At 49.3% G+C, this 71,293-nt stretch overlaps 1 protein-coding gene and 1 long non-coding RNA gene across 3 annotated transcripts; one reads left to right on the top strand and one right to left on the bottom strand.

Moving 5' to 3' along the window:
- Positions 1–33,129: 33,129 nt before the first annotated feature.
- On the bottom strand, positions 33,130–35,763 carry C1QL2 (complement C1q like 2). Its single transcript, XM_081052649.1, has 2 exons — positions 34,536–35,763; positions 33,130–33,899 (listed from the first exon to the last, which is right to left on the bottom strand). Exons 1-2 carry the CDS (start codon positions 35,202–35,204, stop codon positions 33,720–33,722), a joined length of 849 nt encoding a protein of 282 aa, XP_080908775.1. The 5' UTR covers positions 35,205–35,763; the 3' UTR covers positions 33,130–33,719.
- A 3,805-nt stretch (positions 35,764–39,568) lies between these two features.
- On the top strand, positions 39,569–44,854 carry LOC308499352. 2 transcript variants are annotated; one of them, XR_013993578.1, is made up of 3 exons: positions 39,569–40,603; positions 40,712–41,372; positions 43,612–44,854. It is a non-coding gene; the product is annotated as an uncharacterized lncRNA (long non-coding RNA). The 2 variants fall into 2 exon arrangements; XR_013993579.1 differs by having other exon boundaries at positions 39,569–40,867; positions 41,217–41,372.
- Positions 44,855–71,293: the final 26,439 nt, after the last annotated feature.

Below are 71,293 nucleotides of genomic sequence, written 5' to 3'. Positions count from 1 at the left end.
GGGGGGATGTAAGAGGTCAACCTTGACTGACCCCCAAACAAGAATCCTTGTTTTCAAAAGTTAGATTTTGGAGTCCATGGGCCCCCCACCTCTCTTAACCTTCATAAACGATGCAAAAGGAAAAAATGCAAGCGGACCCTGGGACAGAGAGCCTGCTCCACCAAGCACAGTGGACACACCTGTTGAGCTCCTTAGAAACTGGACGCCCTGAAAGGAGAAAAGGGGGAAATACCCTCCACACGCGTGCGCGCTACCTCTGCCTGTGTGCTGGGCAATGGTCTGGCGCTGCCTGTAACTGAGCTCTGGGGAACATAGGGACCCCCTTGCCCAGTGCCCCAGGAGCACAGAGGGAGAGACAAGTACTCAAATGACAGTCAGACAGGGTGGGAGAATCAGAAACAAACTTGGAGAAGAGAATCTCTCAGCCTTGAGATGGGAGCAAGGACTCTCGGGTGAGCTGGGGTGGGCACAGGAAGGGCTGCCAGGAGGAGGGGGTCCGTGAGCAAAGGCACAGAGGAGCAGTGACACCTCCTAGGTTGGCGGTGAGGAGGGCTGCTTTTGCAGTCAGGTGACTCCAGTTTCTGTCAGGAGAAGGAAGCTAGCTGGAAATGAGCCCCATGGGTGTGAAATAACCCTTCTTGAGGCCACCACCTCTCTTCCCTCCAAGTAGGGGTCCTGGGCTCCAAGGCCAGGTCCGTGCTCATGTGGTCAGCCTCAGGAGAGGATTTCTGAGGATGAGGAGAAGTGAGCGCTCCTGCGGGCTCCCATTTCACCGATGAGCAAATCAAGGTTAGGAGACACAGAGTGACTTCTCTTTCGGAGGGACCAAAACTTAGCTGGAGACGAAGTCCTGGTGAGGGGTTGTGGGAAATAAAGACTAAGAAGTGGCTGGTGGCCTGGTCCTGGGACTCCTCTCGATGTTGGTGGGGAAGGACCATGGGAAACGCAGTCATAGGCCAGAGAGAAGTATAAAGGTGAGCAGAGACACTGGCTGCCCATTCCTGGCTGACCGTCTCTGCCCAGCCCCTGTGCACCAGCAGGAAGCGGGGAGTGAGCCTAGCACCTCATCTCCCCTGCTCCCAGCCCCAGCAGAACCAAGTTGTCAGAGAGAGTGGGGAAGGAGGTGTCCTCTCGGTGAGGCGGTGACTCAGGGGCCTTGGTGAGTGACGGCCTGCCCCAAGTGCTGGGCTGGAGGAGGTGAGGCTGCTTTAAAACCAATGTTTGCTCAGGCAGCTGAGAAGGGCGTTGCTGCCCGCTGGGCTATGAGCTGAAGCCTCTCAGTTGGAGGGAGGACAGACACAGGGAGGGGTGTCCAACCTGCTGCCAGCTCTGCGAGACCCCAAGTGGGACCTCAGCTGGGCTCTTGCCCTCACTTTACCTATTTGCACAAGGATGAGGGTGGCCTCTACCCTACTACCTCTGGCAGACTCCCTTTCTGGAAAGGAATATTTCGGATAGTCTGCCTATACCAGTGGCTTTTTACCAAGGTTTGGTCATCCCTTTCAGACCTCACCTGGAGCCTGTGAAGTGGGCACTGCTTTCCCTACATTTCAGGAAATCTTGGCTCACTCAGAAAGGCGGAGAGACTTGCCCAAGGTCACACAGCTAGACAATCAGAGCCAAGACTCTGTCTGGATCTAGAGCTGATGCCCTTCCTTCCAGGAAACCCCTCTAGCTGTGCTGGGAACTGAGGTAGGAGGAGGCTAGAGCTGTGATTCTTAAAATGCGTCCCAAAATTCTGGGGGTGGACCTAAGAATCTGTGTTTTATCAAGTTCCTAGCACTTCTGATATTCACTGAAGTTGGAGAAGTGTTTGGCTGGGCCACATTGTTTTTGAGGAAGAGACTAGAATTAAAAGACATATTAAAGATCAGATTAGACCACATTACATTCTGTGGGCAGAAGCAAGGAAAGAAGAGGAGTTCCGTTCTCCCTTCTCCCAGTCCAAAATTCTGCATCTCAAACTGAAACAATTCAGAGGACAATTTTCCCAGTCACCTTGCTATGCTCTGCAGGTTATCTAATGCCCCTGCTCCCACCCCTCCACCGCCCCCCCATGGGCTCTGACCCTGTCTGCACCCCAACCCCCCCTCTAAGCCCCAATCGGTCCTTCAGATCCTGACCTTGTGCCCCAGGACTCAGGGCCTGGCCCGCCCCCTGCTGGCCAGAGCCTGCATTTGCATCCGCAGAAGACCTCCCCAAGGATCCCTGGGCAATTTGCCTTGACCTTTCCCTAAAAACCAATCTACCTTCAGACACTACGTGTGTGGCCTGGCCCACCAACAAGGGCAGCACATGACTGGGCAAAGTAGGACTAGAGGTGTGACCCAGGCCATCGCCCTTCAGAGACACCATGCTGCTGATCGGCGGAAGGCCCAGACACAACGTGGTAGCAGGGAATTGAATCAGTTAGATTGTTTCCAGGGAGAGAGTGAGAAGGCTCATTTCAGACTAGGTACTTGTCTCCTAACAGAAAGTAATTTTCTCCCCAGACTGGGGGTTTGGCAGCGTCCCTGTGATCTTGGACTGCATTTTTTGCTTTTCAGATGTAGGCTGTCATGGACTGGGATTGAGGGCCATGTGTTCTGCTTCTGGCTCCCTCTACCTCCTGACTGAATGGCCTTGATGAAGTCATGCCATCCCTGAGCCTCAGTTATTTCATCTGTAAAATGGACCTACTAGTGGCCATCTCTGTCAACCCTTCAGAGCCACAGAACCCATTGCCATCAGGGTCTGTAGGAGCCTCACCCACTCTGTTTTCAGATGAGGAAACAGGGGTCTAGAGCAGCAAAGGGGACATGGTCGGGATACATGGCAGGGGTGGTGGGATGGAGGCTTGTAAAGTGAGATATGAGTCTGCATAAACTAACAAGAACATCTAACCTTTTACAATGCCAGGAAGGTGGGAGAAGTGGCCTGGGCCCTCCGGGAGCTAACTCTCCAGCTGCTGGGGAGGAGACAATAGACAGCTCAACCTTCCCTGGACATGTGTGCTGGGATTCAGTCAGCACGGTGGGGATTTGGGTCCCATGGTCTGGGAAAGTCTTGCACAGCTCGGGGGAGGAGAGGTCACTTAGGGAAGGGGGGGCAGGGCCAGGCAGGGGCAAACCGCTGACTGGTGGGACCATCTCAAAGCCCTCTGCATGTGCCCTGTGCCATGAGGAGAAGGCCCATGCTAAGAACATGGAAGATGTGAGGGAAATGGTTCTTCCCACAGACTCTCTGTGAAGGAAGATTTTCCTTTGCAAAGAGCACTGAAGGCTTCCCCCACTGCAGACCCTGCACCCTTTCGACAATGCCCTCCACCTTCCCCAGGGAGGCTGCCACTGAGCCCCGAGGCTGTAGCATCTGCTGAAGGCCAAGGTTTTTCACGAGCTCACCATTCCTTAGCAGCTGGATATTTGAAGTTATTTCTATAGCAGCCAATCTTTCCCTTTTGCTCCACAGTTGGGGACCTTCACACATGGCCAGAGCAAGCCAGACCAGATCTGCCTTTCCCACACTACCCGCTGCCCTCCCGAGTAAGAGTTCTTGTCGCTGGCGGCATGTTAGAGGCACTGGGGGAAATCCTAACGCAGCTCTGGACTGACTGAATCCGAACCTCTGGGCGTTGTGCTCCAGCATCTGTATTTTTTAAAGATCCCCAGGGGATTCTAATGAGCGGCCAGGGAGAAGAACAACTGATTTAAAAGCATAGAATGCCAGGGCCAGAGGGCCCTTAAAAATCACCAAACACACACACACACACACACACACACACCACAGGCATGTGCTTTTCAGACAGGGAAACTGAGATTCAGTTTCCAGGGCACACAGCCTGTCAGTAACGTGTGAGCTTGGACCCCTGTTGAGAGCCATGTCATTCATTTGAAAAATACTATCGCTTTTCACTTTCCCGCTGACGCCTCACCACGTCCGCCTCCCAGATACTCCACAGCCCACACCTCAACTCTCTCTCTCCAGCAGCTTCTGAAATGCCTTCCTGTCTACCAGGACCAAAGCCTTTTCACACACCTCCCAAATTCGACAGCACGCCCTCACTCGGAGGTGAAGGTGGAGGGTCTCAAGTTTTTCCCCAGGACGAGGGGAAGGAAAAACAGATCACCTCTGGGGGACAGTAGGGCAGGAAAAGGAAGGAAAACTGGTCCTGAGACAAGCTGTTCTTGGTACCAGAGCCTGCCTTCACGTCGCGATGCCACTTGGGCCTGGGGCTTTGGGAGGGGCATGGCATTTGTTGTTTCCCTGGGCAGGCCTCTTGCCTCCCTCCATGCCTCCAACAGGGTGGAAGGTCCACACAGCCCCTTAGGTCATCCAAGGGCACTGCTCCCACCACTCCTTCTCAGTCCTATGCCACCTGCCCACTGCCATCCCCACGCTGCCTGCTGTGCCAGTGCTTCTGTGCTGCAGCCCAGCGCCGGTGTGGCAAGAATCCCCAATGGCCCCCGGGAAGGCACACAGAGCAGGCTCCAGGTTACAGACGCAACTTGCCTCCCAGAAATGTTCTCTGCTCTAATCACTTTTTTAAACTCCACAAACACAATCTCTGCACCGTGATCAATTATTTAGCAGAAAATGATGCATCGTGTTAGCGACTAGATGGCATTTAATATGTCCCCAGAATTCTAATGACGCACCATCACCATAGACCTAATACAAAGTTTCCCTGGCCGTGTTTTGAAGACTTCCCAGAGTGCAGAGCAGCCAAGATGCTCTCTGTTGATGTCGCACTTGGTGGCCCCCAGAATGTACTCAGCCTGGCTGCTGCCTCACTGTGTCCTTGTACCTTATTTGTTTTCTTTCCACCGCACAAATTACTCCTTTTGCAAAGTTGTTTGCTTAGTGTCAGGAGGTTATTAAACAAACTTAAGGGTTGATGTCCTTAGTGAAATCAGCAGGATTCGGGCTGGGGAGGGGTGATTTAATATTTAAGAGGCCACTCCTTCCCCCAAAGCCAAGGGACCTGCAGTTCGGAGGCCCCAGCCTAGGGGGGACAAGTTAGCTGCTCTGCTGGCTCAGAGGACACAATCGATTGTGATCAGAAAGCCCTGGCTGCCGCACTCTCTGAGCCCTGGGACGCTGCCTGACAAAGGCCGAGAGCTGAGCAAGGAGAGACCCCAGAGTCTCTGCATGCAGGCCCCTTGGCTGTAGCTGTTCTAAGGCTTGGTCTCCAGGCCACACTTGAGCTCGTGGGTAAGGAGGGCCAAGTACAAGGCTTTCTGGGAAACACTGGTCGGGGCTCTGTCCCAAAGATCCACAGCATCCCTGGGACTCAGATACCAGAACACTCGCCAGGTACCTCCACTCAATCCAGTTCTGTTATCATTTCCTGAACATTTGCTATGCACCAAACACTCCACTCATAATTCACGATGATGACTACCATATGTTGAGCTCCTGCTGTATGCCAGGTGCTACATGAAGCACTTTGCACGTCTGCTCTTCCCACAGCCCTTCAAGGTTTATGTTACCATATCCATTTTGCAAATAAAAACCCAGAAGCTCAGAGAGGTTCAGGCACCTGCTTGAGTTGCTCAGCTTGTACGTGCCCAAGACAAAATTTAATCCAGGGTCTGCCTGGCTCCCACACCAGGATGGCTCAGGTTTCGAGACTCAGAGCAGTCCTTAAAAATGAGAAGAGTGTTATGGATAGTGCTGATTTCCCAGATGAGGGGGATTGTGAGATCTATAGACCTTGTGAGTTGCCCAGGGCCAGGGCAGAATGGGAGCCCAGGCCTCCTGACGCCCCAGGCCAGGGCTCTGTCCCCACCTCCAGCTTTTCTTTCTAAGGCTCTCCTTTAAAATGGCAGCAAGAGTCCAGGGAAGGTTCTGCCTTCTGTAGAGGATACACCCAGGACCTGCCCCCCATCACATCCCCCCCAGCTGGGCTGCTGACCAACATGTCCCCAAGCCCCTGCCCTCCCCAAGGACTACTCCTCAGAACCTGACCAAGACTTTCCAATGGACACAGGCAGCTCTCCTTGGCCAGAACCCCTACCCCTACCCCCAGGCCAGTGTCTGTCTGGTAGCCCTGGGTGGGATACCCATAGATAGGTGACCAACTCCTGCCTGCTAGCAGCTGGTTATAGCCTTTCAACAGATGCAAAAAGGGAGGTACAGAGAGGTTATAAACTTGCCCAAGACCACAAAGCTAGTAAGAGGCAAGCTGGATTCCAACTCAGGCTCTTACTCCACGATGTCCACTATCTTCTACTGCCTTCCGAGGGCAGGGAGGGAGCTACCCATGAGCATCAATGGCTATCATTCCCTAACTCATACATGGAAAGTGAGCAAATAAGAGTGACAGAGTTGAAGGGCTTCTTCCTTCCAGAAGGTCAGGGACCCATGACTGGAGGAGAGGACCAGGGACTGGAAGCTCAAAAGTGTGAGACACGAGGAAGGATGAGAAAGCTAAGGTAGCAAGAGGAGATACAAGGAGTCTTTTAAACTATGTCAGGAGCTATTGTCAAAAGGAAGAGGGAGGAAAATTAGAAACTCTGTGGGCTCGTGGGGACAAGCTAGAGACCAATGGAAGAAAGTCAGGAGAGGTCGGAAAGGAAGTCAGCCAGCTCGGGAAAAGGAAAAACTTTCTTACAATTAAGTCGCACACAGATGGACTGGACTGCCTGGTACCATCACCTAAACCAGATACCACGTTTCCCCAAAATAAGACCTAGTCAGACAATCAGCTCTAATGTGTCTTTTGGAACAAAAATTAATATAAGACCGGGTCTTATTTTACTATAATATAAGATCAGGTCTTATAATGTAATATAATATAATGCAATATAATACTGGGTCTTATATTAATTTTTGCTCCATTAGAGCTGATTTTCCAGCTAGGTCTTATTTTCAGGGAAGCAGGGTAGATGACTCTCATGGAGGAAGCTAAAGAATAAATGTCTGAACTGAGAAAATGACTCAGGAAAATGACTCCTGAGGCCTCATCCAAGTTTAGAAATCTATCATTCTGTGATGCTAATTATGCTTGGTACTGAAATAAAGAGGATCTGAATAGTTTAGGCTGTGTCTAAATGACACTAAATTGGACACATGGAAACATAAGCCATGTAGTCAATTGTTTGGATGTTTGCCAACACATTTCCAAACACCAGACTATTGAAAATGTTTTTGTTTTTATCCTGATGTTGATTTCTTATTAATGAGAAAATAAAAAGGTCCAACTAAATCACAATTGGCAGCAGAAAATGCTCAGCAAATTCAAGAATACCTGTTCACCCCCAGGTGTGAATGAGAACTATTTATCATGAAACTCTCTCTTTTAATTAGTGGTGTTAGCTGATCTCATGTTGGCCAAACCTCAGTTCCTGATCTGGAGGCAAAATCTGTGTGGGAAAGACCAGCCCAGGGCCAGAGCATAACAAGAGCACCTCAGTTCCTTATTCCCGCAGAGTGCCAGGCTCAGCCTCAATAAATAACATCAAACTGAAAGTACACATTGATTAAACTATGTAGCACAATGACAAAAACTTTCCAATGTTTTATTTAAAAATGCACATCTTATCAACATCATTAGCCGTAAAGGAAATGCAAATTAAAACCATGATAAGATATCACTGCACAAATATTAGAATGGAAAAAATAAAAAAATACTGATGGGGTGGCTGGATAGCTCAGTTGGTTAGAGCGCGAGCTCTGAACAACAAGGTTGCTGGTTCGATCCCCACATGGGCCACTGTGAGCTACACCCTCCGCAACTAGATTGAAACAACTACTTGACTTGGAGCTGATGGTTCCTGGAAAAACACACTTACATAAATAAAAGTCTAAAAAAATTACTGATAATACCGAATGCTGACAAGCTTGTGGAGCAACAGGAGCCCCCATACACTGCTGGGAATGCAAAACGCTATAGCCACTCGGGAAATAGTTTGGTAGTTTTCTAGGAAGTTGAACATACATTTAATGTAAGACTGCATAAGTGCACTCCTGGGGATCCCAGAGAAATAAATATACATGTCCACACAAAGATCTGTACACGGATGTTCGTAGTAGCTTTATTCATAATTGCCAACAACTGGAAACAACCTAAATGTCCATCAGCTGAGGAATGGATAAATAAAATGTGATCCATGCATACAGTGAAATACTACTCAATAATAAAGACTGTTACAACAACTTGGATGGATCTCAAAAGCATTATGCTAAGAGAAAAAAAAAAGCAGTCTTAAAAGATTGCAAACTGCATGATTCCATTTAGGTAACATTTTTGAAAAGACCAAAGTGGTGGTGAAGAAACAGGTCTGTGGTTGCAAGAGGTTAGAGATGGGAGTCTAATGGGACTATGAAAGGACAGCATCAGGGAATTTTAGGGGGTGACGGGGCTGTTCTGTATCTTGATTTTGATGGTGGTACTTCCATAAATCTATACATGTGTGAAAATTCACAGAAATGTACACCCCAAAGTCGATTTTACTGTATAATTTAAGGACTGTGGTTAATTTTTAGGAGAACAATATGTCTGACATGAGAAACATTTTGTTAAGTAAAAAACAAAGCGAGTTTCAGAAACAACCCCACCTATGTATTTAGAAAATGTATGTAAGCTAACATGTTATGCAGAGAGTTGTACTATACAGCAAAAAGGTTAGGAAAAATTAAAGCCGTATTTATTAACTGTGGTTACCTCTGCAGCGAGGAATGGACGGGGAGGAGGGTAAAAAGGACTTTTATTCTTTTATTCTATATACATCAGTATTGGAATTCTTTTTTACTGGCCAGGCATGACTCTTATTAAACACATTTTAAAAATAATAAAAATGGAGGAAAAGTACAAGTAAGCATTCCTTAATTGTTTTAAAAATGGGTGTCTTAGAAGTCAGGATGGATAGTATTTGTGATACAAAGGTGGTCGCTGGGAAGGGGCCCCTGGATTGGAAATGGTGGGAATGACAGCCAAGAGAGTCCCATTGTACCATTTCAAACACAAAGAGCCAACAAACATTATCTGCAAAGCTGTGCGCTGGGCCCTGCAGGAGGCTACCAGAGACCCAAGCACCATCCCTGCTGCGAGGACCTGAGACTCTACTGGGGAGGACAAGATGAAGGGAAAAGAAGGATTACTAATGGAAGCTGAGAATGACAAGAGTGGCAAGTGCACTTCAGTAATCTGGTTACTGTTTATCTGGAGTCCCCTCTCAGACAGGCGCTTCTCTTGTGCCATTTTATGTGCTCCTTTCAGTTCCACGAAGTAGCTAACATTCTCTTTTCCACACGAGGAAACTGGGGCTCAGTAGGGCTTAGAATCCTGCCCACAGTTACACAGCCATTAAGTAGGGAGACCTGGGACCTGGATTCCAACCAGCTCTGCCTGAGGCCAAAGCCCATTCTCTTTACAAAGATTATTCTGTCACCCTTCACTAATAGCTGGTCAGTGCGTACAGGCTGGAAGACTAGGGCTGCTCCTCCGCTTGGTGGATGGAACCCAGCTGTCAGTGGGATAATTAAATGAACAGAGCAAAGTCCTAAATCTTCCCCAAAGACCAATGAATAATTGGTCATGAACGTGTGTGGAAATTAGAGATACATACTTCAAAAAACATTATTTAAGAAAAAGCACATTGCAAAGCTCTGTAGAACATAATCATATTAAATGTGAGTCATTCAGAGACACACAGATCTTTTTTTTAAGTTGTTTTTTTTTAAAGATTTTGTTGGTGATAGGGAACAGGACTTTACTGGGGAACAGTGTGTACTTCCAGGCCTTTTTCCAAGTCAAGTTGTTGTCCTTTCAATCTTAGTTGTGGAGGGCGCAGCTCAGCTCCAGGTCCAGTTGCCTTTGTTACTTGCAGGGGGTGCAGCCCACCATCTTTTGAGGGAGTCGAACCAGCAACCTTGAGGTTGAGAGGATGCCCTCCAACCGAGCCATCCGGGAGCTCAGCTACAGTTCAGCTCAAGGTGCCATGTTCAATCTCAGTTGCAGGGGGCGCAGCCCACCATTTCTTGTGGGAGTCGAGGAATCAAACCAGCAACCTTGTGGTTGAGAGCCCATCGGCAGCCTTCGGTGTTAGGAGCATGGAGCTCCAACTGCCTGAGCCACTGGGCCGGCCCAGAAACACAGATCTTGAAGATACCTAAGAGACATCCACCTCTGTTTTAAATGAGGTTCAGAGAGGGCAATTGTTTTGTCCAAGCCACACAGCAAGGGAGTTGTGGAGCTAGTCCAGGAGCCAACCCTCCAGACTGCTCAGGGATCCTTGCACACCACCAAACCACCTAGGACTCAGGGGTTTCCCTTCTCCAAGGCCCAAATCTCTCCTCATTAGCCCAAGTCTGGAGTCCCTGCTTGCCTAACAACATCATTTCAGTTCTTGACATTTTGCTAAATCGCCCTCCTGGTGTTGAGTGAGTGCCCAGCTGAGGCTTCTGATCTCAAAGATGGCTCCCGGAAAAGATGACATGTTGCATTAATGTAAAGTTTTTCAGATAATCTCTTTGAAGAAGAAAAAGAATTATCCTGGTGTTGTGCTATTTTTATGCTGGCATGAACCCCAGAACCCTGTGGACATATTTCTGTTCCCTTTGGCCTCTTTGTAGCTCCTCGCATAGCCAGGGTGAGAATCGCATCTCTGGGACAGGGACTGGACCTGTGGTTCCAACTGGGGTCTGTAGGATAATGGAAAAGCGTCCGTGTGGCAACTTTGTCCACCAGAAGGCAGCCAGCCTGAGAGGCCAGAGTCCACTTGGTGTGGGTGTTTCATGGGCTGGTTGGAAGGAGGTTCCCCAGGCCGCCTCAGATGCTCAGCTGAAGCCAAGTCCAGAAGGTGTAGAGCCCTGGGTTTCCCACTGTGGGTCTGGGTCCTCTCCCCCCAGGATCTAAACACAACATTGATTCTAAACCCTGGAATCAGGCCCCTGAGAGAGTGTAGGGAAACAGGGTGGGTCGCCGGGTGAGTCCTGGCTGGAAGGGATAACACCTCTGAACATGGCCATCCAGAGATACTTCTGCTCCCTTTTGGAGCCTGTTTTGTCTTTGACCCTGGGTACCTATTTATTCAGTAGCCAGCTCCATTTCTTTTGTCCTGTTCTGTTCCATGTGAATTCTGCCACCGTCATCTTCGTCAGTGGTACAGTCATTAAAGGTCCTGGCCTCAGAAATTGCAAGACCTGGCCTGGATCTGGCCCTGGATGTCACTTCCTAACCGTGTACCCTTGATCATTTCCCATTATTGCTCGGCCTCCTCCCAGGACTCTGTGAAGCTCATAGAACTATAAAGAAAAAAAAAATGTCACTGATTATATTAGTCATCTCAGATGGCCTCGACAAAATAACCCAGATGGTGTGGCTTAAACAATAGAAAATTTTTTATCATAATTTTGGAGGCTAGAAGTCCAAGATGAAGGTGTTGGCCAATTCAGTTTCTGGTAAGAGTCCTCCTCTTGGCTTGCAGAGGGTCACCCTCTCACTGTGTGCTCACATGGCAGAGAGAGACAAAGAGAGAACTCTCTGGGGGCAGCCCGTTAGCTCAGTGGGTTAGAGCGCGGTGCTCTCAACAATAAGGTTGCAGGTTCAATCCCCACATGGGCCACTGTGAGCTGCGCCCTCCACAACTAGTTTGAAATAACTACTTCACTTGGAGCTGATGGGTCCTAGAAAAATACACTTAAATAAATAAAAGTTTGGGAAAAAAAAGAGAGAACTCTCTGATGTCTCTTCTTATAAGGGCACTAATCCTATCTGATCAGAGCCCCACCCTGATGACCTCATTTAATCTTAATTACCTTCTTTTGTCTCTACTCCAAATACAGTCACCTTGGGGATTAGGGCTTCCACTAATGAAATTTGAAGTGTCAAAATTCCCTCCATAGCACAGATAAAAGAACCCTGGGAACAACAACAGAAAAAGAACCCTGGGGACTCCACTGACACCTTAGTCTGCAAAAGGACCAGCATCTTCCTCCAAAGGCCGCCAGTAGCCTCCTGAACGCTCCTTTATGGGGTGGGTCAGAGAGTTGTTAGTTCTCAGACTAGGATTTTCCCAGAAATGGTTGCTTTTTGGCCAAAGAGCACCACGGTGGGCCAGATTGGTACCACTAGTTTCTTTCTCCCCTACCACCTCCCTCCCGGATTCGTCCCTGGGAAGGGCAGCATGGGACAAGCCAGAGTCCCCACCACTCCCTGCCCCACAGCACACTTGCCTGCGTCACAGCCCTCACCCCAGGTCCGGAGACTGGCTGCCCCTCTCCACCTGCACTCCAATTTTCAACAAATACCTGTTGAGCAGCTGTGTACAAAAGCTTGTCATGGGCCCCATGATTCCCGGTCCCTGGCCATGGTTTGAGCTGATGTCTCTCTACACCTGAGCCTGGAGTGACTCTTGCTGGGTAAAGGAGCAAGAGGAGGCAGATGCTTTAGGCGCACCCACCCCATTCCCAGAAGCCCCCACTCCTGTTCCACCTGCGAGGGCTTGGAGCATCAACTCAGACGACAGGTGGAGGTAAGGGCTGGGTGAGCTTCACCCCCACCAGCCACCCTCCCTCCCTGGCTAGCTCCAATTCAGTGTCTTGGGGAGATTCTGCTGTTGCTGCTAATTCCTAACAAGGGCACTAATTTCCACATGTTGACTTGATGACTTTAATTGAAAAATAAAACCACTCAAAGCTAAGTAATTAACATCTCCCTGCCTGGATTTATAGGATTAAGACTTAGAGGTGAAATAGTTCCTCCTTCCTCTCCATTTCCCCAAACACTGGCAGTGGCCTTGGTCTTCTGGGCAGGGCCACAAAGGTCCCTCATGTGACCCATGGCTTTTCTCACCCCTCCCAATTCCTGTCCAGATTGTGGAACCTCCGGCCTGTGGAGTGTACTCACTCATTCATTCATTCATTCCCTTCTGTCATTCATTCTCTCCGTGAGCACCTACTGTGAGGTGCCAGGCCCTGAGCAGGCAGTGGTGAACCAGACAAGCATGGCCCTGCCTGAGGGACTCCCAGCTCTGCTGTGGGGACAAAGCCCCCAAAAAAGTTTCCAGGCTCTCGGCCTCACATAGAAAGGTGCTGGCTCGGGTAGTAAATGGCCATCAACTGTGATCAGATGTCCAGCAGCTGTGGCTAGTTGGCCGTCAGCTATAACCCGTAGGCCATTGGCCACTAATATAACGGCTGTGGCTACGCTAGCAGAAAGAATGGGGGCTAGCAAGAAGATGGTGGCTGGCAAACGCGGACTGCTGTTAGGCAGATTATGTAGATCCTGCTTCCTGTGTCTCCAGCCCAGCCGCCAGCGAGAATATATTGGTTTGACTCCCCTACTTATGGCTCCATGGGTGTTCCTTTTTGGCCTTACCGTGTCCTGCGTTCTTGAGCGGGGAGTGGGAGCTGAGACCCTGCACGACAAATGGCGCAGCGAGCAGGGTCCCCCGCGTGACATCTGCTCTGTGCCCCTGCTGCCTCAGAACCCAGGACCTCAGCTGCCAGAGGTGCCGGGTCATCCAGCTGACCTAGTTCAACCCAAACTTTACAGAGACTTGGGGCAGAGCTGCTGCCCACCCCACCTCCAGCAGCTGTTCCGTGGCTAGAGACCACACACCCATGGCCTAGACTAGAACCTCCTGGCTCTCTGGTCCCTAATCCCATCCCCACAGTTAGTGACAGCACCAGGCCTCCTGACCACCAACCTGGGCCCCTGGGATCTCCGAATGCCCACTCTCTCCCCCAAAGCGGTTTCTTTGTGGTCCTGACTGAAATAGTCAATGTCTTCCGCTCATCCAGGTGTACGTTCCTCGCAGTCAGCTGTCCTCCCTGAGCTGGCAGCCTTCCCTGGCTGCCTCAGGGTGACAGACACAGCCCAGGAGGCGTTTCATGACAAGCAAGGCCGACCTCCTTGATTTACTGTCAGAGCCATCGACCCTGGGACTTTGGCTTTTCTGTGGGGTGGGAGAAAGAAAGACATGCATTTGAGCTCCTGCTCTGCTCTTATTAGCTTTGTGCCCTGTGAAATAATAGTTACTCACCTCATAGGGTTGTCATGGGCATTAAATGGCATCATCCATGTAAAGTGCTTAGCAGCGTGCCTGGTACAGGCCAAGTGCTCAGGTAACATGAGTTTTCTCTCTTGCTCCCGTACATGGCCCACGGGCCTAATACAGCAGCTGCTCAGTACTGGAAACCGAGCCGCTGAGCCAGCTAGGACGGGCTTCAGGAGCCAAGAGGGCTGCAGCAGGCTTTCAGCAGATGCTTTCCGGTAACATTGCCCTCCTGGGCCTGCTCTCCAGGACACTTCCTGCCCACCGGAGGCCCTGGGACAGACAACAGGAGCACCATGTCCTCCCTGGGCCTCTGGCAGCCTGGTGGTGCCTGCATTCCTCTCGCCCAGTCCCTGTCCGTGTTTGGCCTGCGGGGTTCAGCTCTGTCCCTGCCCATGCTCCCTCAGGTTGGGCAAATCATCAGGAGGTTGGGAGGAGGAGGGCACTTCGCTCCTCTCTGGTGCAGGCCCACCCCACATCCCTCTCCAACCCTTCCCTCACCTTTTGACTCTATCCCTCCCCTACTTCCCAGTCATGGACTGGCCTCCATTTCCAGCCCCGTGAGCATAGAGGTGGGGTCCCTATTGTTTCTTAAAACGAAAGGCAGCCCAGGGAAATAAAGCCCAGAAGCAACAAAGCCCAGGCAGGGCCCATGGCAGAGACCAGAGAAAGCCAGCGCTGCTAGAGAATGGTGGATCCAGGCTAGTGGCCAGGCAGCCCAGGCCATTTGGAGCAAGGGCTAGGGACCAGCTATGCCGATGAATATGCCTTTATGAGGTAGGGGATGGGAGGCCTAGGGGGGCAAGCAGCACCACGGTGGGGCCTTCAGATGATGTCTCTGCAGTGAGCCACATCAGTGAGAGGAGGGTAAACTAAAGGAGAAGGAAAGTGGGAGCCGCTGTAGATGTTTGAGTGAGAAGAAACTGGGGTCCTGGCAGATGCGATGGCGTGGGGAGAGAGAGAAACAGAGGTGTCAGGGAGTCTGCAAGAAGAACCCACAGAATTGAGGACATCAGAAGGCTCAAAGCTGCCGTGGCCAGGCATGGAGGAGGCAGGACAGTGGGAAATGGGAACCGAGACGGGCGCTGGTTTAGAGAAAGGAAAAAGTAACTACTGCTGGGCTCCCTTACCTTCCCCAAAGCGATATCATTTCCATGGTGTCTGAATTTTCTCTCGTGAACATGTAGGACTTTAATGAGCTAGAAATACACCATTTCTAGTATAGGAAAATAAAAAACTAAAAGGACATGTTTGCCCCTTATTTGTTTCTATATGTTATCTACAGAATGTCTGATATGTACCAAAGAAAAAAGAAAGAAAAAAAAAAGAAAGAAAAAATCACCATGGAAGAAAAAGGCAAGTTGAAATTGTGTTTTAATTTGTAACTGTTAATAAAATGGAAACCCTAGAGGGGATGAAAAGCAAAGCTGGGGAGGCCAGGCCTCTCCCTTCCCCACAGTGGGTCCCTCGCAGGGTCAGACAGACCTTAGGTATCCACACCTTCTCTGCTGCCCTGGACAGAAGCCACTCAACCATATGTCACTGAATATAAGTCACAAGCCCCAGCTGTGGCCAAAGGGTGTAAGTCTGGCCTGTGAACAAAGGAGGTGGGGATGGAGGCAGTCATGGCCTCAACATCAGGGGCTCCTCTCCCACGGAGTGGGGACACAGACAACGTCTCAGTTCCGTCAGCACTGAGGCTGCGGCAACACTGTAGACTGTGGGCGCAGGAACTCAGCCCCAAGTCTACCAGGGGAGGGACTCCTGGTCGGGCTTGAAGGACAAGTGGAAGGTGACCAAGTGAAGAGGGCGGGGCTTTCCAGGCAATAGTGACTGTGGGGACAGAGCCAGGAGTGCAGTTTCCAGGCTCTCGGCCTCACATAGAAAGGTGCTGGCTCAGGTAGTAAATAGCCATCAACTGTGACTGGATGGCCATCAGCTGTGGCTAGTTGGCCATCAGCTGTAACCACTGAGCCATTGGCCACTAATATAACTGCTGTGGCAATGGCAGGAAATGAGGACTAGCAAGAAGATGGGGCTGAGCTAGCAAGAGCGGATTGCGGTTAGCACGGCAGATTGCAGCTACCAAGTGGGGTTGGTTGGCAGAAAGAAGTTGAAAGCAGGTTGCAGGTAGTGTGGCTCCTGCTTCCTGTGTCTCCAACCCAGCTGCCAGCGAGATCATATGACTGCCCCACCTATGGCTCCGTGGGTGTTCCTTTTTGGCCTCATCATATCCTGTGTTCTTATTCAGGGAGCAGGAGCTGAGACCCTGCATGACACCCTGTGTGACAGTGACTGTTTGGGACAAAGGCACTAAGGAGTTCTGTTGTGTGGCATGAGACTCGGGATGATGAAACATCAGTGCTTTGGCTTGACTGGCACATGGGTGTGTGGGGAAGGAGGAGAGGACCCAAAGGGCCAGAAGGGGCAGGTCACAAGGACCTGTGTGCCAGCTCAAAGCCTTAGGACAACCCAGGTAAAAGGGAGCACTGATGGAGTTTACAAGACAGTGAGGGGGTGGGAGGAACATGATTGGTTTTGCATTTCCTAAGTTCATGGCCACAGTCCCGAGCCGTTTTCCTAGCCATGGTGTCAAAACCTACCCAGACTTACCCGACAGTTGAGATACGTTGGGTGTGAGTACTAGGTTCCTGTGGCTGCTGTAACAAATTATCACAAAATTGGTGGCTTATACGTGAAACAACAAAAACTCATTCTCTTATGGTTCTGAAGGCCAGACAACTGAACTGAATTTTGGGGGGACCAGGGGACTAAAATCAAGGTGTCAGCAGGGCTGGGTTCCTCTGGGGACTCCAGGGGAGCACGTGTTCCTGCATTTCCAGCCGCTTCCAGCTCTTGCGTTTCTTGGCTTGTGGACCAATTACTCTCACCTCTGCCTCCAGGATCACATGGCCTCTCTCTTTTCAGAGCCCTTGGGATTACATTGGGCCCACCTGGATCATCCAGGATACTCTCCCTCTCTCAAAGTCCTTAACTTAATCCCATCTGCAAAGTCCCTTTTTCCATATAAAACACCGCTGACACGTTCCGGAGTCCCAGAGAGGCTGGCTGTGGACATCTTTGGCACATTAGTCAGCCAGCCACGTCGCATCGATCAAGTACCACGTGAATGTTAGGCCCCAGGCTGGGGATTCAGCTTCCAATAGAAAGCCCAGGTCCTGCCCTCAGAGAGTCTCATAGCTGATACAGGGGCCTGAGTCGTCCTTATAAGTATTGGGGGGGGGTACCCATGACCCCCACCCGATGCTTCCTTGGGCGCCCGGGTTGGAAACATGCTGTTCACACGCACTGGGGAGGAAGAGTCAGTTGTGTGTGTGAATGAGGGCTGCGGGTGCGGGGACAGTCGATATACTTAGAAACCCCTGTGCATTGACACTGACCAGTCAAAGGACACTTGGACCTGGAGCAGGGTTCTCAAAGACCCCAACAGCGCCAGTGGTTAACCCTTTAATTACTGTCACCTGGGGAGGTCCGGGGTCCTGTGAAAGAGGCCAGGCCAGCTGGGGTGGCTCAGGGCAGCGGCTATTCATTAACCAATACGAAAGCTTTTAATATTTAAGTATTTAAATGAAATATGTAAGCCTTGTAATTCACCAGTGTGGCCCTACTGGTATCTACCAGGCTGGCTATCAGCTCTGGGTCGGGGATTCAGGAGTTATTTTTGAACTTGTCGAAATTGAAGTGGCAGTTGAACAGCAGAGTGGAGCTGGGCAGAAGCCTGCGAACAGAGATTTCTGGCACCAGGGTGGGGACGAGGGGAAGTTATGCACAGTGAGAAAGCGGGCACCCACCCAGCACCCGCCACCATCCCAATACCTGGAAGAGTGCGTCATTGAAACTGGTTCTTCTTAGCCACTGATGGAGTGTAAACAATATCATCACCTTCCTTTTTCCCCTTTTACTTTTCCTCTAAACATTTCTGTATTTCTCTTAAAAGCCCTTTTATTATAGAATAAGATGTGCCGTCATGTAACTGCATTTACTGGAGTCAGCTCTCGGGACTGCAACTCTGCCTTCCGCTGCCTGGTTTCTTTGTCCCTCACCGACTCTCTGGGGCCAGAAAGCGGCCTCAAGCCCCAGACCCCAGCCACTGTGGGGGGAGGACAGAGAAGGGGAGAGGTTTCCAGCATCTCCCATTCCAGCACAGAACTGAGCACTTAGGAGGTGATAAACATACAGGGAAAAGAAAAGAATGCAAATTGCAGAATAACATCCCCTGGAAGGAGTGACAGAAATGTCAAGCTTCCTGAGCTAAGTAGAACCAGGAACTTTCCACTCACTTTGTTACCAGGTAAACTGAGACCCAGAGCTCTGGACATGACCAAGTAGCTCAGAGGGTTTATAATAAAGGTTCATCTTCTGGGCCATTTTAGGTGCAATCTGCATGAGAGCTCTACGTTTGTCTATGCCTTGCATTCACTCTCACCTGAGCATACCACATGTAAAGCCATCTATCAGAACCCAGGTTCTCCATACACACTCCTTCCCGTACCCCCAACCACTGCTGCAGTGGATAGGGTCCCAGACTATCTCTGAGTAAAGTTCTCACGTACGTTGATAGAGATTTAGTCACACTGGCACGGGGTGAGAACCCAGGAGCGTGTGTCCCCAGCACACTGTGAACTAGCTGCTGGGGAGAGAACCCATCTTGGTTCCAAGGACAGGGCCTTGGATCTGGGGGGCCCTCAACATGCATTCACTCAACAAACATTAATCAAGCACTTCTTCACCACAAGACAGGAAATTAAAATGTATAAGCAAACAAAGTCCCTAGCCTGCTGGAACTCTCTAGTGGGGGAGACAGACGTTAAACCAGTGAAGCAATAGCAGTGTATTGTAAAGCAGTTTCTTTACAATAACTGTTGTAAAGAAAACTAAAGCTGGAGAAGGGCATGGAGCAATGGGATGTGCTGTGGTAGGTGTGAGGTCCGGGAAGACCTTTCTGAGGAGGTGGCATTTCAGTGGAGACCTAAATGAAGTAAGGGAGGGAGCTGTGATGATACCTGGGGAAAAAGTATTCCAGAAAGAGGGGCAGCAAGGGCGAAGCCCATGAGCAGGAGAATGCTCGGCTAGCTATAAAATGTCAGGGAGGTCAGTGTGCCCAGAAACAGTGAGTGAGGACAGGAAGCTACAGAGGGGTGGTGCTGGATGGCAGTGACGACGCAGTGAATGAATGAGTGAGTAAATGAATAAATAAATGAGACCTCAGAAGAACGGAATCTGAACTTAGGCCTTGGATCACCTACATAATCTGGAGCAAATCACTTTTGACTCTCTCTGTCCCATTCCCCATACGTAAAAAGAGAATCATCATAGGTGCCCAATTCATGGAACTGAGAATTATGCCCCAAAAGGGGCCTGGACTAGGAATTAAGAGGACTTGATCTGGAGTCAAGTCCTATCACTTTCTAGATGAGTGACCTTGGACAGGTCATTTCACCTCTCTGAGTCTCAGTTTTTTCATCTGCAAAATAGGAATCATGGTGCCTGACCTGCCAATCTCAGAGGGTTGTATCAAATCACATGATCCATGTGGAAATGGTTTGTAAATGGCACGTGTCATACAAATAGAGCAGCTTGTTGAATACCTCACCCTGGGCGGGGGAGACCTGCGGTTCCCTCAGAGGGCCCCAGTTGGAAGCTCTCACTCTGCCATCAGCAATTCCTGGGGCATTTCTTCCTCTTCTGTTCTTGCCCTCACCACTCTAGTTCCTGTTCTTCGGCCCCTGGGTCCTGCATCATTCACAGAGCACCCCTCTTGCCCTATAGAAAATGGGGCACTCAGTCCTTTAAAGAGAAGGACACCATCTTGCCCTCCTCCTCCCTTCACTCTCCCTCCACACTGTGTCCGGAGAGATCTTTCAACATGGACATCTGACTCCCCCTCTCCCTGCTTCGAGCCTTTCCCTGGTTCCCCATGGCCTCAGATAAGCATCTCAGCACACGGGCCATATGGCCCCCACTGGACTCTCCAGCCTTATTCTTGGTCAACTTACTTAACCTTTCTGTGCCTCAATTTCCTCAGATATAAAATGAGGATACTTCCTACCTCATTCTTGGATGCTTGGGAGAATTAAATGAGATAACACTTTTAAAGCACCTAAAAGAATAACTGGCACATAGCAAAGATCTGGTCAAGTTTATGTACTGATAGTGTTTGGATACAAAATGCCAATTTTAACTTCACTAGACAATACCCAGTGTCATGCATCCACATCCACCCCTTTCTTTGCCTAAAATTTCCTCTCCCGTGCTGCCAACTCCTTCTACTCAACTGTACAGAGAACTCCTATTCGTCCTACAAAACCCAGTATAGATGTTTCTTTTGAAGGCCATCCTTCCTGGATCGTGTGCCCTTCCCTTCACAAATGACGTTAGCCCTTCTCTCTGCTGTGCCACCCGAGATTTAGTACATGCTTCTCTCATTGTCCTTATACCACGATGCCCCTTGATGTGCCTGTCCTGTCCCTCCGCCACACCACGCATGAGCTCCTTGGACAGCATCTAAGTCATGTCTGCCACCCCTGCTAGAGGACCTGGCACATAGTAGGTGGCCATGAAACTTTTAATGAGAGGGAATGAAATCACTTTGTGGGAGACAGTCCCTCTGCTCGGAAATTCAAAGCAATCAAGAGTGATCTCCCCAGATTGGATAGTTGTGCGCAGGCTCTTTTCTATTCTGCTGCATGGGGCAGCTCTGAAAGGAAGGCCAGCGGTCTACATTCTGAACTTAGTGAATATTACAAATGACCACATTAGTGAGACAGGCGTTTTAAAGGCACTTTTATTGACCCACGAAAGAAAGGCTCTAAATTTAGCACCCCAAAAAATGGAGGCTGCTGAATTTGTAGCCTCAAAAATGGCCCAAAATGGGTAGGAAGCTGAATTCGATTTGCATGTCAGAGGAGCATTATGTGGTACCTGATGTAAGACTAATTTTATTATTAAATTATCAGCACTGATTTACTGAGAAATACGGTACTGCCGGGAGCTATTTTTAACCTCCCGCCTCAGCCCCGCTCAGCAAACAAATCATCCTTTGAAGGACACTGCATTTGCAAAAGTGAATTAGGTGAATAAATATCCATCTATTCATGAAGTTTCTTTATTGAGAAATAAATAAATAACGGCCCCTGAATGCCTTCATTGTCCCCCTGGCAGTTTTCCACGAGGATGATGGCTTCTGCTGAGCACGGCAGTGACAGCGCAAGGGGCCGCCGTGTAAGGCCCGAGTGAGAGTGGGTGGGAAAGGCCCCTGCCTAAGTGCCTGCCTAGGGACTGCGTGAGGCTCAGGCCCTGGCTGGTGGCCCTGGCCATGTCTCCTCCACCCCAGCACATGGGCAGGGACAGTCCTGGTCCCACTCAGCACCTGGAGCAGCCCCTTACTCGCCAGGAAGGGTCGTGCTCTGGGGCCAGCCTGTGGCAGTTCTGCACTTCCTATCTCTGCGACGTTGTGCAACTTACTTAACCTTTCTGTGCCTTAGTTTCCTCATGGATAAAATGGGGATACTGCCTATCTCACTCTTTGGTGATTGGGAGAATGAAATGAGATAACACTTTTAAAGCACTTAGAAGAGTAATTGGCACATAGCAAGGGTCTGGTCAAATTTAGGTACTGATATAGTCTTATAATTGTTAGGACAGGTAGAAAACAAGGACAGAAGTACTCCTCAGGGGGAGCTCTGTCGTATCTTGTAAGAGGACAGCCCTTGAAGTCAGACCTCGATGCCAGCCTAACTTCACCCCGTCCAACTGTGTGACTCAGGGCAAGCTACTTGACCTTTCTGTTCCTCAGGTTCCAAGTCCATGAAATGAGTGTTATCGTACCTCACGCTGCAGGAAGAAATGAGATCATAAACGTAAAGTATACAACATGGTACCTGGCACTGAGTAAGTGCTTAGTAACCCATCAGTGTTTAGTAATAGGAGGTTAAGATTAAAGCATTCCATCATCCCATTCCTGAATTCTCAGCACTCTGTTTTCCCTCTTCCTTCCCCCTCCTCCCACAACCTGGTGCTCAGCTAGGATCAAATGGGAATCAAGAATTCACCTCAAGAAAAAAGGATATGTTCAATTTCCTGAACTGATGGCATCTTTACTTAAAATGTTGATATTTTATTTATCGCGAATTGCACTGATTTTGATGTTTTCAATATTGCATTAAAATTATTTATCTTGATTACTGAGGTTTTTTTGGCATTTTTTGCAATGCCTCACATTTTGCACCTCATCCTGTTCTCAGCCTTTCATGGAGGTAAACTGAAGCCTCCCTGTGGGAGGACAGGAAGCCATGTTTGGCTGAGGAGCAGGGTGGAGAGAGAGAGGTGGGCTGGAGGAAGAAGGCCGGAGCAAGAGCTGCCAGTCCTCAGTTTTGGGACTCGGAGGTTATCCTGTTTGTGCCCAGGGGACATAGAACGCTCACCAAGCAAGGAGCAGAGGGTGATATCTGCCATTTGATGTTGCTCGGACCATGTTTGCCCATCCTCCTGGAACAGGAATGATGGAGAGTGATTTAGGAAAACCCTGCCTGGGCCCTGGCCCCCAGCAGCAGTTGGCAAATGCTCATGGACTGATGTCTGCTCACACAGTGGAAACTTGCTGTTTGAAGGCTGGTGCCATGGTCCCTAATGTGGCAACCCCATTGTCCAGCAATACGAAAGGGGGCAGCTGACAGCAGGCAGTGAGGACTAGTTAGCCAGCTCCCCAAAACACCTCTTAGAGACAAGCTCTCACAGCCCTCAGGTCCCAGAGCTCAGCGATGAAAGTGCCACCTGCTATGCACCAGGCTGGATGACAGGCTTGCTTCTTTATTGCCACAAGAAGGCCTCCCTCCAATAGTAACTTAGCAGCAGAAGTAGAGTAAGACACAGGCCTAAGTTTCTCCCTCACAGCTAGACGCCCCCAACAAGGTGCTGACCACAGGGTTGGACTCGTGAAGTCCTACCTTTGCATGAGGATGGCACATGTGATACGGTCCACACACCGCTCAGCAAAGGTGACCAGATGAGCAGCCAAGGGCCAAGCATGGGCTCAGACAAAGTCCACAAATGGCACACAGCTCAAGCAAACTCAAGGCAAGAGGCATGATACCGTGCCCCCAGACTCTCCCCGTCCTGCAAAGGTGACAGGAAGCAACTTGGGTTGCGCCTCAGGAGAGGAGCCAGATCCCCGGCTACCTCACTGGGGTAAGAAATCTTGAGCTCAGCCTCACGACTTCAGCTCCACCAGTAGAGAGTTTCTGGTGCTTTCATGCCTGTCATTTGGATAAATGAAGATGTCATAGCTGACCCACCCAGCGACCAGGGTCATTACAGAAATCAAATGGGAAGGAGTTTTCCATAATCTCACCCTGCTGGCGAGTGTGAGGGCTGGAATGTCACTACACAAATGAAAGAGAAAATAGATGGCAGTGTGGTTTCGAAAGTATCGGTCAGATCAAATCAAGTCCATCAAAACGTGAAGGTGCTGCTGCTGCCTGCCTGCATCTGTTTCAGGACTTCTTGCTTTCGGGTCCTTTAGGCAATTCCAGCTCCTGTCCTGAGATATGTCTTGTCCCTCATTCCCCCCATCATTCAGCCCTCAGCCCTAAGCTCCACCCCATTCGCGATCCACCCCAAAGACAAACCCCAAACACATTTCAAAGAGAGTCAGCCACAAAGAGAGAGAGACAGAGAGAGCCACAAAGTTTGTTATGTGTGTTGGGGCAAAGGGGAGCGAACCAAGGGCATAAAATTCTTCCATCTTTCTGGTATGGGATAAGAAGGGCCCAAGTAATGGGGGTTTCTGGGCCAGATCCAGCACCACTGCAAGTGACCCTCCATGATGTACAAGCCCCCACACACACGTGCAAATGTCCCAGCCACAATAAGTCTATACACACATACACACACACACACACACACATTCTTGCGTGGGGACAGAGGGAGTCCAGGCGACCCCTCCCAGAGGCAAGCCCCACCTCTATGCCTTTGCCCATGCTGGTCACTCCCCCACTAGAGTGGCTCCTCAGCCTCCTGCCAGTCCCCCACCTAGATGTGGCCTTCCAAGAGAGAGAAGCCTTCGTGTCTCTGTGTTTCTGCTCTCACAGCCCCATTCTGGGCTTAATGACTCCCTCTTTGGTGCAATCTCCTCTCTGCTCCCGGTGACAGGTTCCTGAGCTGGGCCCGGGTCTGGTCCTCTCCTCCACTGAGAGTTCCTACAGGACTGGGATTGTCTCAGGACATTTTGTACCCCAGGGCCCAGCACAGAGCTCAATGTAGATAGAGTAGGCACTCAGTGGCTCTTTGGGGAACGAATAAATAACCAGCAAATTTTCAGTGTGTGTGTCTTTTCTGCTCAGCCTCATTGATAACCCACTAAGGATGATGACTACCGTTTATACAGCAAACCCTGACCAGGGGTCACCACCTCTGGGAAGCCCTCCTGACCACACCAGCCCTTCCAGGGCCTTCTTAGCTTCCAGATGGAGATCACCCGTGCCCAGAGCAATCATCTGGGCAACCTCTCCCCATGTGTGCAGTCTCTTCACACCCCTCAGCATCTCCGCTGTGCAGAGGACGGGCTTTGTGTCCAGACAGATCTGGGCTCCAACTTGGGCTCCCCCACTTCTCGGTGATGGGGCTGTCGCACGGCTCAGTTAACTTCTCAAGCCCAGCGCCTTCGGCTGTGAGAGGGACAGAATAGTGCCCATCTTGCAGGGCCACAGAGTTTCACATGAGGTCACACGAGTCATATGTGCCTCCCTATAGGTACTGGTCATTGAGAGGGAGTACTATAGCTGTTATCACTGATAATTATCATTCTTGTCACCAGTCAGACCGAAAGAGGGTATCAACCAGGTCCCTCCCTTGCCACAGTGGTGGTAGCACAATGGACAACACCCATGAAGCATATTTTGAATGGGACATGTGGCAAAGCTGGTTTCCAAAATTCAAAGGCCAGCAAACTTCTGCCATCAGACTCTGTGCCCTTGGGCAGGGTCTGGGCCTCCGTGTGCATTCCGCAGCTAGGGAAAGAAAGAAGAAAGCCGCCTTTCAAAGACTTGTAAGGTTCATATCGATCTCACGGAGGCGGGGCAGATCTTGAAAGAGGCCGCAGCGTGGACTGCACGCCCTCCGTGTACCCTCTCTCCAGCCCCCGGAGCTTCAGCGGGGATTAGCGGGGATTCTTACTATGCATGGCGACAGGCCCTGAGCCACAGGGCTGTGTGTGTCAATTTGAAGTCAGCAGTGATCGAGCTGGGCGTCAGTGGGAGTTTGCATATTCATGCAGTAGAGCCCTGAGACTTAGTAACAGCTCCAGGCCCAATTATGCCAGGGCTTATTAGCCTGGGAGTCAACGAGAGAGCCCGTGAGAATCTGCACCGGCTCATTGCACACATACCAGCGTGCCAAGACCAGCCAGGCAATGCTAACCCTGGGGCTCGTTCTCTCTGGGAGGCCAGGGCCTGAGCAGTGCAAAGGCAACCGGTTGAATTCTGGCTTTGGCACACAACTGTTGAAACTGGCTTCTCGCTTCCTCATCTGTGAAATGGGTGCAATTATCTTTACCTCATAGGCTCACTGAAAGGATTATAGACACATTTGGAAAATGCCTTTGGTGACTCGTAAACCATTAGTATGCTCGAAAATGCCAGCTATTTGACACTGAAATCCTGCCCCTTCTCATTCCAAGCAGCCTGGGTTTGATGCTTCTTGAAATGTATCATTGGCTCCCAAGAGAACAGAACACTCCCTAAGAATTATTTCAACAACAATACCATCCCTGGGTCTCAAGCATTGACTCTGTACCTACTACTGTGTTGTGACATCTCATTAAATCCATCTACCCACCCCTGTGGTAGGAACACTGGCCCCATTTTACAGATGGGGAAAATGAGGTTTCAGCAAGTTAAACATCTGTCAAAATCATGCAGTGTCAGCTTATGGAAAGGTGGGCTTGAATCTAAGTTCAAAGACCACTATTGCATTCCACTGAGTATCAGTAGCTTAGAAAAGTTACCAGGTGATATAGGAGAAAAAGTGACTTTTTCAAAACAAATGTTTGAATGCTGATAATCACCAGCTTTTAACAAGCACGTCCCATTAACATAGTTGATATCCATTAGCTCATTCACTCGCCCACTAGTCTTAAGGAATAGGTAGCACTTTATGGAAGGAGAAACCATAGCTCAGAGAGGCTATGTGACAAGCCTCAAATACCCAGCAGGCCAGTATGAGAGGCAGGGCATTGTAAGAAGCACTACCCTCAAATCAGAGAGATCTAAGCTTCAAACTTGGGGCACTTCCTTGCTCTGTGGTCTTGGGCAAATCACTAACCCTCTGTGTGCCTTAGTTTCAACCCTCTTACATATTGCCCTGATAACTTTTGAGCCATTTAACTTGCTGAGCTTCAAGTTCCTTCACTGTTGAAATTAAGCAAGCTAACACAGATAAAGGGCTCAGCTCAATCATAATAATAATAACAATAGAAAGTTAAAACCACCTTTTTTTCTCTTCCTACCCTGAGTCATGACCTGGTTGCTTTCAAAGGGCTGGGCTATTTTGGTACACTCAGCTGCTGGCCACTGTTCGGTCTGGTTCCAGGGAACACGTCAGATGTCCAGTGTGGCCTGGCTTCCCTGTGCTTGCGTCAGTCTCTGCAGCTGGCCTGGAGTCCTGGGGCATCGGAGAGTAGGACATCCTGCCTTTCCCTTCCTTCTTCCCCCATCCTCAGGTGCAGTGCATGGGGAGAGGCAGCAGCACCCAGCCCAGGACCCAGGACTGCAAAGGAGGAAGGGAGCGGAGAAGGGGGCCATTCTCCAAACCTCAGGCCTGAGGAGCCAACTGGAAGCTGAGTTCCAAGCCTGCCTGCTTTGCACCCAAGACACTGTGACCCTGTGAAATGCTGCCTCTACCTGAAGAAAGAGGCCTCGTTTACTAATTCCCACAATGGCCCATGTAGGGGAGCAAACACACACTCTTTAAAAAGCACAACTCTGCCAGTCCGTCGCCCAAGAGTCAAAATCAAAATGGTCTTCTCTCTAGGAAATCCCCCAGCACTGGCAGGCCCCAAACTCCAGTGACCCCTCCTCCACGAAGCTGCACCCTCCCTCAGATACAGCACATCTTTAACAAGGTTTGAAAAACTGGAAGCCACACAGGCAGTAGTGGGGCTTTTCCTAACTGGAGTGCAGCAGGCCCCTCCCCCGCCCCCTCCCCCCACTCCCCCACCCCCCCCACACACGGCCAGGATTCCCCTTCCTTCTCACTGTGTCAGCAGGAGCAAAACTGGGCTGGCTGCAGTTGGTCTCTTTCCTTAATTCACTCAGTCTGAGGGGCGGGGCTGCTGGTGTAGATACTATACCAAGAGGTATCTGCACATTGGATAAAGACATCGCTGATATTGCTTTGAAAGCAAGGTGGGAGTTTTCCCACATGAAGGCAGATCCTGTACCTAAGAGCAGCCCTGCTCACAGAGGTTGTCCTCTGCTGGAGCAGCGAATGTCAGAACCAGCTTCCAGGCCGGGTGGTGGAAGATGTGTCTGACCCATCGAAGTTCATCGTCTCATCTTGGTCAAAAGCAGAAAGGGGCTCGGCACACACTGCCCCTGAGACTTGTTGAAGAGCCATCATTACGGGAAAGAGCCAGTGCAGAACAAGGTTTCAGGTGTTCTTTTCTTTATGTTTCTGGGGAAGGAAATTGCATGAGGAGGGAGGGAATTTTTACTCTCTGTCTTATATTTCTCTATAGCTTGTATTCTTTTTTTTTTTTTTTAAATTGAGGAACAGTGTGTTTTTCCAGGACCCATCAGTTCCAAGTCAAGGTGTTCTTTTCAATCTAGTCGTGGAAGGCTCAGTTTCCTGGCCCATGTGGGAATTGAACCAGCGACCTTGGTGTTACGAACCCTGCGCTCTACCCAACAGAGCCAACTGGCCACCCCATTTACACTTTTTGCGAGTGTATATTGCGTCAATGATTTTTCAAAAGATGTTTTCAATTTCAGGAAAATAAAAGAATCCTGACAGCAAAAGCACCAACTGAAGAACCCCACTGGAAGTGAGGCGACTGCCAAGTAGCCCCAGAAGGCTGAGGAACATCCTGGAGGCCCTGGGGACGCAGCCCAGAGCAGCCCTACATCAGCCCAGGGTGGCAGTACTCATAAGCTCATGTCAACTGGAAGGGTCTGCTGATTTCTAGAGGTGTGACAAGAGCCTTGAAGATCGCAGTAAATGTTCCTTTGCACACCATCTTCCCCATTCACTCAGACCTTACAAATTCAGGGCCAGGGGAAGAGGAGGTGGGGGCCCATTGGTCAAGAGCAGTATTCAGTTTGCTGAGAAGATGTCCCCTGATCCCACTGTAAAGTCAAACACCCAGGTGGAAAACTTTCTAAAATCTACCCTTTCAGGATCCCCAAGATTCCCCTATCCATCCATCATCCATCTATCCATTTCACAAATATTTATTGAGCACCTATTGTGTACCAGGCACCATTGTAAGTGCAGAGGGTGGGGCGTTCAGTGGTGACCCACACAGATGCTGGGTCTGCCCTTGTGAAACTTACAGTCCATGGGAAGACAGACAACCAATTCGTGATTACAGCCATGTGGCAGGCACCATGGGAGGGCAGATCAAGGTTCTATGGACCCTGAGGGAAGGGGAGAAGAAACCCATGGCACCAAGGTGAAGGCTGAGAGGCTACTGGAAGTGACATTCCAGGGTCCATAGGTGAAGGAGGGTGGGAGTTAACCCAGAGATGAGGAGTCCAAGTAGATGGAACAGCATGACTGGTGTCTGGAACAGGAAGAAGTGGGAGAGTGAGAAATCCTGGAGAGAACCTGATTAGAATATTAAGAGAGGTTAGACACTTGGGAGGCCTCCACAAAAAGTCTTTGGTGCTGGCTTCACTTTCAGAGCAATTGATGGGGAATCTGGTCATATCAATGAACCTTTATTGCGACTTGTCTTCAAGGTCTCACCTCCCTGCCCTGCCCATATTCCCAAAAGAATTTGGGCTCTGAGGTCAAACAGACCTTGGTCCTCATCTGTAAAGTAAGATTAATAGCAAAACTTACTTCACAGGGGTTTTGTGAGGAAACAATTTGTGCCCTCACACCAATTCTTGGCACATCATAAGGTCTTAATAAATACAAACTGTAGTTCTGCCTAATTGGCCATGACGCCCTGTTACAGCGGAGTGACGAGCAGTAGGGGCTCACGACCCTCTCTTATTTAGTTTTGGGTGTTTTTGAAAGTATTATAATAAAACTTGTTTTTTAAAACTCCTGCTTTGTTTTATTTTCTACAATCGCTGCTCCTGCGTAGGCTTCTTTGGAAAGTGCTCTCCTTCATTGAAGGGAATTAGAATACAGCAACAACAGAAGACAAAAAAAACATTCCTCCAAAATTTTTCATTTCCACCTGCCACGTTTATCCTCCCCAATATTCAGAGGGGCCTTGCCCTGCACCCTGGTCCATCCTGACTCCATGAGGGTTCTAATGCCAATGTCAGAGCTTCAAAATCAGGTATAAGAAGAAAATATTGAAGCTCATTTCTTTTTAATCTAAAAAGAGAGAAAATCAAGCATTACTAATACATAAAATATGGATTGAAACCGTGCACTCCAAGAGTTAAAGGGCACAGCTTTACCTATGACTCATGAAGTAACATATTTTCTTGCCTAAGATTCTGGAAACATGGCAAGTTGAAGGGAAACACATGGATTAACCCTTGTTTCCTTCTGTTCCCGCGAGAGACCTGTCTCCAAACTTGGTTAACCAGCTGAAATATAGATACTGACTTGAAGGTGCAGCTCCTCTGATGAATATAAATACAAAAAAGACAGAAAAATTGTAAAGTATGGGTTGACAGTATGCATAAATTATTCGTCAGTCGGAGATACATATTGGGCTTGAGTGCTCAAAAATGTTTGTCTGATACGATCAGTGATCAGTGACGTTTGGAGCAACTGGTTTCCACAATACACATGTGGTCCCTCCATGGTGTCATCAGGGCTCAGTGCAAAGCGGAGCCTGGATGTTTTGTCTTGGGAGCCCAAGAGAGCCCATCTGCTCACACAGATAAGAGGAAAACGTAGCAGAAGGCACAACTTCTATCCGAATTTCCGGAGCCAGGTGTGTATCTTATACACTCAGGCAGTCCTGAAAATAATTAGTCACATAGAGGCAGACTCTGGGAATGAGGAAAGAATCCTCTTGCCAATCAGGGACAGCCACGCTCACTTCATATGAACCCTCTGTACCTGCAAGACGTCCCCTCCCCACCACAAGAGGGCAAAGCGAGAGCTATGACAGGAGAAGGTGGTCAGTGGGCCCTAATGGGGGTAGCTTGCTGGTAGAGACAGCCAGGTCCAAATGGAGCATTTGGGGTTTGTGATCTAGGGGTCCTGCTGGGCTACCAGCACTGACCCCAAAGCCAGGCTAGTCAGCCAAATTCCTCAGGAGTGGGCGCTCTCTGGAGGCGGTTTGCGCCAGAGAAGCAGGGCCAGCTCTTCTCACTGTCTCACCTGACCGTGCAGAGGGTGCTGAGACTCCCTACAGAGAGGAAGGGATGGGAAGTGTGCCCCACTCATCTGCTCTCCTCTCAAACGCTTGGTAACTCTGGGAGGTAGATGTGCCCCATCTGTACAGTCAGGGGCCTGGGCTGGAGGTCTGAGTTCAAGTCCGGCTCAGTTTCTTATGTTTGTGCATTTGGACAAGTCACTGGACCTCTCTGAGCCCTGATTTCTTCACCTCCCACATGAACGGAATAATACCTTATCTACTTCCTGGGAGATGCCAGCATGGTAATCCCAACCCAAGGACACAGATAGAAAATGGACTTGAAAGCAATTAGGAAATTTAAACAATCCTTCATAAGTATAATTGATAATAACTCACTACTCAACCAGAGACAAGAAAGATAAGTATCTGGGGCAAAGGGTTTCTTTCACTTCACATGCAGGCCAAGGCTGATGACAAACAAAGATGGCAGAGATGGGAGGCCTCAGGGAGTCCTCCAGAAAGACCACGGGATCGTGGACCTCAGTGTGCCGTGAGGGGCCTGCCTGGGACATGGAGTGTGCCGACAGGGAGAGGTTGCTCCTGAGCTGGCCATGCCTCCTGCCGGCCACCTCATCAATCTGTCATCCTCTTAGCAGCTGACACCTCTGGCAGCACCTCCCGGCAACCAGGGCATTAGAATTGCAAGAAGCCCGGTTGCACTGGGGAATACAGATGGAGGAATCTCAGATTCAAATTTGTCTAAGTATTGTGAACAGCCAGACCCAGGCAAGGCGTTTCTACTGCCCTTCCGACAAAGGGGAGTGGTGGAGGTTTTGTTAGAAGTACAAATTGCTTCTTAATGCAGAGGATAAAGCTGGGTGCGGGCACTTCCTTAGAAATTCTTCCCGCTCCCAGGAAAGCCACTGCTGCATGTCAATTTTAATTTTTGAAATTTAAACCGAGGGCTTTGTGTCTAAGCTCCATCTCTTCCGAGGAAGGGGGAGAATAAGTCAAAAAGGATTAGGGGCCCGTAGGGAATTGCAGATCCATAGCAATTAGACTTCATTTGGGTCTCAGACATTAGGTTTTAATCGCATTTCTGGATGATACAATTGACAAGTCATCAGAAATTGATACGTATGCAACTGTGGTCAGGGCCCAGCTCTGCCCTCCCCAGTTCCTGGGCTCGGCTAGGTTTGGACTCCATAATCAGCTGGGGTGGGGTGGGGTGCAGAATTGGGGTTTGGTTTGGGTCTGGAACTAAGGAATGCTGGGGTGGTGTTTTTTTTTCCTGCCTTGCTCTTTTTGAGCACTTTACCCCTGGACTCAGATCAGACACAATCATTGCTAATATTCAAGTGAAGGACAATAAAACATGATTTAAATAAAATAAGAGCATAAAGAGGAATAGTAACAGCGACAGGACTCGGAGCAGGGGGTATAATTGTCTTTTAAATGGGAATCCCATCTTTCACATCCTCCAGCAACTAAAGTCTAGCACAATGTGATTGGGGGGCAGACATACAGCCAAGAACTTTGTCACATACATGGACCTATGAATACATGCGTGCACGCACGTGTGCAACATGGATTAGTGATCACAACCACATTATGTCCAACAGCGTACTCGTATGCGTAGTGTGTGTGTATATATATGTATATATGTGTATATATACACATATATACATATATAAATATATATATACCTCCACTCCAGCTTTACACAGGTACACACACTCTGGGGTTGCCTCTGTGTACTCACATTTTTCTTCAAACCACTGGTCAAAATGAACTCAGTAAGTACGAATGGGTCGCTAACTGGTTATTTTGTAGACAACTTACTGTTTATTGGAACTCAACCATAAAAACAAAACAAAAAAAGTAAAAAAAAAAAAAATCAAAACCATGTTGGGTGTTTCCCTACGTTGTGTGTGTGGAAAGTTGACAGGGAAGTAAAGAGGGGAGACCAAACATATTCAGGCTCAGAGCAGGTGCCCACAGCATAGTTCAAATGGGAAAGGAAGACCCCAGAAAAGGGATAGTGTTTATTTCTTCCCGCACAGTTCTGGGGTGAATTTAGAATGGATGATTCCCAGATTGCCTCAGTTTACCAGCTCTTTTGAGAGCTGTGGCCCTAGCTGGTGTGTGAGCAAATGGATAGGTGTTGAGTATACTATGTGCCTGGATGGGTGTGTTTCTGCAGGGGACTTCTGCATTTCCTTTTAGGGACAAACATCTCAGAGATCACCTGAGAGCAAGTGCCTTATTCCTGCCTCCCATTTTTCAAAAATGCCTCCTTTTCCCCTTCTTTCTGCAGAAACTCCTGCCCTTTGACCTTCCACAAGGCTGGGAGCTTGGAGATGCAACCACTCCTGTCCATCTCCCTCTAACTACCCCATCTCCTCTGGGCCCCCTCCAGCTCAGGGCTGCAGCCCAGGGGAGAAATACCCCTACCCCAAAAGGGTGGGTTGCTGCTATTCCATCTCCCCACATCTTTTCACTGACCCTGGGTGGCAGGGACAGGGCAGTGGCTGACAAGTAGGCATAGATGGGACTATTCGGGGCCCAGTGAAGGTCTTTATGCCAAGGCAGATATCTGGAGGTCTGGCCTTGGAGCCACGATGACAGAGACATCCGAGCCTGTAGTCTAAAAACATAATTTAATGCATCGTGGTGGGTCTGAGGAGGGAGTTTGTGGACAGGCGAATTTTCCTTTGCTGGAATTCTGCTGCGGGTGGGGTTTTGGCTGATGGACAGGGAAATCTGCACAAGTATTTCGGGTTACAAAGGAAGCCCCAGAAAGCTCATGCTCACTTTGGCCTACCTCACTGGCCAGGGCTGGAAGGCCTCGGTCTAAGGACACGGAGAAGGAGGGGGACTGGAAGAGGGCAGGCGCCCGCCCGGCCTGTCCACTCCAATCAGGTTTGCAAACTCTGCACTGCCCCTGCCGCTGCTGCCCGCCGCCTATGGGGTTCAGGTTCACGCTCAGGTCACCTCGTGGGCGTCACCCTCTCCCTCCCTGGGTTGGGGACAGGGACCAGGAGCTCTGCCCAGAGCGTGGTGAGTCGCAGACACATTGAGGCCAGGACTGGGGCAGGGAGGACAGCAGGGATGTGTCTTTTCCAACGATGTCTGGAAGTATCAAGAAGCGAGAGTGGTCCTTGCCAGGGAACAGGGCGCCCCCATGGGCACAGGGGGGCCTGAAGCCACCCCACCTCGCGCTCCCTGTGGCCTTAGTCTGGGTATAGAAGAAAGCCCGAGAACGTGCTGTACTTGTTGTTATTGCCTCCGTGCGCCTTCCCACCGTCCAGCTTCACGTACACCTCGTCCCCAGAATCCAGGTGCAGCACCACGCTGTTACTCGCGTAATCGTAGTTTTGGTCGGCGTCCTGGGCGATGGCGCTGGCCCGGACCTGGGAGCAAGCCACGGGACAGGGTGGGTCGGGGCACTGCCGCTTAGGCCCTTACCGGGTCCCCACCTGGCGCGCCCCTGGCCGGCCTTCTGCCCGCGTCTCCAGGCTCCACGCTCCTACCCAGGCTCCACGTTCTCTCTCAACTTAGCCAACTCCTTCTCGGTCCCCTCTTCTCCGCCGCCGGCAAATCCGGGAAGGAGGGAGAGAGGGGACTTCGTGGACACTGACCCAGTGGGGAAGGGTAGGAACCAGGGGCCGCTGCTGAGAGGACAGGAGACTGTAGGACAACGGGGCGACGGGGGGCGCACAGCGGGAGCTAAAAAAGAACGAGTTTTCCGAGGAGCCCACGCGGCTGCAGGCGGGATACGCAAGCAGCCAGGGGGAGCAGCTTGGGTGACGGGGTCTCTGGGCACTCCCGGCACAACCTCTCGAGCTATATTTGGATAAACGCGACCAGGGCGCATTGGGAAGGGGGATCCTGTGGCGCATTCCCTCCCAGGGCTCGCTCGAGCGCTCGCGAGTGGGAAGAAAGGAGACTGATTCTCAAACGGTTCGGGGCGCCAGGTGGTAACGAGGGTCTGCGGGCATTTGCCGGGACGGCGGGGTGGGGGTGGGGGTGGGGTGGGGGTCACTGACCTGCCCGTTCTTGCAGAGGTCTGCCCACATGCTGGTGCCGTCGCCGCCGCGCATAAGGATGTGGTAGGTGAAGAAGTAGATGCCGCGCACCTGGCAGCTGAACTTGCCGGTCGTGGGGTCGTAGTGGTTACCGAGATTGGTGACTACGTCGTCGAACTTGAGCACCTCGTAGCCTTCGTGAGGGCTCTTGAGACCCACGTAGAAGGCGATCTTTGGACCGCTGAAGGCGGCACTGAGCGCGCCGGTCACTTCGCCGTCCGAGTCGCCGCCGCCCGCCGCCCCGACACCTCCGGCTGCTCCCGCCGTCAGCTGCAGTCCTGGCAGCCCCGGCCGCCCGGAGTCGCCCTTCTCCCCCGGGGGACCCCTGGGTCCCGGCGGGCCCGGCTCTCCAGGGGGCCCCCGCGGCCCCGGCTTGCCGGGGCGCCCCGGCTCGCCCTTGGGTCCCTGGATGAAAGGCGGCGGCGGGTTGGCGCTCAGGTCCTGCATGACTTCCAGGGCGGCGGTGCTGGGTCCGGGCGGCGGCGCCTTGGCGCCCGCGGGCGCCCCGCCGGGTGCGGCGCTGTAGGGGTCGCAGATCATGCGGCAGGTGCCCATCATCTCGTAGTGCGCCGCGCCGGGGGCCGCCGCCTGCAGCAGTAGAGGCACGGCGATGAGCAGCCCCAGCGCCATGGCTAGGAGCACGCCGACGGCCGCCAGGCAGGCGCGCCGCCGCCGCTGCCACAGCCGGGAAGCGACAGCCACCAGCTCCTCCTTGCCTCCCGGGGAGGTAATGGTGGGGCGGCGCGCGCGGCCCGGCTCCCCGCGCTCGGGGGCCGACTCCGCGGACCCCTGCCGCACCCCCGACGTGTTGACCCCTGCTCCGGGAACCCAGCTGCTTCAGCGAGAGGCGCCCGGGGCCAGCGGCCGGTGCCCACCGCGCGAGGGCTGCTCGGGAGAGGCGCGGAGCGCGGAGCGCATGGCGGGGCGCACAGGACGAAGCCCGCGCCGTGCGAGGCGGAGTGGCGCTGTGGGGAGCACAGGTGCGCGGGAGGCGACGCTGTCTCCCGCCCGGCTCGGCGGGGCTCGGCGGGGCGCGGGGCGCGGGGAGGGCGCCCGGGCTCCGCCGCGCGCTCTGCGCTGCTCTTCGGCTGCTCGCCGGCCGCGGCGCGGAGGGGGGACCCAGCTACCCTGACGTAAGGAGTCCGGGGCTGAGCGGCGGAGGCGGCGAGGCAGCGCGCGCTGCCATCACTCGGGAGACGGCGCCCTCTTGTCATCAGCCTCCGGTCCTCCTCCTTTCGGGCGGTGCCCCTGGCAGAGACAGCAAAGGCGCCGTTCCTCCTGGAGGCACCTGGAAGCCACAAGTGGGCGCAGCGCGCGCAGCCCTGAGCCGGGCGCTTCCGATACACCCACCGGAGGCCACTCTCACGCGCCTCCCACCAGCCACACACACACACTCACGGGCGCGCTCACAGGCGCACACAGGCTCCTCCCCGAGACCACGACGGTGCGCCCAGAATCCTGACGCCAGCCAGGTCCTTCGAGGGTCGCTTAATCCAACCCCTCCTGCCTGCAATCAGGACCAGACTCCAATCCACCAAGTCTAGGAGAACTTCAGTCCCACGAGGCCTTACAGGGAAGGACTTTCCGCAAGCCCTCCCGAGGTACTGCTTCAGAACGGAATAAGTCTCGCTTCTAAGAGGTCTTTCATGCACCTAGCCTGAGGACTTCAAGCGGTTATAGAGGCTCCAGAAGGCCACCCACCAACTCTTTTAATAACTGAAAAGTCCAAATACAAGAGTCTATTAGCCTCAGCCCCTTTCTTCCACCCAGAAAATGGCTGGCCCTTGTCCTCTGTGTCAAGTTCATTTAGAGAAGCCAATACTGGACACCCAGGCCTTGCTGGTAACCGTGGTACACTCCCAGCTGGCCACTACCAGGCAGCTACTGGAACAGGTGCCTTTGGGCACCCCAAGCTCCCTCCTGCTGAATTGGGTTTAGTTAGTTTTTTTTAAAAAAAATACTCCAAAACCATTCTGAGCCAAAGTCCAAAATAATCTATGACACCAGATTTAGAGAAGAATTATCCATCTCCAGGGCAGCATGTGAGGCTAAAGGAAGGACGGGAATGTCCGTGTGTATTGGGAAGACCTCCAACTCAGAAATCAACAGTATTGTCTTCTGGTTCTGCTCCTGCCCTGAGTACCTGTGTGACTTTGGACAGGTTGTCTCTTGCTCTAGCCCTCCCTGATGTGGAGAACACACCTGGCCAAGCCTGGGAGGAGAGTACAAGCATGGGCTGATTTTAGTGTCTGGGAGAGCTTCAGCATCTCTGGAACAACCATGAGCCCACCTGAGGCTATTGCTTTGAAGAGAACATTCACTTATCAGGTACTGTGTTCTCATGAGTTATTTTAAAATCCATTTTGTTTCTCTCTGGTCCCTCTGAGCCATTTCCCCACCCCACCCCATGTTGCTTCAGCCTCTTCCCTCATCGGTGTATTTCCTAGAGATTAGCAGAAGATCTAGCGCCTGGTAGGTCCTCAGTACATAATTGTGGAAAACATTACTAAACTGAGCCTGAAGCAAACTTTATCTAAGAGGGAAGGGGAAGAAGGAATTCATTTACTGGGCACCTACTATGATGCACCAGGCACTTTGCACATGCTCCTTCGCTTACCACGCCCAACATCCTATGGACCAGCAATTATTCTCCCCTTATACATGTGAGAAGACAGAGGCTTTGAAAGGGTAAGGTGTTTGCACCGTGTCCTTCACTAATATGACAGAGCCAGACTCCTCCTCACACCCAGACCAGAGCCTCTGAGAACCTGGCAGTGAATGCAGCATTGACAGCTAGCTCTTGGCCACAGTCTTCACTGGTTTGCTGGGTCCTGGGTGCCCTCCCTTCCTTTCGCTAGGGCCACCCCTAGAGTGAGTGGCTCATAGTGACTCCAGGAGCCACACTGCCAGGTTTTAATCCTGGCTGTGCAACTTTGTGTCTGTGTGAACTTGGGCAAATTTCTTTACCTCTCTGAGCCTCAATCTCCACGTGTGTAGAATGAGAATGACAAAAGTAACTTCCTCAGAGTTAGTTAGAGATGAAATGTGTTAATTAACATAAAGACCTTAGAACAATAGCTGGCTCACTAAAGGTTAGCTATTATTATTAACATTGATGCTTTAGACCTCCACCATCATCCTTAAGACCACTAATATGGGTTAGGGATGTGAATTTATGATTTGAAAAAGAGAGAGACCCAAAGATCACCCACGTGTTCTATCCTTCTCTGAAGCAGAGATGGGGGACTGCACCATCCTTCCCACATTCCCCTCAGGCTTCCTGCTCTTGCTTCCTGCTTTCTATCAAGACTGTCCAGAGCATTTCCGGTCACCAGCTCCACCTGGACAAACATTTCCAGGCAGATACTCATTCTGTTTGAATTCCCCAGCACTGCAGACCACCATCCCCAAATCCCAATGTTCTTACCCCTGCATGATCTGGGCAGGGAAGAAGAAAGGAAGGACAAATGTATGAGACCCAGACTTTCACCCTCGCAGACCTCATACAAAGCAACCTTTCCTGGGGATCAGCATTCCTGGGAGCACCTACAGCCCTGCAGAGAGGAGGGCTTCTTGGGACAGCAGCAGCTAAAAAAGAGTAAGCAAGCGGCCTCCCATTCCAGACCGCATGAGTCAGGAGGCCCTTCCCCTGCTTTCCCTTTCTCCCTCCATCCTTCCCTCCCTCCCTCTCAGGGCGACAGAGTCAGAGTGGCCTGCTGGAGTGTTTGACATACCTCCTCATCCACCTGGCTTCTGCTCCCACTGAGTGATCCATGCAGTCAGTGACTATCTTCTCATTAATATTAATTATGATACTTATCAGCGTATTGTCTTCCATTTTGACTGTAGTTTTACATTTCAAGGCCCAATAACCTCTCAGATCTGCCCCAAATTACCCTTAGTAATCCAACCTACATTCCTTTCACCAACATCCATTGACAGCCTACTATGTGCCAACCAGTCACCTCCACCTCTCATCCCCCAAAGCCCTCGTGGTCTATGACATATGATTTGAGACTTGATCATATGCTGTTTGTCTGGTGCTTTAATGGCCCCCACCAGCTCATCTGCCCTACAGTGTCTTCAACCTGGGATGCCTAGCTCCACTCATCTCTCTAGACTTCTCCCTAACTACCCGTCAAGTCCCAGGTAAGTGTCAGCTTCTTGTCCAAAGTCTTCCCTACCCCCTCCCCAAGAAGAGTTGATAATTTCTGCCCATATACTCTTAGAGTATTTTGAATGTCATACCCCTGCCATCATGTATCATAAAACTAAATGTTTGTTTACTAGCTAGCCTTCCCCACCAGGCTGTGAGCTCCAGTAGGACAGGAATCATGTCATGCATTCATTCATGCATGTGTCATTCATTTGTTCCACAAATGTTTATTGACTCCTATTGTGTGCCAGGCACTGTGCAGTGTGAACAACACAGGTGGGGTCCTCTCCCTTCTAGCTGTCCCACGAGGCTCCCTCGACACTCTCCGCCTCTTCCTACATGTGTCACTTGGGTTTGCATCTACATCGCTGATATCTGGCATGGCTGTTTGTTGGCATGATTTCTTTAAATTAGACCTGTGCCCACAACTAGACTGTAAGCTCTTGAGAGACATCATCTTGAATACATTGGCCAATCTCTTGCCCCCACCTCCAAGGGGAAGGACAGCATGACACAAGGGACCACATCACACAAAGCTTTGGCGTCCATGTTACAAGGTGTGGATTTTATCCTGTGCAGTTGAGAGCCTCTGAAGGAGTTTTAAGCAGAGGAGTGACATGATGCCATGTGCATTTTGCAGAGATTACTCTGGCTGCTGTGTGATGAATGGTGTGGGGGAGGGAGTAGAAATGAGGAAACCAGTTTGGAGGCTATTACATAATTCAGGCAAGAGGTAATGGTGGTTTGGTGTGGGATAGAAGAAGAGAAGTGGGTGAATTCCAGGTGTATTGGAACCCATGGGTCTTGCTGATGGATTTGAGATGAAAGTTAAGAGAGGAGGAGCAAGGGGAAGAAAAATCAAGGTTAACTTCTAAGATATGGCTTAAGAAACTGGTAAATGAACATAAAAAGAGGGATATTTAGGGGGAACAATGTATTGTGGGAGGTGGGAGGTGGAAGGTGAAAGGAATTGTGAGCTCAGTTTGGAAATGTTAAGTTTGAGATGCCAGTGAAATATCTGATGAAATCATCAAATGGCCAGTGGACATGAGTCTAGGACTCAAAGGTGAGGTCAAAACTGAAGATATACACCAGAGATACTCAGGATACAAATGATATTTGTAGCCTTGGGAATGGCGAATGAGGAATTGGGAGAGGGAGAATGAGAACCCAATCTCATGATGAACAACCGTTCCACCCTCATCATCTAGAAGTTGGATAGAGGAGAAAGGGAAATCTTTTTTATTTGTTTGTTTTTAGGAGGGCACAGCTCACAGTGGCACATGTGGGGATTGAACCAGCAACCTTGGTGTTATTAACACCATACTCTAACCAACTGAGCTAATCGGCCAGCCCCCCGAAAGGGAAATCTTCTGAGAAGCAGCAGCCAGACTAATAAAGAAAACTAGGAGAATGGCTTATAGAGAAGAGTTTCTTGAGAAGGAAGATATGATCATTTGTTTAGATAGCTTCAGAGATAGAGCAGGATGAGCACAAAAAGATATCCAGTGGGTATGGCAACATAGAAGTCACTGGGCAGAGATAATGTTGTGTGCTTTCCAAAACAATTTCCTTTTCCTTTTGGGCAGAGCCAAACTCTATTTCCCAGCTTCCCCTTCAGAATGGTGAGGACATGTGACTGAACCCTGGCCAATAGAGCACGAGAAGTGATGTAAGCCATTTTTAAGCCTGGTCCCTAAAATCTCCCCTGCAATCTTCTAAGCTCTCTTTCCCTTTATTTGACAGCTAAACACAGAGGTCCCAGGGGATGCAGAGCCACTTGATAAATGGAGCCCGAGTCTCTGAATGACTGCGTGGAGCAGAGCCCTTCTTCCCTCTTGTTCATGTCAACCCACACCAAACCTTGACCTGAGTGAGAAATCAATCTAGATTGTGTTAAGCTACTGAAATTTGGGGGCTATTTGTTACAACAGTTGGCCTAGCCTGTCTAAATCAAAGACCTTAACAAGATCCTTTTTAGTTCAGTCATAGGAGAAAAAGCTGGACTGCAGTGAATTGAAGACTGAATGTAAGAGAGATAATGGAAACAATATGTGTAGACAACTCTTGAGAAGCTTGAGAAGGAAAGGGACAGAGAAATGGGGTGGCAGCCAAATGCTGCTGTGGGATCAAGGAGGTAAGATTAGAGATGGGGGAAACTTGAGCATGTTTGTTTACTGATGAAATGATACAGCATGGAGGTGGAAATCAACAATGAAGAGAGAGAGCTGGGGTCATCCAGTGCCTGAAGTTCTTAGTAACAGACTCATAACAGAAGTTCAATAAAAGTGTGATGTCTTTAGCAATAATAATAATAGATAATATGTATTGAGGACTAACTATGTGCCAGTTACTACACCAAGAGTTTTAGATATATTAATTCTTTTAATGTTCTATGAGATATATGCCCTTGTTTTACAGATGAGAAAACCGAGATAAATCTATATGTTTACAAATGTCACTGTTGTACGTAATTTTCCCAATAGTGGTTCCAAGGCATGGTACGATCCCAGACATGTGTCTCTCCAGATCTGGAGCTCCATCCAGTAGGCCATTTGGGCTGAAGTCTTCATGTGTGTGTTACCCTTATCTCTCAACTAAATTGTAAGCTTCTCAAGGGCAGAAACTATCATGAGGACATAGTAAGTGTTTGATAAACATTTCTAATTCTTGAGAATTTTATATTGCTTGAAAATTTTACATATATTATCTCATTTCATGATTTGCTTAGGAAGTAAACATTAAAAATAAACACTTTTTATGGTGGAAGAGTAAGAATGGAGGGCAAAGAAGGAGCACCAACCTTAACAGACATGCAACTTCCCATTAACCTTCAAAAAACCAGAGTGACTTTCCTTCCTTCTTTCCTTCCTTCCTTCCTTTCTTCCTTCCTTCCTTCTTTCCTTCCTTTCTTCCTTCCTTCCTTCCTTCCTTCTTTCCTTCCTTTCTTGTTTTCTTATTAATTTGTTTATTTGCTCATTCATTCTTTCAGTAAGAATTTTACTGAGCACCTACCCTATGCAGAACGCTGTGCTGGGCTGGGAGTACGGGAGGGAGGATTCAAGATGATGTCCTTGTTAAAGAGCTTCCAGTCTAGTTGGAGGGACAAGACTAACAAATAAAATCACATGAGCAGCGACGTAAGACAGCTATTTAGATGATGTAGGCAAGGACAGACAGGAAGAGGTTGCTAAAAGCAAGTCACTGTGGACGCAGCACTTGAGGATGTCTGTCCCAGGATGAAGAGACAGAGTATGGCCTTACAGGACAGGTGACATTTGAACCAGTAGGAGATCTGGGTGGATAACAGGGTGGAGTCATCCACCAAGGTGTGTTAGGGGCTGGTCTATACAGAGCAGAGGGGGTCTGTGCAGGGCTGGTGGAGATAGTAAGTTGCACATGCCACATTTCCCATCAAGCCCCCACTCCCCACAAATATGGATTACTCCATCTTCCAGCTCCATTTTTATTTTCTTAATGCATCATTTTTGGGAAATTCTGGAGCTATTGTAGTGGTCCTTGCCCTGTGCCTCTCTTTGCATATCCAGCTCTAGTTCCTCAGTCTTTCACTGTGTTTATTGAGTGACTGTTTTGAATGAAAGAGAAGGGAACTAAGGTTTTCTGCTCTATGCTGGGCATTGGACTTGGCATTCTAGAGGGTATGGGTACCACAGCCTCTCCAGTTCTTTCAGGCAGGAACAAGGCTGAGGACAACACTCCCATGTTCTGAGAGGCTGGGCCAGTGACCCAACGACTCTTTTCTATTTCCAGTTGTAGCTCCTGAGAGGTCACAGCTAAAGACAGTGGGAGAACACTCCAGTTCCTGAATACCTTCAGGTAGCCTTACTCTGAGGCTAGTAAGGAAGTGCCCGCCAAACCCATCAGCCCAGAAGCAGCAACAACACCTTTTAGTCAAGAGGATCAGCCAGCCCCTGAAAGCTCTGGCTCAGCCCTATAGGAGACTGTGGCTAGAGCCCTAATTATTGCTCCTCTGAGGAGCTGGTTCTGGCTGGGCCCTCATAGAGCTGTGGGTCTGTAGCTGTCTCTGCTCTGCTTTCTCCAAGGCCCAATTTCTCTGCAATGCCCCCAACTATCAAAGACAGCTCTCTCAGGAACCCCAAGTTGTGGCAATTTAAGCTGGGACTTCCCTACTGAGCTAGCTTTATCCCCACAATGTGCCAGGTATTCCGGCCACCCTGTTTCTCTCAGTCCTCTAAGAGGTAGAGTGGTACGGTTTCATTATTCCTCCATGGAGCAAATATGGAGTGCCTACTGTGTACATGACATAGGGGATCCAGCTGAAAGCAGAAACACCCTGCCCTCACTGGCTAGGTAGCTTCCACAGATTACTTTTCCAACCTCCTCTTTTGCCTTCCTGATAACATCTGTCAACATGGATCTTGCCTTACCCGAGCCACTTGTGCCCTGGGGCTGGGTGACACATGTGATGAGTGATAATCTCAGATGGCCCTCGCAGTATCTTACTTCTCTGAGTGATTTTTTCCTGCTAGGAGACTATATGTTCTTTGAAGATCCTGCCGTTTTGTCTCCTTATCCCACAGAGCGGCCTGTGGGAATGGATCTTCAATGTGCGTTTGTGAGCTGGAGCAGAGTGAGATAGGAAAGCCCAGGGCTGAATGTATTTTTCCCTGGACAGCATAGCAAGCCACCAACAGCCGGGGGCACCAAGAAACCACCAGAGGGGTGTGGCTTCATTTGGTTTTGCTTTGCAGGCTTGTGTTTACTTTGTGCTATTGGTAATGCAAGTTTCTATGTCCTGAAAACACACCTATTGAGGGAAGCAGGCTTTTGATTCAAAAGTTCATCTGAGACCATAAGGATTTCACCTACAGTGAGACTCACAGCCTTTTGTTCATACAGGTGGAGAAGTTGGTCATGGAGCTCCCACTGCTCCAACGTGAATGGGGCAGCTCCAGGCTCAGCACTGAGGACAATTGCTGGCCCTGAAGACACAGACACGGCAGGGAATTGAACACTACAGTGTCACAGTGTTCCTGGGACCTCAGCCATCTCTGCGCACTCCTGGAGAACGGGGATATATCTTCTGGTACCATCACCCTCCCCTTGCGACCATCTTGTGGGTCGCTGGCAAATGTTTTTTTTTCTCTGGGACTCTGTGTCCATCTGATGGGATATACAGGGTGGGAGGGGGGTTTAGATGACAGTGAGTTTAGCTAAGACCCCATCTATGCAGTGCAAAAATATCCCGTGATCCTAGCAAAACTGTCCCACCAGCGTCTGCTTCTTAAGCCAGAAAAGTGCAGCCCTTTCCCTCCCCCGTGGTGCACGCCGCAGGCTTGTCGCTGACCGTGGTGCTGATGGCTCTGCCTGCCCGGCTTGCCTTGGTAGGAAAGGATCGGGTTTCAGAAATCCAAGAATTAACTCATGTTCGCAGGCTTTGATGTGAGGCCATAGCTGTGTGTGGAAAGTTGGACACTTGACCTATGCCCTACCTCTCCCAGCCTCACCCTTACACAAGAGACATGCCCCCTGGCTGGGCCAGAGGAACTGAAAGGAACTGTTCTTTCCTCTATGGCTCCCGGCTTTCCTTCCTCTTGGCTACTCCTTCTGTGTCCCACTCTGCCACACACACACACACACACACACACACACACACACACACACACACACGCACCACTTCCATGAAACAGCTGTAATGAGGCAACTATTCATCCTCTTCAACAGCCAGTTTTCCTTCCAGTTAGGAGAGAGAAATCAAGCACAAGGCTAAAAGTGCAATTTTGACAACACCCAAAGTGCTGCCTCCAGATTCAAATATGTTTGATTTTATTGTGTCGTACAGATATAGAAGGAACACATGGTCACGGCAGATTCACTTAGGGAGGGTTGCAGCTCTGTGGGAAGATGGCCACCCAGCAGGCCTAACGATGGGTCATCAGGAACCTGAAAAGCCCCCAGGCCCTATCCCCCAACCAAAGATCTGGCCTCCATTATAGTCACTCTTAGAAACAAAACAGCAGTTCCCAGACGGTTTTCCATGAGCTCATACTTGAAAGAAAAAAGAAAGTGTTCCTAAATAAAATTGGTTTGGAAAACTGTGGGTCAAAAAATTTGCAGTGTTTGTTTCACTGATGTACTTTTCAGAACCTTGACTATACCAATAGTCATTGTGCTATTTTTACCTGACATATTTGGCCAGTTTTTATGTAGTACACACAATACATAGAGCATGGATTTTAGAACATTCTGGCTTGAGTTCCGATCTTGGCTCTGTCATTGACTAGCTGTGCTGCTTTGAGCAACTTCCTTAATCTCCCTGTGCCTCTGTCTCTTCATCTATGAAATGGGGATGACAGTAGTACCACCTCATAGGGTTGTAGTGAAAATTAAAGGAGTTCAATGTGAAAAGCTCTTAGAAGAGTGCCTGGCATATAGAAAGCCCTAGAAAACTGTCACCTGACATTATTATTAGCAGGGCACTAATATTTGTGAAACCCCATCTGGGAAGTGCTGGGTTGAGGCATTGCCTCTGGAAGGCTCCCACAGAAATGCCACCCAGCCTTTGCACAAGCTGTTTCATTTTCCCTGCCCGGAACGTCCTTCTCACTACTTCAAACTCCTGCGGAATTCCTTTTAGTCTTCAAAACCCAGCTCAACATTTTCCTCCTAGGACAAGCTTTCTGTGAATTTCTCAAGCAAAAGTTAGTCACTCTCTAAACACTTTGAACAACATTTTGGCTTTGAGTTGCCTTTCATTAGAGAATTTGGTACAGTAAATTGTGATGATTACTTTAGGTGTCTCTTCCCTAGTGTGTGATGAGCTCTTCAAGGGCAAGAACTATAATCTATTTATCTCTAGAGCCCCAGTGCATACACACGGCTGGGACACTCTTAGTGCTCATCATGGGCATACTTAATTTATTGTGTGTGCTTGCATGTTTCCTGGGAAGGGTGACATGTGATGCCCTCCGCTGTTCACTGGCACGATGAGGTGAAAAGCATGAATGGCTCCTGCCTCCTCCACTTACCACCTGTGTGAACTTGAGCAAGTCACGTCTCTTCCCTGAGCCTGTTCCTCACCTTAAAAAGTTAGCAATACTCCTTACCTCTTGGTGTCTGAGGAAGGATTGGAGGTAAATATCAACCCTGACCATTTCCTCACCACCCCTGCCCCCCCACACACACCCCCACACACAATTGCACGCACATGTCTTGGGTTTTTCTGGGTGACAAAAAGAGAAAAACAGGAAAGCAGGATCCAAGGGTTTGCAAGAACTTTCCCTCCCACCATGCTCCCCCTGCAAGTTCTGGCCCCATCACGTGTCTACAGTCATTCCCCCTCTCTAGGCCTCAGTTTTCCCCTCTGTCACATGGGCGTAATCACTTCAGCCCTGTTTACTGAGATGGGGGGCGAGGGCAGTGGAGTGAGAATCACCCTGGATGGGCCCTGGGAGGCAGAGAAAGAGCAGAGACATCTCTCCTGGGCCAGGCTCCAGTCCCCCGTCACTTAGCTAATCCCCAAGTCACAGAGTGGAGGCACCTCTCCTGCTCCTTCTTCCTCTCCTTAGGAGAGGAACGATGGCGTCATAGCTCTAGGCTGTGGGTTCAGTGGCCCCTCCTAGGGGAAGGGGTCTTCCCCAGAGGCCAGCACAATTCACTCACAAGGACCTGAGGCTAGAAGGTGGGACTGGTGAGAGCAGCTCAAGCAAAACGGTGTTTCAAGTGGAGTTGGTCACAGTGGCCTTAACCACCCATCTGCCAACGCTCGTCTCCAAGCTCTCAGCTCTACCCCACCCAACCCAGGCCTCACATGCCTTTTCTGTCCTCCAAACCCCAAAATAATCCTGCTCGGAGTTGAGCATAGTTATCATTCTGAAGCCCTCTTAAAATACAAATACCCTAGCAGAGAGTAACCTATTGAGTCCTAACACTGTAGTCTGAATTAGCATGATAGAGGCCTCCTGAATGATGGAAGGTGCAGCCTGGGAGCTGGGGAGCAGGGATTCGTAAAGGCTGATCAGAGCACAGTAGCATGTGAAGTGGAGAGAGACTGGATCTTAGCACTGGAGCTGGGTTCAGATTCTGGCCTCTTACTGCTGGGTCACACCCTCTCTGAGCCTGAGTGTCCTCACTGTCCATTTGATGTCATGGCAGAATTTCACAGAGTGTTAGAGAGTAGATGGCATCGTGTATTCAAAGTGCCGGGCACATCATAAGCACTCATGGCATTTTAGTGCCCTCGCCCTTGCCTTCTCACAGTGAGAGAAGGGGCATAAAAGGAGAAGAAAGTAAAGGTGGGAGGGAGGCGCAGGCTAAAATCGGGCTGCCGTGCTGGGAGATTCCTTGTCATCCAGGCTGGCTGATCGGTTATGGGCGGGGGCAGACAGACGTGGTGCAGAGGGCCCGTCCAGCTGCTGGACATCAGGCTCCCCTTTCCAGGCACTCGGGGCTGGCCGACCTCTCCTTGGCCCCTTCCTGGCCCTCTACCTGGAGACGCTCAGCCTGGTCCTTCTTGGTAACCAGCCGGCAAAGCTACTCTGCACGGAGGGTGAGCCAGATGGCTGAGCGTGGCCCACGTTGACACAAACATGAGAAGGGGTTGCGGGAAACACCAGTGGCCATGGTCTCTGTCTCCAAAAGGAACAGTGAGGGGGCTGGAGGGCCAGGTGTCTCTATGACCCCAGGGATGTGAGGAATGCGAATGGGCCCAGGCCCTTGGGGATTGTAGGAGCTCCAGCTGATGTGTCTTCCTCTGAAAGCTTCGCTCATCTGAGTCCTAGAGTGGAGAGAGGAAGCTGTGTCTGCTGTGTGCCCACTGTGTGCAGGGCTTCGCTCGTGTCTATGAACTTGTTCCATCATCAGCCTGCAAAGTAGGCACCACGCCAAGTGGTAAAGTCTGTCCTCAGATTGGGCTCATTCAAGGGATCTAGGAAACTGGATAGGGAAGAAACTTATCTTTATTATCACTCTAATTGAAATTTGGCATTTCCTTCCATTGGGAAGGTAAGCAAAACAGCATATGTAGTGTTAGCAATACTTGTGACTTTGTCACCAAGAAGAATCACGGCATTTTTATGGCATAGGATAGTAATTACAGATATGAGATGCAATGCTATGATATGTAGACCTTTGCTAGTCTGATTAATGAAATGCATTAATAAAAAAGCACACCTATTACAATATCATAAATTTGTGCTTTCAAATACTTTGACAGTTATTTTTTAAAATTATTTCCTTTGACACCTTGTTCATTTTATTTTATGCATCTGAAAGAATCTTTCAGAGGAGGGGTCCATGGCTTCACCAGGCTGCAAAAGGGGATGTTGGCGGAAAAAATGGTTAGGAACTTGTGCTCTGGAGCCAGGAGTTTCTCATCTTGGCTGGCAGCATGCTCTGTCATGTAACTTAACTCCTCTGTGCCTCAATTGCTTCATCTATAAAATGGGGGTAATAACAGCACCTATGACATATGGTGCTCAGAGAGTTAAATGTGATTGATGAAAGTCTTAGCACACTGCCTGCCAGACCTGATATCAAAGCTGCTCTAACACATGGAATCATCCTCCCCTTCCCAGCATGGGGAGTTGTTCAGCCCACCTGAAACAGGTAGCATTCCACCAGAGAAACAAGAACCAATAGGAGACACATATTAAGGGATTTATTTCAAGGAATTGACTTACACAACCATGGGTGTCAAGTAGCCAAGTCCAAAATCCACAGGGCAGGCCATGCTGGAACTTTCTGGCATAGATGGAAGCTGCTGTCTATCCACAGGTAGAATATCTTCTTCTCATGGAAGCCTCGGCTCTGGTCTTACGGTCTTTCAACTGATTGAATCAGGCCCACCCAGATTATTGAGGTAATTACCTCTGTTTAAAGTCAACTGACTATAGACGTTAATCACGTCTACAAAATATCTTCACCTATATCAACACCTAGATTAGTGTTTGATTAAAGAACCAAGGACTGTAGGCTAGCTAAGGTGACATGTAAGACTGATCATCATACCACCCAAGGAGAATATAGTGGAGGACGGCAGAGTTTCACGTAGAGAAAGGAGACTTGGTTGGGAGGGAGTAAGTATGGAGCCACTCCATTAATTCCACCAGTGCTCAGTGAGGCCTGCTCTGCCTCTCACTTAGGCTTGCCCAGGTGCTGCCCCCTCACCTCTCTTAGGTAGGACCTCGGGGCCCCTCCAGCATAGCCACAGTGCAAAGACACGGTCCTCTGGTTAAGGAGGAAAGAAAGAAGCATGTGGCTACGAGGCATGTACAGAAAATGTGCCCACACAAAATGGTGAGCTCTGAGGGGTTCAATGAGGCAGTCACGGTCTCACCTGGGACACGAGAGTGAACAACACATGGTTTTGAGGGTTTCCTCGCCTGGTGGGGGTGTCAGACAAGTAGGGTACAAGAGCCCCTGAGAAGTACACATCAGGTGCAGCCATCACCCAGAGAGACGAGAGCTTCTTCAGGACGGAATTTGGGGAGGAGTCTGCTGGGCTGTTTTGGCCCATTCTAGACCAGAATCTTGATTCTAATTGCCAGGTAGACCGTATCCTATCTGGGTCCTTAGCTGGGGACTTAATGAAGAAGCAAAGTGTGTTTTAAGCATCACTGACCTATGCTTTCTGCTGAGAAACCTGGACAAGCTCCTGACAGGGCACATTTCTGCGTCAGCCCCCCTCTTCAGGGAAGGGAGGCAGGAAGGCCTCAGTTTTTATCAGTTATTCTGTGAACAGCTGCAAATTCTGGCGGGGCTGTAGCCCCTGTCTCTCTGCTTGAGGACAGTGCCTCTAACACTCTGACTGCTGTCTGTGGTCCAGTGTTCTAAGCACACTGAGCAAAGGGTCACTTCCTGCTTGGGGTTCAAACTGGAAAGACCTTATGTGTGCAGCCCCTTGACTCTTTCTGAGTGGCTGCCCCCTGGTGGCAGCAGGCCATTATTACTGTCTAATCCCTTCTTGTCCAGGTTTATCTACATAGGTTAGGTCACAGACGCTGAGCGTTGGTTCTGTCTGGGGAGGCAGGGAAGTGTTCTCAGAGAGAATAGGACATCTGATCTGGGTTTTGTAAACTAGAGGATAAAGAAAGGAAAGGCATTCTGGGTCTCAGAAAACCACATGTAAAAACATGGGGCATTAAGGAGAGGGGATCTTGAACCCCACAGTCAGGTAAAATATGGGAAGGCAGAGAGAGGAGGGACATTCCTTCCAGTTGATAGAAATGCAATAAGAGTGAGAAGCACCATGAGGCAGCCTGTCAGAAATGCTGGACATGAGAACCAGCCTTTGCCAAATCCTGGGTCAACCTGGGCCTTCATTAATGTGGAAACTGGAGAGTTGGATCCTTTACAGATATGGAAAATTTTTGTTCCAAAGGACCCCTGCCAGATCCCTGTTTATGTGACTCATAAAGTGGCTTTCAGGGACAAAGAAACCCAACTCACCAGTAACAGAAGGGCTCCGGGACCAGGAAAGAATTGGTCAGGGAACCACCGCCCATGTCAGCACAGGCCCATTCCTGGGGATGAAGCCCCCACGCCAGTAGCATTTCCACACAGAGGGTGTCCGAGTGTTGAAAGTCCACATTTTTCTACAAAATCATGACAGGGTTTGGAGGTGCAAAGGAGAGTTGGAAGGTATGTGTACAGCTCTTTGGGGACACCAGGTATGTTGCCTGTTTTCTTACTGTGTTTCCCTGAAAATAAGACCTAGCTGGACAATCAGCTCTAATGTGTCTTTTGGAGCAAAAATTAATATAAGACCCGGTATTTATTATATAAATTATATATGTTATTAATATAATATAATTAATTACATTAATACATTAATTACATTATATATATAATTACATTATATATAATATAATATAATATGATTATATAATTAATTACATTATAAAGACCCAGTCTTATAGTAAAATAAGACCAGGTCTTATATTAATTTTTTCTCCAAAAGACGCACTAGAGCTGATGGTCCGGCTAGGTCTTATTTTCGAGGAAACATGATATGTAATCCTCAAAACAACCTCTCTAGAAACATGTAATTAGCTCCATTTCACAGATGAGGAACGTGAAGCCCAGAGAGACTTCCCCAATGTCACCCCACAGTTAAGTAGCACAAATGGTATTTAAACCCAGATGTACATGCAGCCTTTAACCTCCTTTTCACTGCATTCTACAGGGCTTTGGACAAACAGAAGCCAGTTTGCAAGGGCCATCACAGTCCATCCTCACAAGACCCCCGGCAGGGAGGGAACATTGCCATCATATGTGATCCTACGTGTCATGACCTCCATTTGACACATGCTGAGACCGAGCTTGGAGGAGAGTCACTCCGTCTCTCTGTGATGATGCTGGACCACTCTCTGTCAGCTCTTCCCCAAACCAAGTTCCTCCAGGTCCATAGGAGCAGCACTTCAACCAACTTTCTTCTGCTGCATTTCCCCATTTCACAGTCCAGAAAACTGAGCCTGGCCCCCAGCCTCCTCCCCAGGGTGGGAAACAAGAGCACTGATGGGAGCCTGGCAGTGTCAGCTAAAGGGTGGTGATACAAGTACCTTTATTTTTTCTGGGGAAGAAGGGCCAGGCCTCCTGATGCCCTGACACTCGGCAGATGAGGGATCCCCAAGGGTCTTTAAACCTCCAAGCCTGAATGCGTTATGTACCAGGGCAAGGAGATGGGTGAGGCGTGGGAGAGGTGTACCTTGCATTATGAGAAAATTAGTTCCTGCTCTGTCCCTAACTGTACATGCATCTGAGTACATCAGGCCTCCTCCCTGAGTCTGTGGCCTCCTCTGAAAAATACAAGGGTGGGAAGGGCCATGTTTAAGTCATCTTCCAGCTCAAACATCTACGTAACCTCTAGGCTGGTGAAACAGATTCTGTCACTCAGCAGGGGCTGCTGTAACAAATGCCACAGACTGGGTAGTTTTACAGAAATGTATTTTCTTACAGCTCTGGAAGCTACAAGTCTCCTTGGCTGTCTTCCCTCTCTCTATTGTCTTCACATGGTCTTTCTTTTCTTTGTGTCCTAATCTCTTCCTATCAGGATACTCCTACTGGATTAAGGCTCACTCATCTGACCTCACTTAACCGTAATCACCTCTTTTTACAGATCCTATCTTGAAATACTGTCACTTTCTCAGGTATTGGAGCTTAGGACATCAACATATGAATTTCAAGGGAGTACAATTCAGCTCATAACACAGATAGAAGACACCCTTCTTTTCATAAAAGAAGTTTAACAGTGATCCCCCCTCACCCCCCGTGCATTTAAAAGAAAATTTAATTTTCACTCTTCCTGCAGGTCCACTTCAATGGCCCTAATGAGGCCTGTCTGTCTGCAATCTGATATTAGACGCAGAAATAATCTTTCTATTTGCCACTTATTGGGCACCAACCTCATGCCCAAGACATAGTAGGCACTGGCTGGTGGAGGGGATACAGAGACTCTGCCCCTCCTCTGCCAACATCTTAGAAGGAGCATAAAATGTGCTGGGGTTAGAGTAGAAAGAGCACAGGCTTCGGAGTCAGATCCCAGCACAGCTATCATCAGCTGGGGCCCTTGGCCAAGAGAACTTTGTGAGCCTCAGTTTTACCATCTGGACAATGGGACTAGGCTCATGCAGGGATGCACTTCCAACTACCAGCACCGGCATCTTTGTGCACTGGGTGCAAAAAGGGCTGACTGGCTGCTACGACCACTCTGCACTGTGCTGCTTTGCCCAGGAGGCCAGAGAAGCCCTGGAATCAGATTCCTTGGAGCAGCCAAGTGGCCAGTGGCAGCTGGCAGAGAAGTATTCCTTTACGAGGAACAACTGCAAGATGTATTTGCTTGCCTTTCCCAGCCTGTCTCATTTCCCCACTCCCCTCCGTGGCCTCACTTTCCAAATAAACGCCTCCCACCTGAACTCCTATCTCAGGGTCTGCTCCCTCACAGAGCAGGACTGCAGAAGATTGTGTGTGTACATTCACGGCTTGCTGTTTTGTGGGCAGTGGTGAAGAAAGCATTACATTTATAATACTTTTAAGTCAAGAACTTGTATCTCTGCTGTCCCCTGATCCTCTGAGGGGTAGCAGGGTCACTGGCTTTCACCTGCCTCTCTTTAAGCCCCCAGAAGTGTCTCAGGCTCTCTGAGTACCCCCAACAGGGCTTCCCTTCTTCTGATGGCCAGAAGCAAAACTCTAGACCCCACCCCAGCCCCTAGTCTGTCCTTTGTCCCCTGTGCCAAAGTGGGGTTGGGGCAGGAGAAACTGTTGGCTCAGGCCCAGAGGGACTCTATTTGCATCCCAACGGCCTGACCCTGTTCTCCAACACCCGGAAGGATCCCACAGGGGGGCCATCCTTGGACCCTCTTCCCCCTTTCCATAGTCTAAAAACCGGACACGGAGACAGGCTGACCATGCTTGGCACAAGCCTGTCTCCTTTTCCTGAATAGCGGGACCCCTCACACCCTCCTCATCCTAAGTGACATGCACAGTTTGGGCCCCTCCCTCTGTCCTACCAAGAAAAGATGAGCTTTTCCAAGTATTGTGAATTTGCAATGCCTTAAAGAGGCAGAGGACACAAAGCTTGAACAAGGGGGCGTGGGCCAAGAGTGGTAGGCTTTCAGGACACCCCAGGGTGTTATTCAAATGCAGAAGGAACAGCGTTCTGCCCATGGACAGACCTATTTGGGGTAGGCAGGTCACAGCATGCTCTCAAAGGGGCCAGACAACCCCTCTTCTATACCCCCAGGATTCAAGCCCAGGTTGTATGTGTCTGATTCCAAACCACATGGGTGTGTCATAAGCATTGGGCCTCAGAATAGGAACAGGGATGGAGTGGAAGAAAATACACCAGGCCCCCTCCCTGCTCCCCTTCCTACTTTTGACTTTGGGTTGGAAGAAGCCACAGAGGCAGGGCTCCCTCTGTCCCTCTCCTGGCATTAGCTCTGTCCACTGGACTAGAGCCTGTCTGCTGGGCCTACCACGGCTACCCATGTGTCATCCCCCAGCCAGCAGGACCCTGGTGGCAATGATCAGAGAGCCCAGCCGGCCCCGCCAGCCCCCTGCCCACCCTGGGCCCTGCTCAGAGGACAAGGCTGAACTAGTTCTGTCAGGAAGAATTAGACTTATCTCCTCTGCTGTCTGGAGTCCAGGGGACAAGACAAATGCATTCAGACAGCCTGGCTCCAGAGCGCTAGCTGTCAAACATACTTGCCACCTCTCCGGCGAGCAGCGCTATCCCCAGAAAAATCATGCAGGCCTTTTCCGTCCTGTCTTGAGAAGGTTAGCCCCACAGCCTGAGACTGCAGGGAGGAGACCAGAGAAAGCAAGTGTCTGTGAGCCAAAGCCCTTGGGGAAGGAGGTGTCAGGACCTGCTATGTCTAGGTCCTTGTGGAGAGGCCAACAACCAGCACCTTCTCCTTGCCCCAGCCGGTAACGCATCAGGCACCTGATTCCAGGATGATCACAGCAGAACAAGCCCTGCCAGGCTTTCAGCCCACCTGAGAGCTACCCATTGGGTGGACGAGTGAGAGCTGATGACTGGGTGAGCATGGCTGGGCCTCTTCGTGAGGGGCTGTAGCTTGCTTCCAGAGGAGACTCCTACCCTCACCACCACCTTTCATACCCCACACGCTTCCTACACAGAGCAGCTTGCATGGCAGCTGGTAGCAGTCACACTGACTGGAATAAGCAGAAAGGAATCATAAGCCTCCGAGCCCCTCCCCAGGGTGAGCTTGCAGTGGGCAATTCCACAAAGCCAAGTCCCTCACCAGCCCTCCGCCTGTCAGCGCCCTTGTGGCTGGTCATTCCTTCATCCCAGACTTCCCATCGCTTTCCCCTGATAAATGCAAGAATCAAGAACTTCACTGAAGTGATAGAATCCCATTAATAGGAATTTCCAGGTATTGAGTCATCTTGGGGGCAGAAAAAACTCTCAAGATCACCCATGGCATCAGGCAAAGTAGATTTCTTATTAATTAACTCAGCTGGTGGGCGCTGCAGCCATGGACATGATAGCCAGGGTCTGAATAACAGAGGCAGGTATTAGGGACTGAATGTGTCCCCCACCCCAACCCCAAACGTAATGCGCCGGAAACCTCCCCCCAGTGTAATGGTATTAGGAAGTGGGGTCTTTAGGAGGTGGTTGGGATTAGATGAGGTCATGAGGGTGGAGCCCTCATGAATGGGTTTTAATGCCCCTAGAAGAGTCACAGGAAAACTTACTTCCTCTTGGACTTCTCGGCCTCTACAACTGTGAAAAATACATTCTGTTGTTGATAAACCACCCAGTTTATGATATTTTGTTATTGTAACCAGAGCTGACAAAGACAACAGTTTAGAGGATGAAAACTAGCTCCCATTAGAATCATTTTCCTGGCCCAGGCTGGCCTCCAATAAGCTGTGACTTTGGGCAGGTGCTGGAGCCTCTCTGAGATTCATCTGCCCCCCATTTGTCTGTTTTGTCCAATAGATGACTTGGAAGCAGCAGTAGCCAATCTTCCTAACACCACCTCCTAGGTGCTCATTTAACGATCACCTGCTCTATGCCTAGTATTTTTCTAGATTCTTGGAATACAGTGAACAAAGCAGAGAAAAAGTGTTGCCTTCAGAAAACTCACATTTGAGTGGGTGTACCCCTCACATACACCTTTCTTTTAATAAGGCACTCACGAATAACTAAACTCCTCTGAACTTACCATTGAGAGTCACCTCTCAGTGTGACAAGTTCCATAAGCCTACATCTGCTGCATGAAACAGGCCTTCCCTGTACTGCTTATAAAAGGGCCAGAGCAATAGGAAACAGACAGGAGGCAGGTGCAGATGACGGGCCCAACATCAGGCCAGTGGCAAGACATAAGAGTTAGACGCCCTCAGCTCAGTGTCCAGGACCTGCCACTGTCCAGCCAAGCTAGGGCGCTTGTCTGTCAGACCATAAGCACTCGAGAGACTTGGGGCCTTTCTTGAGCCCTCTTAAGAAGTGCTTCCTTGGATTTCCAGTTGAGACAGCAGAGTGGGTAAAAGCTGTGCTTACATCCTCTCACGACCACATCAAAATTACAACTAAACTACAGAACAACCATCACTGAGAATCGCCTGAAGTCTAGCTGAACAGAAGGCCTAAAACTAAGGATATGAAGAAGAAGCCACATCGAGACGTGTAAGAGGAACAGAGACACAGAAGTGCTGGCCCCACACCCACGTGTGGCAGGTAGAAATCAGAAGGGACATCTGAGATGTGGAGAGTTTCCTCTGGGGAGTGAGGGATCCCAACTCCTCACCAGGCTCCTCATCCCAGGGTTACAGTGCCAAGAAGAGAAGTCCCCTTAACTTCTGGATATGAAAACCAGAGGAGATTGTGGCTGGAAAAGATAGAAGGTGGCTGGAGTCCCAGGCATTCCTCTTAAAGGGTCTGGACTTACTCACTGATGGACTCACTCACTCTAAGCTCCAGTGCTGGGGCAGCAGCTCAAAAAGCACCAGAGACATACCAGGAGGAACTGAATTGTCTGGCCTCAAGTTGAGGGCTAGACGGGTAGCTTTCCTCCAGACAGAAGTGCTGGCAAAAGTCATTGTTCCTTTGTGGAACCCTCCCACCTCCCAGCATGCAGACTTAGGTGAGCACCATATCTGAGTCTCTACAACCTGCTAATACATTTGCTCTGCCCTGATGATTCCATGAGACCCCACCCAACCCAACTTGTTGGCTCACCCAAGCCACTTTCAGTGACTTTTCCATACAAACTGCCTGCCTTGGCTCATGCTGCAGACTTTCCTAAAATCTCTCAAAAGTTTACAAAATCCAAACAAGGAGCATCTGGCTTTGGTGTGTCCTGTACCTCTTGCTGAGCAGCCTCAAGCCTGGCATTAGCAGCAGCCAGCCTTGGTTCATGGCTTAGCCTCTCCTGGGCATCTCCAAGATCAGCACAGGCGGAAGATATCTGCATATTGCTTTGTGGTTCATGCCAGGTGGCCCTGGGCAGGGCACAGGCTGTGGCTAAATTTGGCCTGCAGTGGGGCCCCTTCCAGAAGGCCCTGGGACAAGCATGCCCAGTGGCTGGCTTTGACCAAATTGGAGCAGCACCCAGCCACCTCTGATGATGACACACCCAAAGGGCATACTGGGCAGGCACCAGAGCCCTGCTAAAGCAAATCCTGCTCTGTAGGGTCAGCCTCTGCACATCAGCTCCTCCACTGTAGTCACAGCCAGTCCTTAAAACCAGTCAGCCTGAGCGTCAATCTCCCCCAATGACATGCAAACAGCGACCAAGTCTCAACTACAATAGGAGGGCAACCCACACAAGGTACACACCTGCAGCACCATGCTCAAGTGACCAGGGAGACTGTGCCACTGGGCCCCACAGAACACCTACTTTATCATACCAGTCTGCTAAGACTGGGAGACATAGCAGCTCTATCTAGTACATTGAAACACAGGGAGGCAGCCAAAATGGAGAGACAAAGAAACATGCCTCAAATAAAAGAACAGAACAAAGGTCCAGAAAAAGAACTAAACAAAAGGGACACAAGCAATCTACCAGACCCAGAGTTCAAAACACTGGTTATAAGGATGCTCAATGATCTCAGGGAGAACGTCAACAAAGAGATAGGAAACATAAAAATGGAGATATAAAACATAAAAAAGAACCAGTCAGAAACAAAGAATACAATAACTTAAATACAGGATACATTAGATGGAATCAACAGCAGATTAGATGAAGCAGAGGATTGAACCAGGGATTTAGAAGATAAAGTAGAGAGATCCACTTTAGATGGAAGAGAAGATAAAGATGGAGGAGTAGATAAACACTTTGCCTGCTTCTTTCCCTGAGCACATTAAAATTACAACTAAATTATAGAACAATCAACCTGGAGAACCATCTGAAGTCTGGCTGAACAGAAGTTTTATAACTAAGGATATAAAGAAAAAAACATGCTGAGACTGGTAGGAGGGGTGGAGACAAACAATGGGTTGGCCCCAAACTTCCATGTGGTGGTTGAGAATCAGGAGGAATATCTTGGCCATAGAGGTTCCCCCTGGAGGAGCAAGAGACCCCAACCTTATACCTTCCAGCTCAGAGTACTGGTGCCAGGAAAAGGAACCCCCACAAAATCAGGCTGTGAAAAACAATGGGAATTCCAAACATCTGGGTGGGATGGAAGGCTGTGGGAAACCCAGACATTTTCTTCAATTGCCCATGCAGAGACTCTCCCTAGCAGGCGCTCACCTTGGGCTCCAGAAGAGGGACAGTAACTTGGGAGGCACTGGAGGCATACAGGGGACAGACTGAGGTGTGTGGCTTCAAAGCTAGGGCTGTAGGATAGTCGCCATTTTCCCTGTGTGGGGTCTTGCTCCCTAGCAACTGGCAGGCAGGAGCCATCTTTCCTGTGTTGAGCTAGCTTCCGCAGGCCAAATCTGAATCTGATTGGCCTGGTAAGCTCCATTGCTTCACCCTGCTCACTCCCTGAGACCTTGCCCCACCCAACTTGCCCAACACTAGAGGTAATTTCTCTGATAGCAGTCCACCCACATTGCACTCTTTCTTGAAAAACGATCGGAGACTGCAGGACCCAGGCAGGCAGCAGCTGGCCACGATGTGCTCTGAGACTTTTGCTGAGTAGTTCCAGGCTCAGCACTGCCACCAAACCGGAGTCTACATTAACCTATTGACCAATGTTCTTCCCACTACAGTGACTCCCTGAAACCTTGTCTCACCTAACTTGTGTAATGCACAAATCTTTATCAGGAGCTGAATCTTAAAGGACCTGCAGGTGGCAGCAGGCCTCATGGTGTCCTGGCTTTTTGTGGAGCTACCCCAGGCCTTGTACTGGTGGCAGCCATCTTCAGTTTGCAGCATGGCCTCTCCCATGTGCCTCCCAGGTTAGTACAGGCAGCAAAAAACTGCAGATCATTTTGTAGCTTTTACCAGGATAGTCCCTGGTCAGTCACAGGCAGTGGATGACCTGGGCCTGCACCAGAGCCCTTCACAAGAGGTCTGAGAAACAACATACTTGGAAGTTGGCTTCAGACCACAGCAGAGCACGACACAATTAGCCTCAATTAGTGGCATACCCCAAGAGTGGTCTCAACAAGTAGCAGAGCCCACTGTGGTGAATCCCACTCCATGGGGTAAGCACCCCCTGCACAACAGCCTGTAAGTTGCAGACATGGCCAAAGCCCACAGCCAATCAGCCTGAGGATCAGTCCCACCCACTGACATGCCAATAGCAATCAAGACTCAACTATAACAGGAGAGAACACACGAACCACACAAAAAACACTCCTGGAGCACCTCGAGACTGTGTCTCGGTCCCACAGGACACCTACTGCATAAGGCCACTCAGCCAAGACTGGGAGACATAGAAAATCAACGTAATACTTAGAAACAAACTGAGAGGCAGCCAAAATGAGGAAACAAATAAATACATCCCAAATGAAAGAACAGGAGAAAATTCCAGAAACAGAGATAAACAAAATGGAGGCAAGCAACCTACCAGATACAGAGTTCAAAACAATGGTTATAAGGATGCTCAAGGAACTGAGTGAGAACTTCAACAAAGAGATAGTAAGCATAAAAAAGAACATAGAAAACATTAAAAATAACCAGTCCCAAGTGAAGAATACAATAACTGAAATGAAGAATGCACTAGAAGGAATCACCAGCAGACTAAATGAAGCAGAGGACTGAATTGGTGATTTTGAACAATGTACCAGAAAAGACCCAATGAGAACAGCAAAAAGAAAAAAAGAAAAATCCAGAAAGTGAGGATAGTTCAAGAGACCTCTGGGACAACATCAAGTGTTATTACATCATAGAGGTACCAGAAGAAGAAGAAAGAAAACAAGGGATTGAGAACCTATTTGAAGAAATAATGACAGAAATCTTCCCTAACTTGGAGAAGGAAATAGACATACAAGCCCAGGAAGTGCAGAGACCCAAACAAGATGAACCAAAACAGGTCCACACCAAGACACATTATAATTAAAATGGCAAAGGATAAGACAAAGCGAGAATCCTAAAAGCAGCAAGAGAAAGTCAACTAGTAACTTATAAGGGAGCTCCCATAAGATTATCAGGTGATTTCTCAACAAAAACTTTGCAGGTCAGAAGGGATTGGCATGAAATATTCAACGTGATGAAAAACAAGGACCTATGATCAAGATTACTCTACTCAGAAAAGCGATCATTTAGAAGCAAAGGACAGGTAAAGAGCTTCCCAGACAAGAAAAAGTTAAAAAAGTTCATCACCACCAAGGCAGTATTACAAGGAATCTGAGAGAGACTTCTTTAAGATGGAAAAAAGGAGATCAAAATTATGAATAATAAAATGGCAATAACTACATATCTGTCAATAATTACTTTCAATGTAAATGGATTAAATGTTCCACTCAAAAGACACAGAAGTGCTGAATGGATAAGAAAACAAAACCCTTACATATGCTGCATACAAAAAAATCACTTCAGATTGAAAGACACACACAGATGGAAAGTAAAGGAATGGAAAAAAGATATTTCATGAAAATGGAAATGGAAAAAAACAAAAAAAAATCTGGAATAGCAATACTTACACCAGACAATGTAGGCTTTAAAACAAGGGCTATAACAAGAGACAAAGAAGGACCCAGTAATCCCACTTCTGAGTATTTATCAGAAGAAACCCAAATGCTACTTTGAGGGGACATGGACATTTATATGTTCATTGCAGCATTTTTTTAAATGTGTTTTTCCAGGACCCCTCAGCTCCAAGTCAAGTAGTTGTTTCGATCTAGTTGTGGGGGGCACAGCTCACAGTGGCCCATGAGGGGATCAAACCAGCAACCTTGTTGTTAAGAGCACCATGTTCTAACCAACTAAGCTAACCGGCTGCCCCAGCAGCATTGTTTCCAATGGCCATGATGTGGAGGCAGCCTCGGTGTCCATCAGTGGAAGAATGGATAAAGAGGAGGTGGTACATATATACAATGGAATATTGCTCGGTTATGCCCATGGAAGGGAATGGGTTCTTGCCATCTGCAGTGGCATAGATGCACCTGGAGGGAATTGTGCTGCGTGGAGTATGTCAGACAGAGAAACAGAGATGCAATGTGATTTCACTTATATGTGGAATCTAAAGAACAAAATAAGCAAACAAAACTGAAACAAATTCATAGATACAGAGAACATATTGATGGTTTCCAGAGGGGAGGGAGTGTGGTGGTAAGTGAAAAGGGGGAAAGGATTAAGAAGTACAAATTGGTTGTTATACAGTAATGACAGGGATGTAGGGTACAGCATAAGGAATGTAGTCAATAATACTGTAATAACTGTGTATGGTTATTACATGGTTATCAGGTGGATTCTAAATTTACCGGGGTGATCATCTCGTAAGTTATACAAATGTCTAATTGCTATGTCATACACCTGAAACTAATGTAAATACCGTATGTCAACTGTAATTAAAAACTAAACATTTTTTTTTTAAAGTGCTTCTTCCAAATGTAGAAGTTTGGCTCCAAATTTGGCCCTGCAGGCGGCTCTGAGGTAAAAGGGTGCTGCCACCACCCAAAGCTTCCATCCCTCCCTCTGGTGATTTCTTTGATATCAACAACTCCCGCCACGAGTCCTTCGGTGCTGCTGCCCTCAGGAAAACTGGCCACATAGTAGATCCAGGACCTTTCCCTCAAATTGCCACCTTTATAACACAGGACAGGAACACTAGGAGCTTCCAGCAAGACCTGAGAAAGAACTGGGGGACAAGAAAGGGGGATTAAGAAACCCTGAGCCCTCATAGTGTGGCTACAAAAATATTGCTTTCTTCCCGCCAATCTCTTGGCCTGCGTGGCCTAGCCCCACCACTGAGGACTACCAGACCTCACCAAGTCCAGACTCAAGAAGAGAAAGCCAGCCCCTGTCTTCCACATACCTGAGACCCATCCTCCCGCGTATGGCTCACTGGCAGGGGACCATGCAGAGGTAAACCCCTTCCAGAAGCCACAGCCTCTATCAACAACTTGATAGCTTCATTGCTGGACTATGACAGGGAGATACTGGCTCGACAAAACAGAACAAGCCCACACCCAGTCGGGGAGGAGCCCACGCACCAGCTGAGGAGGCTGCGGGATGCTGCCAGGGGCTGCCTCCCTTCAGTGGAGAAGTTGCGGCAGGGGAGCTGAGCGAGTTAATCAGATGGTTCCAAAGTCTGCCCACAAGGCGGAATGGAAGCCTGGCCTAACGCTGTTCTACCTGGGACACCGGCCCGTGCTGCCTGGAGAGTTCTGCTCCCCAAGGCGCCCCAGCTCCCCAGAAGGAAGCTTTAGTAGCTGTTTCCGCATGAAGCCCAATGTATGTGCGATGTTTCCTAATAAAATACAAAGGCTATCAGAGGCACTCCAGCCCCCTCATTTAGCTCTGAGGTGTAATTAATACATAAATTAAGCTCCTGCAGACTCACAAATGCCCAGGGGAAAAAAAAGGAAAATATAATTAGTTTGCCCATATGACTCCATCTGTCAGCTCTGAGCTCAGCACCACACAGCATATCCTGAGGGCTTCAGCCACAACGGCAGTGCCAGGCACTGCTCCTACCCTGCTCAGGGGAAGGGGCTATGTGTGGCAGCTATAAAGAGCTGGGGGGGCTCTGGACATGGCATCTTGGGGAGCGGAGGGCTCTGGAACACAGGCACGGAATGCTGGGAGCATCCAGAGACCTGCTGATGTGGCCCTGGGAAATGGTGAGGGGTGGGGAGGACTGCCATTGGGAATTTGCATATGTCTCCAGTTGTGTCCTTCTCTGGACAGAGGGGACAGTGGGGAGTAGAGACCTGGAATGGATCTGAGACGCGTCCTCCTCCTCCAACCTGTCATCTCTGTCACGTACTATCTACAAGAAGAGAAAGGCTGGAAAGAATAACAGGAACTGGAAGGAAAAGTGCCAGAGAGAAAAGAGGAGACCAGGAAGCATGGGAGGAACAAAGGAGGCCTATGATAGTGGTAGGAATAGAATTCATAACTATGCACATGTTTGTGCAACACCTAGAGCTTTCACGTAGCATGTGTCACTGGGTTTTCAGCACTCTGGGAAAAGGACAAACAGATGGGGATTTTTTTCTTCCAAAAATTATTTATATTACAAAATTAATATGTATTTGTTGAAAAAAAACATTTAAATATGAAGAGAATGAAGTAAAAAAGAACCCCAAATATTTCTTCTCTTCTCTCAGTCCCCCACGACTACAGCATTCGTGATTTATCCATTTATGGTGTATCCTTTTTTCAATGCATTAATGTTTGGGGCAATATTTTCAAAAAGAGGGATGTGCTGTGCGTGTGCTTTGGGCTAACTCACGGTCACATGCACCCTGCGTGCCTTCCTCTGTGCACACAGTGCAGCCTCAATATGTTTGGTACATGCGCAGTTCTCCAGTGTATGAAATTAGACACATTTTATTTATATTTACCACTTAACTTATGTAGTCTCTTATTGATGGATTTGGGGCTTATTTCTAAAATTTTAATTTATAAATTACAAAATGCTATGGAATGTTTAGGGCTAATATTATTTTTCTTATGTATTTTTAAAGACTTTATTTTTTAGAGCAGTTTTAGGTTCACCGCAAAATGGAAAGGAAGGTTCAGAGATTTCACATGTGCCCCCACCCCCTACACATGCCCAGACTCCCCCCATTGTCAGCGTCCCCCAGCAAGCAAAGTGGTACATTTGTCATAATTAATGAACCTAAATTGATACATTATTATCACCCAGAGTTCATAGTAGCTTATATGAGAGTTCACTCTAGGTGTGGTACATTCTATGGGTTTGGAATAACGGATAATGACTATATCTACCATTATAGGATCAGAGTATTATCACTGCCCTAAAAATCCTGTGTTCCGCATCTATTTTTCTCTCTTTTTTTTTTTTTAAGATTTTATTGGGGAAGGGGAACAGGACTTTATTGGGGAACAGTGTGTACTTCCAGAACTTTTTTTTTTTTCAAGTCAAGTTGTCCTTTCAATCTTAGTTGTGGAGGGTGCCATTCAGCTTCAAGTTGTTGTCCTTTCAGTCTTAGCTGTGGAGGGCGCAGCTCAGCTCCAGGTCCAGTTGCCGTTTCTAGTTGCAGGGGGCACAGCCCACCATCCCTTGTGGGACTCGAGGAATTGAACTGGCAACCTTGTGGTTGAGAGGACACGCTCCAACCAACTGAGCCATCTGGGAGCTCAGCGGCAGCTCAGCTCAAGGTGCCGTGTTCAATCTTAGTTGCAGGGGGCGCAGCCCACCATCCCTTTCAGGAGTCGAACTGGCAACCTTGCGGTTGAGAGCCCACTGGCTCATGTGGGAATCGAACCAGCAGCCTTCTGAGTTAGGAGCATGGAGCTCTAACCGCCTGAGCTGGACCAGCCCCCTCTCTTATTTTTAAAGATAAAACAAGATCTAGAAAGATCACAACTAAGGTTCCACAACTAGGAAGTAGCAAGCCCTACCTTGGACTCAGCTCTTTTGACTTCATGTCCAATGGTCTTTATTGAGCCATGATGGAAAGTGGGGCAGGAGACAGGACAGGTGGGGAGAAGAAAAGGAAAAGAGAGAAAGAGAGGAAGTTTCAAAAAAAGAGACAAAGAAAATTAAGGGGCCTGGGCATGGCGTAGTAAGAAGGGCAGGAAACAATCATCCAAAAAAAGGTTTAAAGGGGTGGCCGGTTCGCTCAGCTGGTTCCAGCGTGGAGCCAATAACACCAACGTTGCTGTTGGATCCTGCGTGAGCCACTGTGAGCTGTGCTCTCCTTAAGAAAATTAAAAAACAAATTCTTAAACGCCACATTTGTTAAAGCACTTCCTTGCAACGTTGTATATAATTAACCTCCCCTAGGTAGCTGGACACCTCGGGGAGGTTAAATCCATGACTAATGACCCGCTGGAGGGAGCACTGCACAGAGGCACAAATGGTCGTCATAAGAATGACAGCGCCAGGCAGACAAGCGCTAGGGTGGGTGGGGGAGCAGAATACAAAATGGGGTGTGACTTTCTTAACCTGTTTAAAGATGTGCATGTAAACAACAGCAGGAAAGATGGGGGAGTGAAAGTGGGTGTGTTAGCATGATGAGCCTGTGGGTACGGTTTTTGTTCTACCAGTTTCCTTTCCTAGTGCGATCAAGCATCTTCACATGCCCTCAGCTCTGTGAGGTCTGGTCCGGGACCTGGAACCACACACTCCAGCCCGGGAGTCTCTCTCTGCAGTGTTTTCAGAGCCCGGAACAGGGAAGGGGATGAGGAGCAGGGGGAGAATCCTCCTCTCCTGAAGCATCTTTGTCATGGGGAAAGGGGACATTTAACTTAGCTGGGCTGTCAGAGGATAGAGCTGGGCGGCTAGGATTTGCCCCTCACTCATGAACCACCTCCCTCCTGACTCCCAGATGGTAGGGGCTCCCTTCACTGCTAGCAGGAGCAAAGAAATCCAGTGACCCGAGGAGGCTAAGAGAGCTGGCTGCACTCCCTGGGACAAAGAGGAGATCTGAAATGGTGGAGTGGTCTGACTCTAGGCCAACTGTCCTGGAAAGAAGAGGTAACAGGAGAGTAGTGCAAGATTTTTCTAGAAGGTTCCCTTCCGCTGTATCGTTATACTACTGTACTAGTGTTTGTTTAATGTTTAAATCCACTCCCTTTTCAATTAAATATGTTTTCTTTTTCAAAGATACTGATCGTAAATGGAAAACCAATGCATAACTAGTAGGACAAACAAGCATTCTCCCATAATCTTCTCACATACCTCCAGTGGCTTGGACCCCTGTAAACTGAGAAGTACAGAGAGGAGCTTTGAAATTCGGGAGGTTGGCGTTCATTGTCAATGAGGTGTGTGCCCCTGGGCAGGTGTTGATTTCTCCAGCCTGAGTTTCCATATCTGGTCTTCTGAAGTGTCAAAGAACATGGTAGAAAGTTCCTGGCTCAAAAGGGTAGACCTACTGGAACTTCTCTGCAAGGGGAAGTCAAAATAAGACAAATTTCCTCTCCATTCCTGTACCCAGAACTCTTTGTATATGGAGAAAGGAAGAAAAAGTGAAGAGTAGAGAGGAAAAGGGGGAGTCTGTGGTTCTCAGTCCACGTCTAGTGGGCCACCACCATTTCTCTAGAACAAGGATAAAGGAGGAAAACACAAAGCTCACTCTAAGGCATGACGCCTCAGCCTTCACCAACCTCTCCACATAGAACAGCCCTAGGGCGCTCCCGGCATGGACAAAAGGCCACAGACTTGTCACTCCCACCTCAAGCCTTCTTAAAGCCCCACATAAAGCTTCTTAGGTTCATAATCTAACCGTCTGTTTATCTCCTCTTCTTCTAATATAATTTCCAATATATGCTCAATTTCTCTTCTGATGTTTGCCCCCGTTAGAGTTGAGTGAAGAGCCCTTTGGGAGGCTACTGGTGGGCTGCCCTTCTGCCGCCGCCCAGCGCAGCCCATGTCGGTGGGTTCCCCAGCCTGACGCTCCCCTAGAGTGGTGAAGGCTCAGACTCACAGAGTGCTGTGAAGGACTCCTCCTCTTCACCTCCTGTTCTCTCCTCAGCCTGCATGTGTCTCCTGCTCCTCACACAATGGGCATGGTTCCTACCAAGGTCCCTGGGACTTGTAAGTAAACTAAACCCATGTACATGTTCAGACTCTCAAGTTTCTAGATGTGTACCCACCTTTCACATCTCATAGTGCATCAGGATCACAAGACTAGGCTGCCCTCGCCTGGAGGTGACCTGCCCCGGGGGCTATGGGGGACCCGCTCCTCCTCCAAGGTCAGAGAGCGCCAGCATCTCGCCTATCATGGCCTACCAGTCCCGCTGGGGCACTTGGTGGGAAGCTCTGCCCTGCAGCTTCCCAGGTGCTCACCCCACCTCCTTCCGGAAGTACTTCTCTCCGGGCTGGTGGTGGCCCTGTGGCCTTTCTCCAGGGAGGCAGGGCAGTGTCGTGAGCCCCAGCCTTTTGTGATTATGCATGCTTCTCTGCGCCCCCAAGATATGCACATTTGCATATTTTTCTATATATAGACGAGAGCATTAATAAATTAGGTACATTATAAAGCACATGCAAAATTATATATTAAAGAGGAAGCTATAATAAAATAAATTCAAGATAATGTTGTAATTTTACTTGTTAATGGTACCCAATAAAAGCCTTTTCATGTTCTTACTAAAAGATATTAATAATATCATTGTTAGTGAGAGTGCAACTGTCAGATCTGATTAACGAGTCACTTCTTTTCCCTTCCTGTGTCTGACAAAGAGCTCCTCCTAGGAGCAGAGTGTCAGCTCTGCCCTTTCTTCTCATGCACTTGGGTCCGCTTTCTCAATCTCCTGGTCAGCCCTGGGTAATTCAGTGTCTGCTTTGGGAGGTGTGTTTGGTGCATGTGCCTGCCTGGGCCTGTGTGGGCCTCATGGGTCCCTTGAACTGGGGGCCCCTTCCTTGGGGACCCCTGGAGAGGAGACCGTATCTACCACGTGACCATCCAGCACCCAGCAGGGATGCCTGGTCAGCCTGTACACTAAATTTTAATGAAACAATTCTTTTCTGATTTCAATTAAAAAATACATAGAAATGAAAGGTGTCATACTTTCTTCCAATGCCCCCAGGGTTTTTCTCACATACCCCCATGGAGCGTGCACCCACTGATGAAGTAGTTAACAGCTGGGATTCTAGAATTGGACGACCTGGGTTCAAATCCCAGCTCTGCCACTGTATTAGTTTTCTAACGCTGTGTAACACATTACCCCCCAAAACTGAGTGTCTTAAACCATAATCACAGATCATCTCGCACAGTTTCTGTGGCTCAGGAATTTGGGAGTGGCGTGGACAGGCAATTCTGACTTGGGGTCTGTCATGAGACTGCCATCCGACATCCGCAGGGTTGGGGATTCATTTTCAGGGCATCTCACCCTCATGGCGGGCAAGGTGGTGTTCGCTGTGCGCTGGGGCATCTCGTTTCCTCACCATCCTCACCACGGGCTGTTGAGAGACCTCCCGGCACCCTGATGGCTTGCCCCAGGGCAAACGGTGCAAGAAGCCAAAGCAGAGCCTGCAAGGCCTTTCCTGGCCTGGCCTGAGAAGCCACACACTGCCATTTCCGCCATGCTGTGCTGGCCACACGGGCCAGTTCTGGTTTGTTGTGGGAAGAGACACATGTGGGTGAATATAGGAGACAGGGCTCCATGGGGCCCTCTCCGAGGCTGCCTCCCGCAGCACGTACTAGCTGTCTGAACTCAGGGAGATTTCTCCACTGCACTGTGCCTGGCTGTGCTTGTCTACAAAATGGGCGCAGTGACATCCTGGCACTTCTTCATTAAATGGACTAAACTGCACTGGACGGAGGCATAAAATGACTTTGTTTTCTCAGCCCTGTCTTCAGTTGGGCCCTGTCAAAACTCGTTTTCGTGTCCCTTAAGGATATCTCGGGCAGGTCCAGGTCTGTTTATAACTTTAGTCTCATATCCAATTAATCACCTATTTCCTCTGCCCTCAGCCAGCTCGGGCTAGGCCTCTGGGCCCACAGAATGGTGGGGAGGCACGACCTTCCCCCTGCCTTCCCTCTACTAAGATCCTTTCTCCCTGGAGTTGTGTGTGTGTGTGTGGGCGGGTAATAGTCACTTACTGACCAGGTGCTGCTCTGCCCTCTCAGCTGTCACTGCCTCTCTGGAGAGGCCATCTGTGTGACGAATGCCCTAATGCCACTCTCTGCGGCATGCGTGGATCCTCCCCCGCAGTTGTCTGAGAGCTGTGTGGCTGCTGAGTTCCCTGACATGGGCAACCCCCATTTTGTGCCCTCTTATGCCACCCCCCACTCCTGCATTCCATCCCAGGGTGGACACCAGCGGTGCTCTCTGCAGCACCCTGGCCAGACCAAACAGTGCAGGCTTCTCCTCAGCCAGCTTCTTTCCACCCGACTGTCTCCTACCAGGAATGGGGCACCAGCCTGTACTTCTTGTAGGCACCCCAATCACTGAGGGCTTCGGAGGGTTCAGTACCCCTTTCCCTTGCCCCAAAACAGGGACAACTGCCATGCTTGCCCCATACCACCACCCATCACCTGCCCTTTCTCTAGCTCCATCTCTGCTTACATATTTCGGGAGAAGCTTTCTGACAAGTGTGTCCCCTTGTTAACAAGCCCTGGGAGGGGTTAGTTCTCTGATTGTTTTCTGCTCTGTGTAGAGTATGGTGCACTTGGTGGCCCTTTTCCTCAGTTTCTGTTTACAGGAGCCACCTCTGGGGTGATGGGGAGAGTCCCACCAGCTGGGTGCCACCCAGAGTGTGAGGGACAGAGAGAGGGAGAGCTCATTGCACTTGTCCTTACGATGACTTGATGTCACCATCCCCTGGGCCTTTGTGGTCTTCCCACACTCCACAGTTGTCCCCTCCCCGTCCAAGCTCTCACTCTCTGCACCCTGACTGTCTGACTCTCCTTTCCTACCTGTCTTCCAGAGTGACGTTCTAAAATCTGACTCTTCTACTGTCTGCTTAAACTGGCGCCTCTCAGGTTAAGTACCAGATGCTAAGGGTGGACTTCAAGGCCTCCACATGTGGGCCGAAGACAGGGTTAGCTGTCAATGATCTCGAAGGCTCTCCTGCATGCCCACCGAGGAGCTAGCTGGGACTGGAGGTCCCATCCTGGCCTGAGCAGCTGTGTGGTCTCCTGACCGGGGAGGGGCCCAGTTCTCTAAAGCTGGCCTGCTCTCAGGTCACCCTACAAAAGGGACACAACGGGGATCAGTGTGTCTTCCCCGGAGCACAGCCCGTGTGTGTACCGCTGCACTGGGTTGGACCATGCCTCTCTTAAGAGACCAGAGTCGTCGGGTCCTGGCTGCTCATCGGCCTGTGAGTCCGAGCCTACACCCTGCCCTTGCCGCAACTCCCAGTGTTACCTCCAAAGCCAGTGTCCTCACACGTCCCTGCTGTGCCTCAGACTTACACACCCACTCCCCTCCAGGCACAGGAACTGCTTGAGTCGTGCTGCTCCCTCTGAGTGGACTGGCCCTCCATTTCTTCCCTGCACTGTCCCTGTGACCATCAGTCCCTAGCCTTGCCTCCTTTCCTCCCCTAAGGACTTACGACAGCTGCAGCAAAGCACTTTCACAGGGTAGTAGGCACGGGACCACAGAGAGCATTTGGCCCCCATCGGAAGGAGCTCCAAGTTAGCAGAAAACACTCACAGGGATAGGATGCAATGGGCTGATGCAAATACAGCGGGTACACAAGGCCCTCAGTGGTGCAAGGAAGGAACTGGCTCTGCCCGTGGAGAGGGGAGGCTCCTGCCGAGGAGGGGCGCTGAATCTGGCGACTGGAAGCTGTAGTTAGTTTTCCTTCCCACTCCCTAGTGATTCCTGCTGACATGACCACCGGGCGTCTTGATGGGGGGCAGTGCTTTTCTCAGGCACAATGGCCCAAGCTGGATGCTACAGCTTTCCTATCATACCGACACACAGATAAGTAAGGCTGGAGCTTTCGAATAAGTCTCTGCTGAATATTACCAGAGAGGGGGAGTAGCAAAATATAATAATAATAATAATAATAATAATACAACTAACATTTATTAAGTGCTTACTATGTTCCAGGCAATCTACATGCTTTATAGAAATTAATGTGCCTAATTTTCACATTATTTTATGGACACTGATGTGGACACTTATTATCCCCATTGTATAGCTGAGGAAACTGAGGTTCAGAAAGGTTAAGGAACTTGCCCAAAGTCACGTGACTGGTGTAGCAGAACCAGGATATCAACCCAGTTGGTTTGGCTCCGAGCCCTCATGTTTCAATTTTTTTAACTTTTTTTAATGAAAAAAATTAAAATACATACGAAAATAGAATAATGTAATAAAACCTCCTATACCCTTCACCCAGCTTCAGCAATTGTCAACTGATGGCCAGTCTCGTCTCATAGACTGCCACCCACTTTACTCCTCCTCTATTTTTTTGAAGTAAATACCAGACATTACATTATTGCATTCATTAGTATTTCAGAATTTATTAAAAGTTAAGAACTCTTTTTTCTAAATATAGCCACAATACCATCATCTTGCCTTAAAAAAATTAAAAATAATTGCTTAGTATCATCAAATATTTAATCACTGTTCAAATTTTCAATTGTCTCACAAATACCATATTATCACAGTTCATGTATTTGATTCAAAACAAAAATAAGATCCATGCACTGCTGCTAAATCTACATTTTTTAAGCTTCTTTTAGTCTATGGGTTCCCCCAGCTTTCAACTCTCTCCCTTCTCCTTCTCCTTCTCCTTCTCTCTCTCTCCCCTGCAATTTAATTACTGAAGAAACTAGATTGATTTTCCTCTTAAATTTTCCACTGTCTGAATTTTGTTGGTTGCAATCCCATGGTGTAAATTACTCATTCCTCTGTCCTCTGTCTTTCTGTAAATTAGTAGTTGGATCTTGTTCAGGCCCAGATTAGATTTTTGGCAACACTAGTTCATAGGTCTTCTTCCATAGGAAGGTACTTTATACCTAATTACCTCTCTTTTTGTGATGACAGCAGTGGTTGGTGCTCAGTACTTAGACTCCTGATTCACTAGTAATTAAAATATGGTAATATTCCAAGTCTATTATTCCATCTGCACTGAC

The sequence above is a fragment of the Rhinolophus hipposideros genome (genome assembly GCF_964194185.1).
Source record: "Rhinolophus hipposideros genome assembly, chromosome: 6".
NCBI classification, from domain to species: domain Eukaryota; kingdom Metazoa; phylum Chordata; class Mammalia; order Chiroptera; family Rhinolophidae; genus Rhinolophus; species Rhinolophus hipposideros.
The sequence above is the reverse complement of the archived record's forward strand: the minus strand, read 5'-3'. Positions and strand labels throughout refer to the sequence as shown.

Coding starts and splice junctions, on each gene's coding strand:
- C1QL2 (XM_081052649.1), bottom strand. CDS start 35,204: ATGGCGCTGGGGCTGCTCATCGCCGTGCCTCTACTGCTGCAGGCGGCG. Junction 33,900..34,535: donor ACCTCTGCAAGAACGGGCAG/GTCAGTGACCCC, acceptor GCTTGCTCCCAG/GTCCGGGCCAGCGCCATCGC.